The sequence below is a fragment of the Cupressus sempervirens genome, chromosome 1, assembly GCF_028749045.1.
Source record: "Cupressus sempervirens isolate cs-2001-9-10 chromosome 1, ASM2874904v1, whole genome shotgun sequence".
Classification (NCBI taxonomy): domain Eukaryota; kingdom Viridiplantae; phylum Streptophyta; class Pinopsida; order Cupressales; family Cupressaceae; genus Cupressus; species Cupressus sempervirens.
In genome coordinates this window covers 797,239,103-797,311,191 of record NC_143118.1, presented here as the reverse complement: position 1 = coordinate 797,311,191, position 72,089 = coordinate 797,239,103, and positions in this window count along the sequence as shown.

Genomic DNA, 72,089 nt, shown 5'->3' with positions numbered 1-72,089 from the left:
TTGGATTTGAAACACCCAAGATATCCACCATAGTGCAATAAAGAAAAAAACATAATAGAAAGAGCTTGGAGAAGAATCTAGAAGACAAACCAACATTTTTGGAAAGATAATTAAATGAGCTTTCCAAAAATATAATGTTTTCAAAAAATAGTATTGGGATGCTCAAGATATTCCCTCTAGAGTGAAAAATAGAACACCTGAATTTGACTAACCAAAAAAGTAACTAAATTGCATCAAAATCCAAAAATTCCTATGCCATTATCTTCGTCTCAGAACCATCTTTCCAGTGATTATTTTGGATTAAAAAAGACCTTTGTATGCTCAAGATACGACAAAAAAATTGATAGTGCCCCTAGAAATGCAAGAAAAAATAATATTTATTTAAAGAAAACCAATAAAAATTACAATATACACCACTCAAAGCGGTGGTGGGGGGTGGAGGGCTAGAGCAACTAAGCGGTGACCGCTAGCAGAGATTGCAGTGGTTCCATGCAGTTATCTAATCACAACAATGTAAAAACCTTAGATTTTCAATTTTTCTTGTGATTTTTAATTAAAAAATCCACCTCAAAGTGTGTGTAGGAGGTCGTCCAGCCTGCTAGGCAAAATGTTTTTGCATCTTGGGTCAATGTTGTCCAAAATGGATGAACTTTATATGAACCGTGAGGTCAGTTTGGCCTCAAAGTGCTCCGAATTTTAGAGAACCTTCTATTTTCACAAAAAAAAACCCAAAAAAGTACCAGATCTAATCTGTCAAACCCTCATTCTCCTTTTTCTTCAAATACCAAACAAGCTACAATAGATCTGGCTCTTATACCATGTAGGATTTGAGAAATACACAAAACAATTCCATGAAGCCCTCAAATACTTGCATGTAAATAACCTATCATAGAGAAAAAAAAGACAAGAGGAGGCAAGGGTTTGCTTTGAAAAATATGCAAATGTATTCTTAGAAAAAGAAAAGATGCAAGATACTTACAAATGATCTATCCCTATAGAAGGAGATTGAAACTGGAAAAGGGTAACCTAAAAGGTACCAAGGGTAACCTATAAGGTAAAAACCATTTAATAATTACTAATTAATTATTAAATGTGAATGCAAAAAGTGCATAAAGCAAAATCTTAAGAAGGGAGAAAAGGTAATTTAATTAATGAAATTAAATTAACCTTTTTCTCTAACAAGTTGTACTATCTATTAGCCTTATGTCTCTCTTGGTCTATTTAGACATCATTTGTATGCATTCTTGCAAATGCACTGAGATAAAGTGTCATATTGCATCAATATTGTCGTTTAAGTTATTTTTCCTTATTTTTCCTTCTAATTCAAATAGTGTCATATGAGGAAACTCAGGTAGATTATTGTATTCTTGTAATTCACCATATCTTGTGCCTTATTGTACATGCACTACTTTGATTAAAGTGTCATGGGGGTTGATATTTTGCCTTTGTTTTCCATCTTCCTTTGTCTAGTGAGTTTACCTTTTGTGACATTAGTCTCATGACATGTCTGAGATTGATCACCTCAATACACAAATATATACTCTTTTTTTCATCTTGATCGTGGTTCCTTAACATGCATTTCTTTTTGCCCACTTTTCTAGTTTCCTGTCACCTCACCCTTGTCTATATTAGGGGGGGTTCTTCTGTTGTTTCTCTTGCTTCCTTGGTTTGATGGAGTGAGCCATGTATTCGATTTCTATTCCTAAGTACTAAGCAGATGTAGTGGTTGGGTACCTATGCATTTCAGTGAGATGGATCATTTACCATATAAACACTCTTGTTTTTGTTCCTACTTTGGATGCATCATTCCATGTTCGATTGATCAACTCTTCAAGCTTTGGTATTTAATGCAATTTGTATCTTCAAGTTCAATTGTTTGCCTTTGTGTGCCTCTTGATTCGACACAAATTATAGTCTTCTCTACCTGGTCAAGTTCTATTTCAGTGGAGGTTCTTCAGACTAGTAGTTACTTTTGACATAACTTTGTAGCTTCCACATGCTTCACTAGTGTTCTTCATGATCATTTTTTTGTTCCTATCTTCTAGGACATTCCCTAGTTTGGAGGCTTCTTAAGTCCTTCACTAGTCCTTTTCAACATAATTTCTATCTCTTTTTGGAGTAGGATTTTTCCCATGTGGTTTTCTCTATTTCTCCTCTTTTCATAGATTTGGTTATTCTTGGGTACCTCATCAGGTCTTGTTGTCAGGACCCAAATTTAATTTCAGTAGTAATTTCTCAGGTTTTAGCTACTTCCTAAGTTTATCTTAAGGTGTGATGAACCTCCTTATAGCAATATCGTGAGAATGCTCGAAATAACAGAATACAAAGTGATAGCAGAACTCAGAATGAATCTACTGATCGCAGGCCACTTCGAGGGGGTAACCTCCTTTGAGCAAGCTCAATACAATAAATTCGTCCGTGCCCATCAAGGGCCTCAACCTATTCTTATATACTGAGTACGATCTAGAAAAGTAATACTACCTATGCATGTGGGATAATAAAATATACTCATGGGACGACTTACAAAGCATATGCGTCCAACAACACTACTCTAACAAAATAAACAGAAGGAACACACAGGTTCCTAACATCCCCTCTCCCTTAGAAAAAAGCTTTGTCCTCAAAGCTTAAGGTGTGGAAATTGTTGTTGAATCTGAAGAAGGGGTTCCCAGGTAGCATCCTCTGGTTGCATGCCATGCCACTGAATCAAGACCTCAGAGATGGAGCGAGAGCGAAGCTGGCGAGTGCGCTGGTCAATGATTGCCACCGGCTCCAGGATAATGGATCCTTCTGTATCCATTTTAGGGAGAGTAGTTTGTGCTCTGACAGTGGTACCCAGAACTTTCTTTAGACAAGAAACATGAAAGACTGGATGAATGCGGGAAGAAGGAGGAAGTTCCAGTTTATAAGCAACTGAACCAATCTTCTGCAGAACCTTATAAGGCCCATAAAATTTTGGGGCCAGCTTATGACGCCCTTTTAGCTTTAGGGAGGATTGTTTGTATGGCTGTAGACGAAGAAAAACCATATCCCCAACTTGAAATGAGCGCTCAGAACGGTGTTGATCTGCTTGCTGTTTCATCCGATTACGGGCCATGTGAAGATTATCCTGTAAGGTACGAAGAATCTGATCCCTGCTGTGGAGAACTATGTCAACTGCCTGGACTGGTGAGCTGTTGGGAGTGTAGGGAAGGAGCACTGGAGGTGCCTGACCATAGACTGCTTCATATGGAGTCATTTTAGAGGCAGTGTGGTAAGAGGTATTGTACCACCATTCAGCTAAAGGGAGCCACTTGGCCCACTGATGTTGCTGTTCGGAAGTGAAGCAACGAAGATAAGTTTCCAAGCATTTATTGACAATTTCAGTTTGACCATCAGTTTGTGGGTGATAGCCCGAACTCATCTTCAGTTTGGTGCCAGTTTTCTGAAACAGTTCAGTCCAAAAATGACTGGTAAAAGTTGCATCACGATTAGAGACAATGGAAGAAGGGAGTCCATGAAGACGAAATATCTGGTCCATGAAGATTTGTGCAACAGAGGAGGCAGTATAGGGGTGGCTGAGGGCACAAAAATGACTATATTTCGAGAGACGATCAACCACAACCAAGATCACTGTCTTGCCACCGGATTTAGGAAGCCCTTCAATGAAATCCATAGAAATATCAGTCCAAATCCGTGTAGGGATGGGCAATGGTTCGAGCAAGCCAGGAAGGAGGGTCGTTTCACCCTTGTGGCGTTGGCAAGTATCACATTCAGCCACCATCTGTTGAATCGTCTGTTTCATCCCTTTCCAAAAGAAGTTTCTCCTTGCTCGCTCATAAGTTTTGAGGAAGCCTGAGTGCCTTGCTGAAGGAGAAGCATGGAGTTCATAAAAAATAGCCTGATGTAGAGCTGGGTTCTGAGGAAGCACTAGCCGACCCTTGTATCGAAGAGAAGCACCATCCCAAGAGTAATGTGGTATAGCAGAAGGATTATTGGCTAGCTGGTGAATGATTTGAGATAAAGAAGAGTCACTGTCATAGCCCTGCTGAACAGACGCTAACCAATTGGGAATGGGCATAGAAATAGCGGAAAGGGAAGCTTGATTATCAAATGTGCGAGAAAGAGCATCTGCCACAATATTCTCCTTACCCTTCTTGTAGGTGATCTCATAATCATACCCCATGAGTTTGCTGACCCATTTCTGTTGTGTAGGAGAGGATACCCGTTGTTCCAGGAAGTATTTCAGACTTTGGTGATCGGTTCTGATGCAAAAATGACTCCCTAAGAGGTATGGCCGCCACTTCTGTACAGCATGCAAAATAGCCATCATTTCTTTTTCATAAGTAGAGAGGGCTAGATTCTTACCAGAGAGGGCTTTGCTAGTGAACGCAATAGGATGGTCATCTTGCAGGAGAACAGCACCCAATCCATTGCCGCAAGCATCACTCTCAATAGTGAAGGGTTTGGAAAAATCTGGCATCGCGAGAACAGGTGTACTGCACATAGCCTGTTTCAGTTGTTCAAATGCAGTCTCAGCAACAGGGGTCCAGGAGAAGGCATCCTTTTTTAACAGAGCTGTCAATGGTGCTGCAATTTTCCCGTAATCTTTGACAAACTTGCGGTAGTAGCCAGTCAACCCCAAAAAACCCCGAAGGCTCTTGAGAGTTTTAGGATGCGGCCAAGTTTTCATGGCATCTATTTTTGTAGGATCCACCCGCACTCCATGGTGTGCAACAATATGCCCGAGATACTCCACTTCCTCCTGGCCAAACACACATTTAGATAGTTTTGCACAGAGTTGATGATCAGAGAGAAGTTGCAAGACAAGCTCCAGATGATGGAGATGCTCAGCCCAAGTTTTGCTATATATGAGGATATCATCAAAGAAGACCAGAATGAATTTTCGGAGGTATGGTCGAAATATGTTATTCATCACTGCCTGAAATGTTGAAGGAGCATTCGTGAGGCCAAAGGGCATGACTAAAAATTCATAGTGACCATCATGTGTGCGGAAGGCAGTTTTAGGTATATCCTCCTCATTAACCCGAATTTGATGATACCCAGAACGAAGATCTAACTTGGAGAAAAAATGAGCCCCATGAAGTTCATCAAGAAGTTCATCAACAACTGGAATGGGAAACTTGTCCTTTATAGTGAGATGATTAAGTGCTCGGAAATCAATGCAGAGTCGCCATGACCCATCTTTTTTGCGAACAAGCAGAACTGGAGAAGAAAAGGAACTGGTACTAGGGCGAATAATACCTTGCTTCAGTAAGTCACGGACAAGTATCTCGATTTCGGTCTTCTGATGAAATGGGTAGCGGTAGGGCCTGATGTTGGGCGGAACACTGCCAGGAAGGAGCTGAATACGGTGGTCCTCTGGACGAGAAGGAGGTAATCCCACAGGTTCAGCAAATACACCAGAATACTTGTCCAAAATGTGTTGGAGATCGGCAGGAGTGCTAGAGACTGCTGATGGCTGCATCTGAATGGAATGGAGCTGAGCGATGACACCATGTGAATTCTTCTTAAGAAGTTTTTCCATACGGTGTGAACTGATGATGCTGAGAGACTCTGGTTGTAAGCCTTTCAAAGTGTGTTGGTGCCCCTCGGCTGAAAACTGCATCCAAAGTTCAGCAAAATCCCAGAGAATGGGGCCAAGAGTGCGTAACCATTGGGCACCCAAAACCACATCACAGCCACCTAAGGGTAAGGCAAACATGTCAGAGCGCATGTTATAATCGCCAATAGAGAGACGCACATTGCGACATTTCCCTTTACAAGGTAAAGTGCCCCCATTGGCAATCATGACTTCAAAGCTAGAGCAGGGATGGATAAAGCAATCAGCCTGTTTGGCTATTCGTGGATCAATGAAGTTATGAGTGCTACCAGAATCAATGAGTATAGTAAGAGGGATCTTCTTGAAGAAACCCTGGACCCGCATGGTTTGTGGAGTAGTGACTCCTGCCAAAGCATGGACAGATATCTCTGGTGGAGCTTCTGGTGAAGGAGGTTCAGGCTGGTGAGGCTCAACCTCATCATCCACTGTTTCCTGAGCATCTACATATTCTTCCAGTTCCGGTGGAGAATCCACATCCAAGAGATAGAGCTTTTTCTGAACACATCTATGGCCCCGAGACCATTTCTCATCACAATTATAACAAAGCCCTTTGTCTCGCCTGAATCGCATCTCTATTTCAGACAAGTGCTTGATCGGAGTAGTTCTGGGAGCTGGTATGACTGGAGGGTTGTGAGAACCTGTATTTTTGAATGGAACAAAATTAGATCTGGAGCGTTGTAGAGCACTAATCTTGTCTTCCGCTAACTTAGCCAACCCAAGGGCTTCCATCATTGTAGTAGGTCGAAACATTTTGACTTCTGAGCGAAGTGCATCCTTCAGACCACTGACAAAACAACTACGGAAGAATTCATCAGACAAGCCCTCTGTGTAATTAGCTAATTTTTCAAACTCTGTCTGGTATTCTCTTACAGTGCCTGTTTGACGCAGTTTAGTGAGTGCTCCTGTGAAATCATCAAAGGAACTAGGGCCAAAGCGCTCCAAAATGAGGGTGCACAATTCTCTCCACGTTGGGCCTACATTAGCCTTGATGTACCAACGGAACCATTGAAGAGCTTCATGTTCCAAATGAAAAGATGCAAGGGGGACTTTGTGGTTATCCAAAGTATTATGCAAGCTGAAATACTGCTCTGCCCTATAGATCCATCCAGTTGGATCAGAACCATCGAAGCGTGGAAAATCAAGCTTTGGTCCACGGAAATTGCCAGAAGAGGACCCAGTATCTCCTGAATGGTTTCGGCTCATGGCTGACTGCTGAAAGTTAAGACCCAGAATTTTGTCATCCAGATCTTGAAGTTTGGTTTTGAGGGATGCCATTTCCTCTTCCATGATTTTTGCTCCTGTACACGTAACAACCATAAAGCAAGGTTTTTTTTTTTTTTTTTTTTTTTTTTTGGAATGGGTAGAAGATGAGAAACAAAAACTTTTTTAGTTACGGCAAACTTGGATTTGGGTAAAACTCAGATAGGAAATGGGTGTTCGACGGGTGGTGGGAGACTATCTAGGGACAAGGGAAATAGAAAAATGAGGGTTTCAAGGGTAGGGAGGCGAAATGAGGCGAACAGTCCAAGAGGGATAAGGGAGCAAAATGAGGAATTGAATCTTGTGGCTCAGTTTGGTGGCGATTGGATGAGAGGTGAAAAAGATAGGGCAAACCCTAAAATTAGATAAATGAGGGATTTAGGGCTTTGATATGTAAAATTTGGGGTTGGGTCGCCAAGGAAGGAAGTATGCGAAATGATATTGCAGACGTTCTGCGGAAGTATGAGCAGAAACAGAAAGCAAACAAGGAAGCTACGACTAAAAAATAGAAAAATTTTTACTCTTTTATTTTATTTTATTTTTTTTTTTAAAATTTTTTTTTGAACAGTCGACTTAGAAAAATTCACTCACAGACAGAACAACTGAAAAGAGTTATTGCAATAACAAGAGATATTAGAAGTGAGAGGAACCTGAAGGCCACGGCAGAAAAAAAAATTTGATGTAATTTCCACCCAGCGAGCCCAAGAGAGTGCTCTGATACCAGATGTGATGAACCTCCTTATAGCAATATCGTGAGAATGCTCGAAATAACAGAATACAAAGTGATAGCAGAACTCAGAATGAATCTACTGATCGCAGGCCACTTCGAGGGGGTAACCTCCTTTGAGCAAGCTCAATACAATAAATTCGTCCGTGCCCATCAAGGGCCTCAACCTATTCTTATATACTGAGTACGATCTAGAAAAGTAATACTACCTATGCATGTGGGATAATAAAATATACTCACGGGACGACTTACAAAGCATATGCGTCCAACAACACTACTCTAACAAAATAAACAGAAGGAACACACAGGTTCCTAACATAAGGGGGAGGGGGTGTTAGAGTAATAAAGTTTTTTCTTATTAATTAAATCATATTGATTTAATTATTAAGTCACTTATTATCTCTAGTTTACTTAAGCTAAACTTTGGGCATATAATAATTAAATCTTTTATTAATTTTTATCATGCAACCTAGGTTTGTTTATTTTTAGGGTTTTGGATCTCCTTTTATAAAGATTGATCCCTCATTGTAATTTACACATTGATTCACTTTTGATAATAGCAATCTCTTTTTGCCCATCAGGAATGTCTCATCTATGGATTTGGGAATTCTAGCCTCCATAGCTTTTACTTCTCTCTTTTTGTGATAGGTGTTTGTATGCAGATGATTCTTGGGAGCTGTGGGGTTGATATTTCGTCAACTTCAACAAGAATTAATCATCCTAAACTTAATAATGTTCATTGGTAACAAAAGGGGCATCAATTATTGGTAAATGAGCAAGTCTTGTTTGAATGTCAAATAGTTAAATATAAGGATGTTGTGATGTGTGAAATGATGCCCATGGATGTGTGTTATGTGTTACTTCGTATGCCTTGGGAGTTCGACTAGAAGACCATACACAATGGAAGAAATAAAACTCATGATTTGGATTAAAGGTACCAAATTTTGTTAGGGAGTGATTCACCATCTAGCTTTCAAGTGAGTTCAATACATCGGGAAGAAGATTATGTACTAGACAAAATATAAAGAAGGATAATTGATTGTACCTTTATAGAAGTCAAGGATTAGTGAGTATATAAGCTACAAAAATAATGTCTCCCAAGGTCTTTGAATGAAAATGCTAAAAAAGAGAGGTTTGCATACAATTTTAAAGAATTTCATTCTAATCCACCCATTGTTAGTTTCAAAGAAGTTTCCAATATAAGATAATTTAGGAAGTCATATGATAAAAGTTGCAAGTGTAAGACGTGTAATGCAAATACAAGGATTGCAACAAAGATGTATATTATAAAGGAGAAAAGGATTTGAAATAAATCTAAATTTGAATTATCCCTTTCAAAAGAAATAAGAAAAAAATGACATAAATCCCCTTAAATGTTGAAGGAAAAATAGAATAAATCAAAATTTATCAAATGTTTTTCTTTGAAAAGAACCTCATTATGCAACAAATTATGCTAAAAAAACTCAAGATTGGAACAAAACACTATGTTGTCTTCTAAGATTATGCTAAAAATCAACATTGGAGAATTATAGATCTATCTCAATCTTTTAACGATGATCCTCATTCATATGAAGCAATAGAGGTAATGCTAGAATCCTATCAAATAATGAAATGTAATGAAAAATGTATCATATTTTACTAGTAATATGATACATTGGATAAATTTGAACAATTTTATTGTTTTATTATCAAAATAATCTCTAAAAAATTTGCAAATAAAATTAGATATGAAAAAATTTAAAGATCCATATTATGAAACTAGCAAAAAAAAAGAGAGAAGGGCAACCACTAAGAGCCACATTGAAAAATAAAAATAAAACTCGAAGAAAGAAGAGAATAACATCAAAGGAGCTCAAAAGTCAAAGAAATAAAGTTACTATAGGATATTTATCTCCACGAAAGTGAGACCAATCTTCAAGGTATTGAGATTCTTGGTCCACCATTAAATTATGAGGTCAATTCTTTTGATACTATTGCTACATTAAAAAAATTGACACGATTCTTATTGATGTTAATTCTCTTACAAAATTGGTATAAGAATTAAAAAAAGAGCTCCATTTTGAGCCATTTAATTAGGAAGGCTCACAGTATCTTGATCAAAGAAAATAAAGGAAAATAAAAAATAGAAAACACAATTACTTCTAATTTAGAAGTGCAAACTATACAAACTTGCAAAAAGCTACTAATTCTTTTTTTTTTGCTCATAGTGCACACACAAGAATTGCATCATTATATTTTAAAGACTACAAAAAGAGCCAATTAAATGACTTCTAAGAAATTCCACATTGACAAGATCCTATGCTAAGACAAAGGCCACCCTTAAGAATTTTAGAAGAACAATACCTAGCATTCCATATGGATATGCAATCAATGGTGAAAAGATAAAAAGGAAAAGGTATTGATAGTAATTTTCGTCTATAATATTTTTTTGATCAGTAATTTTCATCTATTTATTTTAATTTGTCTTCTATATATTTTTATTACATAGATTTTTTAAACAAAATTATCAACAATTTTAAAAGAGTATATATGTATTTCAATAAAAGTTTGACTTGATTTTTTTGTGATTATACTTAATGTTTATATTTTGCTATTTCAAAAAGATATGTGTAGGTCTTATAGAATTATTTAAATGTATTTTATAATATTTGAGTATATTAAGTAATATGAATGTTGTGGATAACAATTGTTTAGGTATCTTAAATGCATCTATCTAAAATATCAAAAGAGGTATAATACTTAAGGTATTTATTGATCGAATTTAACAAATTTAATAGTATAACAACATCTCTCAACATTTTTAGATAAATACAATAATGCTATAAGATTTTGATGACCAAGTCTAAGAGGTGGACCTCTCATATTTTACAAAATTCATTTTGTATATCTAATAAAAATCTTAAAGTTTAATGTTAGTAGACTTATTCATTTTATAATAATAATAATTGTCATCAAAATAAATAATTGTATAACAAATGATGGAATCACAACCAAAATAACAAGATATGTCTTAAATTTGTATACACAGATTTTATTTTAGTAATATAAATTACTCTCTCTCTCTCTCTCTCTCTCTCTCTCTCTCTCTCTCTCTCTCTCTCTCTCTCTCTCTCTCTCTCTACATTTTTAATACAAAAATACATTAATGTAGTATTCAGTCTTCATTATATTTTTATCAACCAACTTAAGAAATAATCTAACACAACAAAGAAAGGGACACACACCTAACACTAAATAAAATAAATTTTGTTTGCACTTAATATTTCACCTTTTTAACCTTTGTCGGATTTTAAAAACTTAAGTAACTTATAAACTAGATTTGAGTACAACAATTATTTTGCTTATCATATCTTCACAATTTCAATGGACGTGTTTCAAATTAATTGTTTACATTTTAATTTATTTAATTTCAAGAAAAAAAATTGTCCACTTTTGACCTCATTTTATCATCTATTTTAACTTCTTATTCTTGTGACATATTCACATTTTGAAATATACACATCACAAATTCAAATTTATTCAATTTCAACATGAAGTATCCATTTTCACCCCCTTAATCACCTATTTGATGCACTAACCATTAAAATTATATTCAAATAACTTTTAATAACTAAATCACTACTTGAATGCCAATGGGGCTTCCACCAATTTTTGCAAATAATTCTGCATTACTCAAATGCTCACTTTGAAATTGAGTAACTTATTAAAAAAGATGTTACTCTAAAACAATTAAGAAATAGATTTCTATTAAGAAAAACAATACACCTTGAATCCTAGTTATTCTCGTGGTGGTAGTGGACAAGAGGAAACATAATCCCACTAAAACCAAGCAAGTTAACATTCGTCATGTGGTTCTATGTGGAATGTTGGTGTGGGGCATCTTAGGGAGAAAATTAGTTGGGTTTAGGTCACATGGGCCCCAAAAATAATGCATACCCTCTTTTGGGAAATGGACCCACTTTTCATTAAAGCCTCCTTTCCTCTTCAATATTAAATATGGAAAACTCCTATTTTAGATTATAAATCATTAACTTGTGTGACACGGTCAAAGTTTATACAAAATATGATAAAGGAAATCAAACAATATTTTAAAATACATTAAAGTAGCTTTCATGCAAAGTTCATACTTCAATGGCACACACTACCATGACAAGTTGGATACTTTCTTTTTATTATTATATATTTATAAAGGGTTTATAAAATAATGTTCATCCAAACATGCATGAGAAAGGGTTTCTATGTAGCATATATAAGATTATCTAAAAGTACAAACCATTTGGTGCCCACATAACAACATTTTAAGCCTAAATTTATGTATATTAATCCCCCTTCTTTTTGTATAGAGCAACTTTTCTAAGCCTAAATATATGTATTTAATCCCCCTTCTTTCTATACATATCATTGCCTAAGTTTTACACAAGGAGGAAGGGGGACACTCTCAAAAAATGTAGGCTTAGGAAGGGGGCCTTTGTGAAAAAATGTGTTTTCAATAGAAAATGGTGGGCTTAGGGAAACAAACTTTCAAGTATAGATGGACTTTTGTATGAGAGTTGTCTGTGGAAGGAGTCTTCTACTTTGGGAGCAGAGACCCTGACTTTTGGTATATCCAAGGCCAAATTTTGAATGATGGATTTAATTTATATGATGAGAATGGACAATGTGTAGACAACATGGAGCACAAGGTTGTGTTGCACCAATCCATTATATTGTTAATCTAGAAAACTAGATAATGGTGTCCACATGAATGTGTGGAAATTGGTATAATAATTTGGGTGTTTTAGTTTATCAATGTGAAAGTTTGTGCTTAGAAATGAGGAAGCAAGGACTTTAGGAAAAAGCATCTTGATTGCTTTCATGATATTTGATGAAAAACGTACATATTATATATGGCATTTTAATAAATATGAAAGGACAACAATGGGTCATCACGATCACTTTGAAGTTTGACCGGCCATGATGGGTTCTATTTCAGTAAATTGTTTGGATTGAATTGTAGTACATGCTATTATTAATGTTTGATAATGATAAATTGTAGTTAAGTAAATATGAATGAATGTTGTCTTGAATTGAAGTATTAGTTAGGATGATTCATGTATTGAATGCCAAATATTTTTATGATAATGATAATATATACATCATTTTTATTATACTTATAGATATTATATGGACATTATTATGATATTGATCGTGTAAGAATTTTGAATTGTAGTATAGGTTTGGGAAATCTTATAATTAGAATAATAATAAAGTTAGATTGTGATAAATGATAACAAATTTATGAGCAAGAGTAAAGATAATTAAGTATTCGTATTTAATTGTATTTATATGTCAAGAATTCTTACAAAATAATGGCGACAATTTGTATAAGTTGATAATATATTTTTTATTTTAGAGAAGTCGTAAAGTCATTTTTAAAATTAATGTAATATATACATCATTATTAACCATTACATCTAAATTTTCATGAACTTTCGAAGCTGCTTAGAATAGTTGATCTTGTTAGGAACGCAACGGTGTGGAAACACTTTCTGAATGTTGAATAACAAGGAAATAAGCAACAATAAAATTCCAGAGATGCACAAATTCCAGAGATGCGCAAATAGATAAAATAAAGAAAAGTATTAGAAACAAGACATAGAGGAATACCAGATTAAACGTGGGAAACCCTTTCGGATAAAAACCCACCTCCAAAAAAACCCTACTGGCAACTTTGTATTACAATAATAAATTACATAAAAAAGACTCTGGATCACAGGCTCACATTGTCTTTCCAACCAATCTAATTCATTACTCGTCACCTTCTAACGATTTCTTGCAACCACTAAAACATACTGCAATTCGTTTCAGCATTTGTTACAAAAATAGTTACAAGAAAAACGATTTGCCAACCATCTGTCACACACAATCACTCGGGCAACTGGCCATACACAGTTACATGACTTCAAACTCCATTAGACACTCACCTTGCCTTACCACTTTCATCGTACACCTTACCATACTCACACCTCTTCACTCCTCATGATTGCCTCCACTGTACACAAGGAAAGGGCTTCACCATACTGGCCATATGAGCCACACACATGCACTCCACTGTACTTTTCATATGATCAAAATACATGCCCTTTGACCCCTCATCGCACGGTTGAATTTTACCTCCACTGTACGGTGATCTCGTCATACGGTGAGGCTCATTCATGGTATGAAACACTCTTCACACTTCAACATTTCAACAATCTCCCACTTGATGAAGTGCAGAGTCACTCACTTGATGCGGCTAACAAGAGTCAGGATTTTTAGGCCCCATAGAGCTTGTGTACCACTTGAACTTAGTTGTATTCATTGGCTTTATTACTACATCTGCAATATTCTCTTGAGTGTCAACATTTTTCTAGATTTATCTTTTTATCTTCAACCATGTTGTGTACAAAATGCTATTGTACATCAATGTGTTTTGTCATGTCATAAAAAGTGGGATTCTTCACCAAACATATTGCACTCCAACTATCACAGAAAATTGTAATTCTTCCTCATTATAGTCAACATCATAACACAATCACTTAAGCCAAACTACTTCCTAAGATATACTAGTAGATGCCATATACTCTTCCTCAATTGTTGAAAACACAACTATACTTTGTCATTTTCTCATCCAATTGATAGTACCACCATTCACCATGAATACATATCCACTTGTGGATATTCTTTTGTCAATGTCCCCAGCCCAATCAGTGTCCAGTACATAACCTTGAATGCTAATAGATTTGTTTGATCCAACTGAGTTAGCTTGATAGCATAATGTGTATTGTGATGTACCCTTCAAATATCTCAAAATGATTTTCACAATATCCCAATGCAGCTTGCTCGAATTTTCCATAAAACGATTCAGTACTCCCACTGCTTGGGCAATGTCTGGTCTTGTACTGACCATTGCGTACATTAGGCTTCCAACAACACTTGCATAAGGTACTTACTTCATGTCTTCAATCTCATTAGGAGATTTTGGACTATCCTTGACCGATAGCTTCATTCCATGTAACACTAGAACTTTCTATTGCTTGCAATTAGTTAAATTAAATTGCTCTAGAACACTGGTAATGTATTTGCTCTAGTTGAGCCAAAGTTTTTTGCCGACCCTGTCCCTTCTTATTTCCATCCCCAAAATGAATTTTGCTGACCTAAATATTTCATTTCAAACTTCAGGGATAATTGCAATTTTAATTTTGAAATAACTTCCTTACTATTGCCTATAAACAACATAACATCTACAAATAGAGCAATAATAAGTATCCAACCAACTTCATCTTTTTAGTAAATGCAATGATCAAACTTAGATATCGTGAAACCCATAGATATTTAAATATTTTGGGTGACTGCTTTAAACCATAAAGAGACTTCTTCGTCTAACATACCAGATGCTCTTTACCTTTTTCTACAAAGCACTCTAGTTGGGACATGCATATCTCTTCTTCAAGATCACCATGAAGAAACATTTTCGTCACATCCATCTTCTCAATTTCAAAGTCATGTGTCATTGCAAGTGACAAAAAAAATTGTATGGATGTTATCTTGGCTATAGGAGAAAATATTTCTCCATAGTCAATACATTCCTTCTGAGAATACCCCTTCACAACCAATCTTGCCTTCTACTTGTCAATCCTACCATTTATACCATACTTCTTAAAAACCCATTTACATCCTATGGGCTTTCTACCTTAAGGAAATGGTACTAGATCCTAGGTTTCACTCTTCTCCAAGTATTTCATTTCATCCTTCATGGTTGAAAACTAAGAATCAGAATATAGCCTATAAATTACTTCTTTGACAATCCTAGGCTCATCAACATCTGTAAGCAAAGCATAGGCACAATTAACATTCAACATGGAATAATTAAATCTCTTTGGTGAATAACCATACCTATTAGGTTGTCGTCTCTCTTGAGTAGATCTCCTCACTCCCTATGATAAAACTTTCTGAGGTTCAAACTAGAGTTCACGATAATGTTCTTCTTCACTTGTATGACAGTTTGAGTTCTTCCCATCCTTATTCTCGAGTAATTTTGGATCTTCATTCTCAGGTTCATTTAAAGTTTAAAATTCCTCCCTTCGGGAAGGTAAAGGAATTTTAGTTGTTTCCTTTTTCTTTCCTATCTTCTCTAATTGATCTAGTGTGGTAGGTTTCATATCACAAAATATAACGTTCCTACTATACAACACTTTTTCAGTAAGAGGGTTCCATAATTTATATCCCTTCACACCCATAACATAGCCAATGAAGATACACTCACTACTTTCCTATCCAACTTGGACATACTCACTTCAGGTACATGAGCATAGGCTTCACAACCAAAGACACACAAATGTCTTAATGAGGGTTTCTTACTAGACCATACTTCTATAGGCATTTGTTCAACCAACACTACCATAGGAGAATGGTTCAACAAGTAACACACTATAGCCATTGCTTCAGCCCAAAACTTCTATTCTAGACCAACACTTCCCAACATGCTCCTTGCTCTCTCCATCAATGTTTGATTCATCCTTTTCACTACGCCATTCTATTTTGGAGTATGTAGTGTCATCTTAGGCCACTTAATGCCATGATCTACATAGAACCTATCAAAATCTACATTGCAAAACTCTCCACCATTATCCATCCTTAAGCATTTAATCTTTCTTTTAGTCTAGTTTTCAACAAAGTTTTTAAATTCCTTAAATCAACTAAATACTTTTGATTTACTCTTCAAAAAATAGACAATTGTTCTTCTTGAATACTCATCAATAAATGACACATATTATCTCGAGTTAGAAAAAGAAGAAACATCCATGGGACCAAATACGAATGAATATAGTCCAACAAACTAGAAGATTTTTTAGAACTGGAATAAAATTGAACACGATTTTGCTTTCCATAGATGCAATATTCGCAGACATAAAATTTAAGATTAAAATCAACCAACCCTCAACCATGTTTCTATTCTTCAAGGTTTTTAAACCTTTCTCACCAATATGATCTAGGATATAATGCCAAAGCATTGTTTTCTTAGCAGGAAGTTTAACTTCCGTAGCATTTACACCATGAGTTGTCACATTACTTTTAATAGACTTTACAGAGACACTAATACAACACATAGGTTTGGCATCCAACCTATACAACATCTAATGTTGTCACCATTAGTTAAAACAATAGAACCCCTAGTCATCTTGTAACCACCATGGAAAAATGTTACCTAGACTTCGACACTATTCAACTTGATGACAAAAAGTAAGTTTTGAGTTAAATTAGGTATATGAAGTACTCCATGAATTTCCTTTACTTTACCATTGGGGAATTGGATTCTAACTCTTCCCCTTCTAATGATCTCCATTGTGGAATCTCTCACTAGGAACAACTTTCTACCATTGTACAGTTCATACTTCAAGAACCATTATTTATGAGAAGTCATGTAGAAGGATTCTCCTGAATCCACTAACCATATGTCATCAGATGTAGGTACTGCCAAGGCTACTACAAAGGCATTGATGTCACTCTGAGAAGATTCAATGTCAAAAGTATATTTCTTTTTCTTCTTTTTCTCCTCCTTGCAACTCCTTTGTAAATGACCTTTTTGCCCACAGTTCCAACACTTCACCTTGGACTTATTTCCAAGAGTGGTGGATCGCTCCTAAGACTTTGATTTCATGTCCTTCTTACTGTTATCCTTAGACCTTCCTCATACAAAAAGAGCTTCTTTGACCACCTTAGTGGAATTCCTTCACATCTCCTCTGATAAAAGTGCATCAACTACTTTGTCCATCTTCAACTTGGTAGTTGTACTTTTTATGGTCATTACTGTTAGTTTGTGGTGAGTGATTAGGAAAGTACTATACATACTTCATAAATTCTTTGGGGTTTAGGGCATCGCCCCAAAAAAAAATTTGGGCTGTGGCCGACGTGTGGCTGACATATGGCCGATATGTTGTAACCCTAAAATGGCATAAAATTACTTGTATAAAAGGGCTTAGGGTTAGGTAATATTCATTAAGTTGTGATGCGAAATTGGTTCTTGCAATGGTATTGAGCTGTAAGGGATTACAGATTGTAATCATGTTGTAATCACTAGATTGTAATAAGATTGGACTTGTTGTTTGGTGGATGCAGCCTAGGGGATTGGGTGAACCACATTAAATCTTGGTGCCTTGTGCTCTTTTCTGTGTGATCTATTATTTTCTGTTATTGGTTATATTTGCACGCAATTATTGTTTTTTGCCTGTGGTTTAATCCTAACAAGTGGTATCAGAGTTAGGTTGTCTTTCAGTTATCCTCTATAGGAAAGTCTCACGGTTAAGTGGGAGTCTCACGGTTGAGTGGGAGCGATGGCAGATGAGGGTAAGCTGAGGGTTGACAGGTTTAATGGGCAGAACTTCCAGTTATGGAAGATGCAAATGGAAGACTATCTTTATCAGAAGGATTTATGGAAGCTGTTAGAAGGCAAAGCCAAGAATCAAGGATCTATGCCAAATGATGAATGGGATCTTTTGGATAGAAAGACACTTGGAAGCATTCGATTATGCCTAGCACCATTTGTGGCATTTAATATTACAAAAGTGAAGACAACCGAAGAGTTGATGAAAACCCTAGCAACATTGTATGAAAAGCCCTCCGCTTCAAACAAGATATTTCTCATAAAGCATTTATTTAATATGAAAATGGAAAAAGGTGGATCTGTTGCAAATCATTTAAATGAGTTTAATACTATTACTAGTCAGTTATCTTCTATGGGTATCAATTTTGATGAAGAAATTAGGGCTCTCTTGATTTTGTGTTCTTTGCCTGAAAGCTGGAATGGCTTGGTAATGGTTGTGAGTAATTTTGTTCTTGGATCTAGTACCCTAAAATGTGAAGATGTGATCTGTGTTGTTTTGAGTGAAAAAACTCGTAGGAAATCCTCAGGTGGATCTACATCAGGAAGTGCTTTGAATGCACAAAGCGGGGAAGAACGACTAAGAGAGGAAGTAATTCTAGAAATCGTGGGAAATCAAGAGGAAATTCAAAGGGGAAGAGGCTTCAATCAAGAGGACCAAACGATTGTTGGTATTGTGGGAAACTAGGTCATAAAAAGAAAGATTGCTAAAATCGAAAGAAAAATGGAGGAGATAAATCAGATGGAGACAAGGAGGAAAATGTGGTAAGTAAAAAATCCGAAGAGGATGCTTTGTTTTTGTCTTTAGAAAGTGTTGATGATTCATGGGTTTTAGATTCTGGTGCTTCATTTCATGTTGCACCTAATAGAGTTTATTTCATTGATTATGTCCAAGGGGATTTTGAGCTTGTTTATTCGAGGGATAATGAACTTTGTCAGATTGTTGGAAAGGGAAAAAGTAAGATTAAGTTGCAGAATGGGAATCATTGGCTACTACATGAGGTAAGACATGTTCCAAGGTTGAGTAGGAATTTAAGTCCAGTATGGCAACTCGGTGATGAGGGTTGTGTAGTTACTTTTAATGATAAAAATTGGAAGGTTTCAAAAGGTTCCCTTGTAGTAGAAAAAGGTGTGAAAGTAGGCACCTTATATCTTTGTATAGGTCATATTGTTCCTTCTACTTTAATTGTTTTAGAGAAAAATGAATGTTTAGGAACAATTGTTGTAGTTGAGCAGGGAGAACGAATAGCTGTTGTAGATTCTAATACAACACTATGGCACAACAGACTTGGGCACATGAGTGAGAATGGTATGAAAGTACTTCATTCAAAGAAAGTTTTACTAGGTCTAAAATATGTTAATATGGATTTCTATGAAAGTTGTTTATGGAAAATAAAAGAGAGTAAGTTTTTTAAAGACTGGGAAGAAAAAAAAAAAGGAGAAGTTAAAGCTTGTGCATAAAAATGTATGGGTATTGGCTCAGGTATCTTCCCTTGGAGGCTCTCATTATTATGTTACATTTATTGATGATGCAACTAAAAAAGTATGGGTTTATTTCCTTATACAAAAATTTGATGTATTTCAAACTTTTAAGAAATGGAAATGCTTGGTTGAAAATGAGACTAGTAAGAAATTAAAATGTCTTAGATTTGATAATGGTGGTGAGTATTGTAGTAATTTAAAGATTATTGCTCCACTAATAGTATTCGTAGATAGAAAATTATTCCAAGGACTCCATAGGAAAATGGAGTGGTTGAATGCATGAACAGGAATATAATGGAATGTGCAAGGAGCATGAGGTTGCATGCTAGGTTTCCCTTACACATGTGGGTGGAGGCTATCAATACTGCTATATATTTGATTAATAGAGGTCCCTCTACTCCTTTGGGCTATGGTATTCCAGAAGAAGCCTGGACTGGTAAGAAGGTGAGTTATTCTTTTCTCAAAACCTTCGGTTGTGAAGCATTTGCTCACATAGATTCTGAGAATAGAACCAAGCTAGAAGCTAAGTCAAAGAAATGTGTATTTGTTGGATATGGCATTAATGAATTTGGTTATAGGCTTTGGGATTTTGAAAATCATAAAATTTTAAGAAGCATGGATGTCATATTCAATGAGAAAGTGTTGTACAAAGATCTAGTGCAACAACATGAGAAGAAAGAGATGATTATGTAGTGTTGGATGATACTCCAAAAGCTGATGTTCCAACCATTCCTCATGATGTGAAAAAATAGCAATAATAAATACCACATACACCGGTGAATGTTAGACGGTCAACAAGGCAAACTAGACCTCTAGAAAGATTCTCTCCCTCTTTGTATTCTGTTTTACTTACTGATGCTAGTGAACCTGAAAGTTATGATGAAGTTGTGCAGGTGGATACTAAGATTTAGTGGGAGTCTGCAATGAAAGATGAAATGGACTCTTCGCCAAAGAATAAGACATGGGATTTGTGGAAGTTGCCTATAGGTAAAAGGGCTTTACAGAATAAGTGGGTTTACAGATTGAAAGAAGAGGAAGGAGGTAAGAACAGATTTAAAGCCAAATTAGTTGTCAAAGGATTTGCACAGAAAAAGGGCATTGATTTTGATGAGATATTTTCTCCTTTTGTTAAGATGACTTCTATCCGTACTGTGTTAAGTCTTGTGGCTATTGAAGATTTGCATTTAGAGTAGCTTGATGTTAAAACAACCTTTCTTCATGGATATTTGGATGAAGAGATATATATGGCTCAGCCACAAGGTTTTGAGGTCAAAGGTAAGGAAAACTTAGTGTGCAAATTGAAGAAAAGTTTATATGGCTTGAAGCAAGCACCTCGGCAATGGTATCGGAAATTTGATATTTTTATGCATGAGCATGGTTATAGTAGGCATAATTAAGAACATTGTGTCTACTTTAAGAGGTTGGATGATGATAGCTATATTATTTTATGTTTATATGTTGATGATATGCTTGTTCTTGGGTCTAACATGGATCATATTAAGGGACAGAAACGCAAATTAGCATATGCATTTGTTATGAAGGATTTGGGGGCAGCAAAACAAATCCTTGGTATGAAGATTTGCAGAGATAGGAAGAATAGAACATTGATGCTATCTCAGGCTAATTATGTTGAGAAGGTGTTGCAACGTTTCTCTATGGAGAATGTTAAAGCTGTCAACACACCTTTACTTGGTCATTTGAAGTTGACTAAGGAGATGTGTCCTAAGACACAGGAAGAGGAGGATAAGATGTCCAAGGTACCCTATGCATCATTTGTAGGAATCTTGATTTATGCTATGGTATGTACTAGGCCAGATATTGCACATGTAGTGGGAGTCATTATTAGGTATATGAGTCATCTAGGAATTGAGCATTGGAATGTAGTCAAATGGATTCTTAGATATTTGAGAAGAACATCTAATAAGTGTTTACACTTTGGGGGCTCTAATACTGATTTACAGGGCTATGTTGACTCAGATTTAGCAGGGGATATTGATACTAGGTGGAGTACTATAGGTTATGTCTTTATTGTTGGTGGGGCAGTCGTGAGCTGGGTTTCTAGGTTATAGAAGATTAATGCTTCATCCACTATAGAGGAAGAGTATGTTGCTGGTACAAAGGCAGCCAAGGAAATGATATGGCTTTAGTTATTCTTGGAAGAATTGGGACATCATCAGAAGTATAATTATTTGTTCACAGATAGTCAGAGTGCCATTCATCTTGCAAAGAATTCAGCTCTACATTCAAAGACCAAACACATACAATTGCATTACCATTTCATTCGGTTAGTTTTTGAGGATGGATAGTTAAAGCTAGAGAAGATAAATACAAATGACAATCCAACAAATATGTTGACAAAGGTAGTAACAAGGGAGAAGTTGCACTCCTCTTCAGCTTCGGTTGGTCTTCTAGATTGCACATGAATAAGAGAAGAGTAGAGTCCAGGGTGGTTTGATCCAATGGGAGCCCCATGTGGTAGTGGTATTGCTACAAGATCAATCTCCAAGTGGGAGATTGTTGTTTAGTGTAGAGCTTGATCAGTCCCCAAGTGGGAGATTGTTAGTTTGTGGTGACTGATTAGGAAAGTACTATACATACTTCAAAAATTCTTTGGGTCGTGGCCAACGTGTGGTTGACATATGGCTGACATGTTGTAAAATGACATAAAATTACTTGTATAAAAGGGCTTAGGGTTAGGTATTATTCATTAAGTTGTGATGTGAAATTGGTTCTTGCATCGGTATTGAGCTATAAGGGATTACAGATTGTAATCAAGTTGTAATCATTAGATTGTAATAAGATCGAACTTGCTGTTTGGTGGATGTAGCCCAGGGGATTGGGTGAACCATGTTAAATCTTGGTGCCTTTTGTTATTTTCTATGTGATCTATTATTTTCTATTACTGGTCACATTTGCATGTAATTATTATTTCTTGTCTGTGGTTTAATCCTAATAATTACCAAGTGATCCCACAAATAAAGCAACAGGCACAACAATAACATACAACACTCTTCTTCATAAATAGACACACTAACTAATGTCAACTATGTAATCACCATATTAAATGAGTTTAGATTATCTATCATAGTCATTCCTCCATCCATCTTCAAAGAGAACAATCTCTTTCTAGGGAAAAATTCATTTACCAAGGATTTTCCCTAATAAATGTCTCCCAATTTCTTCCACAAAGAATGTGTGGTCTTCTCTCCATAGAAATTCAATAAAATTGAGTCTACAAGACTTAGTCTTATTAATCCTCTGGCCTTCTGATTTGTTAGTTCCCAATTTTCCTATTTCATGCCTGAAGGCTTAACGGCATATACAACACTCCATAGATCTCAATCAACTAGCATATCTTCAACTTTAAGTTTCCATAACTCAAAGTCTGTACCATTGATTTTTTCAATCTCCACTCTTCCCGAAATACCTACCATCCCAGATTTACAAACAAACATTTGCAAAATTCCACTAAGACCAAAATGAAACAAAAAACCCAACAAGGATAACACAACTAGCTAGGCTCTGATACCACTTGTTAGGAAAGCAACAATGCGGAAACACTTTTTGAATGTTGAATGATAGGGAAATAAGAAATAATAAAATTCCAAATATGTGCAAATAGATAAAATAAAGAAAATATCATAAACAAGATATAAAGAAACACTAGATTTAACATGGAAAAACCTTTCAGATAAAAACCCACCACCCAAAAAACCCTACCAAGCAACTTTGTATTATAGTAATAAATTACATACAAAAGACTCTATATTTTTGCACAGGCTTAGATTTCCTTTCAAATCAATTTGATTTCATTACATGCCACCTTCTAATGATTTGTTGGAGCCATTAAAATATACTACAATTCATTTCAAAATTTGGTACAAAAATAGTTACAGGCAAAATGGTCTACCAATCATCTGTCATGCATAATCACTCATGCAACTGGCTGCACATAGTTATGTGACTTCATACTCCATTAGGAACTCGCCTTTATTTACCACTTTCATTGTACACAAACCTTCACCAACACCTTATCGTACTCACACCTCACCAACACCTTACCGTACTCACACCTTACAATCAAAACACATGCCCTTTGACCCCTCATTGCACAAGAATTTTCCTCCACCATATGGTGGTCTTTCCAAATAGCCCAACTCAACTGGTGAGATCCTACCTCACACAAAAATAGGGTAAAAGAGGATGCTAGAGGGCACCTAGATGGGTAAACCACTAATTTGATAGGGAAAACACCCAACAAAACCAAAAAGAAGTGAAATAGAGTGACCAAGCCAATTAACCAAAAAGGATAAAATAAAACTAGACCCACCTTCAACACAAAAAAATGTACTTTGCATCATGAGTTTGAATGAAAAACTAGTGCCACAATCAAGACTACCAAGTTCATTCTGTCAAAAGACATTGACCTATTTTGCACACGAAGAGGGTCGAGCCAAAACAACTCTGCCCTACAACAAGCAATTGAAAGATTCAACAAAAAAAAAACAAATTTGACCAAAGAAAAGTTGAGTGACCACAAAAACAATGCCCAAAAGTAGTGGAGGAAACAAAATGACCTAAAATGAAAGAGGAAAGGATAGACCACAAAAAAAATAGAGGAAATACACACTACAAATGGAAAGAAGAAGAAAAGGGTAAAATACTAAACTAGAACACTAGAATGTAGAAATTTCACAACACCATGATCCATCCCCATTAAAAAATGAACCAAAACTAGCCTGACCCAAAAATACACTTCCAGACCTCTAGAATGATCATTTGTAGGTGAGGTGGTGATCGAAATGAATTTTTTTGCTTGTAGAGCATAATTGTGATTATCAAACAAAGTGAAAATCACCCTTTAGCCATCTTGAATGACCCATCAATTATGGTAATTGAAAGGGTGCATTAACTGCACTTATCCTTTAATAAACTTCACCACGTGTCCAACTCAAGACCACAAAAACCTTTTCCCACTATAGAAGACATGTGGGAACAAGCTTCTTCTTGTTCCAAATTTTTTTTCCTTGAAGACTACATATTATTACCATGAGCTTGGGGATCCTTACTTCCTTCTCCCACATGAGAGGGTCCAACATCCTAGATAGGGATGTGAGGACCCAAATACTAAAAATAAAAATGAAATAAAAAGGATTACCACAGAAAAGGCAAGGCAAAAAGAGAAAAAGAGGGGACCCAACTTTTTTCTCACAAAAAAGTAGGGACAAGCATGCATGGCATAAATGGGGACTCGACGGGGAAAATGCCTTACATTTGAAAACTCTAGAACTGAGCTTTTGAAAACACCAATGCCTTATTGCTGTGAAGAGAATCCATTTAAGCATGAACTCTAGATCTGAGAATCCTAACTCACGATAACCATTGAAATTTATTGATGTCTAGTAGTGAAGTGTGTGCTTTGAAAGGGGGTATAACATTTAATTCTTGAAGAAACTAGAGAAACCAAGCTCACTTAAGAATTCCTTTGTTTTTATTTTATCAGATATGGTGCATTGTTTAAGAATTAAGGGTCTCCTTATTCTATCATTCTTCATTATTTTTCCAAGCCTGGGAGGTGGTACTTCTTTCCCCAGTTATAAAATTTAATTTTTTCATGTGGAGGTACTTATTTCACCATCCCATCCTTATATGTTTTCTATTCTAGAAGGAAAAAGAGACCTTTTTCCTGAGAAATCTCTTAGCATTATATTTTTTTATCAAGTTTGAGTAAGGTCAATCTATTCATTTTGTTCTTATCATTATTCCTCTCTTCCCTCTTTCATACCAACTTATTTGGTAGTTTAATTAGCTTAAGAAAAGAGAAGAGTTTCCTGGATTCAATGAAGGTTGGTCTTTTCCTGAGTTCATTCTTGTAGTTTTCCACTTTAAAAAAATAGGGCAAGAGGAGATTCGTAGGATGAGCATAGGAAAACTCGAATACCATGAAACAAATTCCATTAAGTTACATAGTGTCATGTGAATCATACTTTCCTACTTGGAGGAACAAAAAAACAAAAATCCTAGAAAGGAAAAAGACCCAAAACCAAAACAAAAATGAGAAACAAAGATCCGACCAAACTATTTACAAGAGCTAATGAAGCAAAAGGTAAAGAAACAAAAGGGAAAAGGAATTTACAAGGTGGACCCAAGGGTGCACTAGAGAAATATTTATAAGAAAATATACATGTGGGATGACAAAATGGGAATGGATACCCTTATCCCATATTGTTACTTAATGTAATGTTTGAGAAACTATCCATCGATGGGAAACATGATAGGTTCTATACTTAGAAAACTAAGATGGTAGGTATTGTTGGAAATATAAGAGGAGTAGCTGAGAGGGGGGGAGGTGAATCAATTAATACAAAAATAAATCCAAGATCCCTTAGATATCAATACAAAACATAAACTCTAAAACTGCAGTTACTCGGTTAACACACAGACACTCGGTTAACACTATCAATATGTTGTAACTTGACAAGCACTATAATATCAAGCATTACTTGACAAATACTAAACAAGAAGATCTTAAGATATTAAGTGTGATTAACCTTAATTAACTTAGTTTCATACACATAAAATAAATATCATGAACACAAGTGACACCAAGAGTTAACGTAGAAACCCAATTTGGGAAAAATCACTAATTGCAACTAGTTACTATTTTTCACTATTCTGAAGTGGGCCTTGTTAGAAGCCAACCCTGTTAAACGTTACAAAGCACACTATTACATGTGACCCTATTAGAGGATTTAATCACCCTATTAGGAGTGGCCTTGTTAGAGGTCTTTAGACACTTCCATCTAGAAACACCACCTTGTTAGAGGATTTACAAATAGTTGTTAGACTAACTTTGTTAAGAGATTTGATTCACTGCTACAATGGTTAGAGAGTAACAATGAAATGACTTGATTGCTTATGCAACTATATTGCTGATTTCATATCTCAATTTTGTCTTGAATGCTTGATCCTTCTTGATCAGATTAATCTTTGTAGTCCAAAAAGGATATTCTCCTTATCCTTCCAATTCACTTCCTCTAAGCATCTTCTTATCTTCCACACATTCTCACACATTCAATCCTCAACTTGACCTTATACTTTTTTCACATATATTGTCAAGTTGGCTTGAATACAACTTATAACAATAATTCTTCATCTCTTCAGTTGACTAGAACAAACAAACAAATTCATTAAACTCAATATGCCAAAACAAGAAAATTCTTTGTAATCTGACCTTGCTTAGTAGATACTAACTTCTGAAATGATTTTCCTATGTTAACCAAGTGAACTCAGTTAACAATGCAACTTTGTAAACTTCCTTTAGTAACCGAGTGAGCTTGGTTAACACTGGCTCCATCCAACTTTCCTTTGTTAACTGAGTGAGCTTGGTTAACACTAAACTTCTATGAACTTCTCTTAGATGTCCGAGTGAATTCAGTAGACACTATCTTCTTAACTTGGTAAACACTAGAATGCTTAGTAGACACAAAAAACTATCTTCATTGCCTAAGTGAGCTTGACATACACTGACTGGAAAATATATGATATTTTGTGTAACATCAAAGTTAATATACAATTAATCAATTATTTTCAACAATCTCCCTCTTTGGCATTGTTGGCAACACAAAATGTCATAACACAATGAAATTTTAGAGCAAAATAAAAGTAAGGATAATACCCTTAGTTTCATTTTGATTCTCATCCATTAGAACTCCCTCTATCAGTCTAAACTCCCTCTGACATCAATGTCTCCCTCTAATTTTAGTTTCTCTCTCTATTAGCAAACTCTCCAAGTTTATTCTTCATCAAAAATCTTCCTCTTTGACATCTTCAAACATTCAAAAAAAATTCTCTGATACAAAAAACTCTCTCTTTGCAAATTTCTATGATATAAGACAACAAACACAGCAAACTCTCCCTCTTTGACATCTTATGCCAAAGACAATATTCAATGAATTTTAATGAACCTGATGTATAGATTTGTATGCAATCAACCTTTCATTATTGCATCAATTTTATTGATCTTCAAGAATACTCAGTTGATGCATCACTAAATGTTGTTTAGTGAGCTTCAGATAGTAGAATAACCCCTAGCTTACCTCTTAGATACAAAAATGCATCCTTAGGTAATGGTCTGGTGAATATGTTTGCAATTTGTGCTTTAGTATTCACTTATTCCAATCTCACCTCTTTGTCTTGCATCAATTCTCTCAGAAAGTAATATTTTATTGCAATATGCTTGGTCTCGGTATGCATCACATGATTCTTTAATATATTGATTACACTACTATTATCACAAAAGATAACCACTAGATCCTTGATTTCTACCTTCATACTTGTAAACAATTGTTTGAACCAAACAATATTGGAACAAATGACTTCTACTACAATATATTATTTCTCTATTGTAGACTGAGAGATGCAATTCTGCTTCTTACTTGTTCAAGACACTAGTCTCTTACCAAGAAAGAATGCTCCACCACTGGTTCTCTTTCTTTCATCAACACTTCCTAATTTGCATCAGTGAAGGATTTTAAATCTAAGTTTCCTCCTTTCTTGTACCATAATCCATAATATGATTTTCTTTAGGATTAGCTTAAAATCTTGCCACCATACCTACTGCTAATGCTATATTAGGCCTAGTATGTATTACATATTGAAGTTTTCCAATCATAGATCTATATGCGATCTGATCTACTTCCTTAGAATCATGATTTTTGGAAATCTTATGTCTAGTAGACATAGGTGTTCCAATAGGTCTTGAGTAATCCATTTCAAACTTCTTTAGTATCTCCTTGATATACTTAGACTGAGTAATGTAGATACCATGTTTCTTCTTTTGAATCTGCAAGCCAACAAAGAATTTGATTTCTCCAAACATTGACATCTCAAATTCCTTACTTATTTCCTCTAAACAAGATTTGTACAAATCATCATTTCTAGTAAATAATGTATCATCCACAAAGATTTCTACCAACACAATCTTCTTATCTGGTCCTTCTTTGATGTATAGGTTGTTATCATTTCTCCTTTGAAAACTAATATTTATCAAATAATTATGAAGTCTTTCATACCAAGCTCTGGAAGCTTGCTTGAGACCATCTAATGCTTTGTGTAGTTTACAAACCATATCCTTTTTGCTAGGATCTACAAAACCTTCAGTGTGCTCTATGTAGACTTCTTCTAGAATTCCATTCAAGAATGTAGATTTCACATCCATATGATACACTTCAAATCCTTTATGTGCATCATAAGCAAGTAGAGTCCTAACACCTTCTAATCTTTCAACAAGAGAAAAATTTTCACCATAATCAATATGTTCCTCTCGAGAATAACCTTTGCATACTAACCTTTCTTTGTTTCTTGAAACTTCTCCATTTTCATTCAACTTATTTATGAACACTCACTTAGTGCCAATTACATTCTTATTCTTAGTTCTAAGAACAAGACTCTAGGTCATATTCCTTTCTCTTTGTTCTATCTCCTCATTCATTGCTTCAATCCAACTTTCATTATCCAAAGTATCTTTAATTGTTCTACATTCAAATTCAGTAAGTAAACATGTACCTTTCAATTTTTTCCTTATCATTGTACCTTCTAACTTGTCTCCAATAATTTTCTTAGGTGCATGGTGCCTTCTAAAACATCTTGCAAGCACAGGTACTTTGGATTTAGAGTGTGTTCCACTTTCCTCACCATGATCTTTTACATCATGCTCAGGTCCCACTATTTGTAACTCAGGTTCTTTTGACTCGGGTTGCATTGGCAAAAACTCGATAGCTTTTGGCTACAAGTCCGGTCCTTCAGACTGTAACTCGAGTTTCACTGGCTATAACTTGGGTGCTTCTACGAATTTTGGGGACTCAAGAGGTGAAGTCTAGTGACTTCCAATTAGATTAGGTAGTGTATTAGGTTCAAAGTAAATAAACTTTTTGCAATCTTTAGGTTCTTTGTTGCTCTCTTCTTCACTCTTTTATGCAAACTCATCAATCTTTACATGTGTACTTTCTATGATCTTATGAGTAGTTAGATTCAAACATTTGTATGCTTTGCTTCTGCTAGGGTATCCTAGGAATATGCCTTCATCACTTTTGACACAAATTTACCTTTCCTATTCTGCTTCAAAATACAACATTTTCTACCAAATACTTTCAAGTAACTTACGTTAGGTTTATAGCTATACCATAGTTCATAAGGAGTCTAATTTGAGTATTTATTTAGCTATACTCTATTTAAGCTGTGAACTATTGTATTGATTACTTCCTCTTAGTATTTGATTGCAACATTCTTTTTTATCATCAGGGTTCTTGCACAATCCATGATTGATATGTTCCTTCTTTCTTCTATAACATTCTGTTGAGGTGTACCAGGGGCTAATACTTGTCTTTGATTCCTTTCTTAGTATAGAATTAATTGAATTGATTAGAAATGAATTCTTCTCCTCTTTCTAAACTCAAACATTCCAACTTCTTTCCTATTTCTTTCTCCACTCTAGCCAGATACCACTTGAATTTTTGAAAATTTGAATTTTTGAAAATTTTCAGACTTATCTTTTAGATAAATTATTGTCATCATCCTAGAATAATCATAAAAAAAAAAATGAAATAATTATCTCCTTAGTAGCTCTCTATGCCAATAGGTCTACAAAGGTCTGTATGAACTAGCTCCAAGAATTCTTTAGAATGGTAGTTCTTTCTCTTGAAACTTGTCTTGCCCATCTTTACCAATTTGACAATTCTTGCACATGCCCATGTCAGGTTTCCACAGTCTAGGAATACCTCTCGCTCTTTTGTTTTTTCTTATCTTGATTAGGTTATCAAAGTTCACATGACACAATCTTTTATGCCATAACCAACTTTCTCTACTTGAGCAATGAAACATGAAATTTCACTTAGATTTACCTTTTGTTTGATTACCGGACCCAACTAGATTTCCTTTTCCATATAGCAGCTTGGCCTTCCCATTCATGAATTCTACATTGAATCCAATGTTATTCAACTATGCTACACTCAGTAGATTATGTTTTAGTCCTTCAACCTAATAAATATTATCACATTTGAGTTCATTGGTTAGTGAAATACAACCTTTTCCTTTTATGCAACATGGTTCATTGTTTCCAAATCTTACTCCCACCATCATAATGTTCCATATGTTCAAACTTTTTTTTATCACCAATCATGTGATCATAACAACCACCATCAATAATCCATGTATCATTTTTGCTAACATGAGAAATAAGTGCCATCTTATCATCTTTATTGTTTGATTCATCTTTTACAACAATATAAACCATTTCATCATCATCACTACTATCAGAATCTTTAGCCATGAAACAAGAGTTCTTACCTTTATCCTTGTAGTTTTTGAAATCCTTCTTGCCTTTGTACTTGCTATTCTTCAAGAGAAAAATTTTCACCATAATCAATATGTTCCTCTCGAGAATAACCTTTGCATACTAACCTTTCTTTGTTTCTTGAAACTTCTCCATTTTCATTCAACTTATTTATGAACACTCACTTAGTGCCAATTACATTCTTATTCTTAGTTCTAAGAACAAGACTCTAGGTCATATTCCTTTCTCTTTGTTCTATCTCCTCATTCATTGCTTCAATCCAACTTTCATTATCCAAAGTATCTTTAATTGTTCTACATTCAAATTCAGTATGTAAACATGTACCTTTCAATTTTTTCCTTATCATTGTACCTTCTAACTTGTCTCCAATGATTTTCTTAGGTGCATGGTGCCTTCTAAAACATCTTGCAAGCACAGGTACTTTGGATTTAGAGTGTGTTCCACTTTCCTCACCATGATCTTTTACATCATGCTCGGGTCCCACTATTTGTAACTCAGGTTCTTTTGACTCGAGTTGCATTGGCAAAAACTCGATAGCTTTTGGCTACAAGTCCGGTCCTTCAGACTGTAACTCGAGTTTCACTAGCTATAACTTGGGTGCTTCTACAAATTTTGGGGACTCAAGAGGTGAAGTCTAGTGACTTCCAATTAGATTAGGTAGTGTATTAGGTTCAAAGTAAATAAACTTTTTGCAATCTTTAGGTTCTTTGTTGCTCTCTTCTTCACTCTTTTATGCAAACTCATCAATCTTTACATGTGTACTTTCTATGATCTTATGAGTAGTTAGATTCAAACATTTGTATGCTTTACTTCTGCTAGGGTATCCTAGGAATATGCCTTCATCACTTTTGACACAAATTTACCTTTCCTATTCTGCTTCAAAATACAACATTTTCTACCAAATACTTTCAAGTAACTTACGTTAGGTTTATAGCTATACCATAGTTCATAAGGAGTCTAATTTGAGTCTTTATTTAGCTATACTCTATTTAAGCTATGAACTATTGTATTGATTACTTCCTCTTAGTATTTGATTGCAACATTCTTTTTTATCATCAGGGTTCTTGCACAATCCATGATTGATATGTTCCTTCTTTCTTCTATAACATTCTGTTGAGGTGTACCAAGGGCTAATACTTGTCTTTGATTCCTTTCTTAGTGTAGAATTAATTGAATTGATTAGAAATGAATTCTTCTCCTCTTTCTAAACTCAAACATTCCAACTTCTTTCCTATTTCTTTCTCCACTCTAGCCAGATACCACTTGAATTTTTGAAAATTTGAATTTTTGAAAATTTTCAGACTTATCTTTTAGATACATTATTGTCATCATCCTAGAATAATCATCAAAAAATAAAATGAAATAATTATCTCCTTAGTAGCTCTCTATGCCAATAGGTCTACAAAGGTCTGTATGAACTAGCTCCAAGAATTCTTTAGAATGGTAGTTCTTTCTCTTGAAACTTGTCTTGCCCATCTTTACCAATTTGACAATTCTTGCACATGCCCATGTCAGGTTTCCACAGTCTAGGAATACCTCTCGCTCTTTTGTTTTTTCTTATCTTGATTAGGTTATCAAAGTTCACATGACACAATCTTTTATGCCATAACCAACTTTCTCTACTTGAGCAATGAAACATGAAATTTCACTTAGATTTACCTTTTGTTTGATTACCGGACCCAACTAGATTTCCTTTTCCATATAGCAGCTTGGCCTTCCCATTCATGAATTCTACATTGAATCCAATGTTATTCAACTATGCTACACTCAGTAGATTATGTTTTAGTCCTTCAACCTAATAAATATTATCACATTTGAGTTCATTGGTTAGTGAAATACAACCTTTTCCTTTTATGCAACATGGTTCATTGTTTCCAAATCTTACTCCCACCATCATAATGTTCCATATGTTCAAACTTTTTTTTATCACCAATCATGTGATCATAACAACCACCATCAATAATCCATGTATCATTTTTGCTAACATGAGAAATAAGTGCCATCTTATCATCTTTATTGTTTGATTCATCTTTTACAACAATATAAACCATTTCATCATCATCACTACTATCAGAATCTTTAGCCATGAAACAAGAGTTCTTACCTTTATCCTTGTAGTTTTTGAAATCCTTCTTGCCTTTGTACTTGCTATTCTTCTTTTCTTCTTTTTCTTCTCTATTTGGACACCTTGCAACAATGTGACCAACTTCTTCACAATAAAAACAAATTAAAGGAATTTTACCTTTATACTTTCCTTTGCCTTGGGATATCTTCTTGCAAGCAAGGTTTCAATGGCTTCAAGACCACTATCAGAAATGTCTTCCTCTTCACTTTCAAATTGTTTTCTATTAGACTTTGTAACTTTCTTCTCGAGTGACAACTTAGCTTCAAATGTAGACTCAAGATTGCTAGAACTAGGAACATAATTATCATAGTTGTCTAGCTCAAAACCTTCTTACTAGTGCATCCAAATTTATCTTATTATTGGGATCACATCTCATCTCTTGAATAGATGACACTCTAATTGCATAGATAGGAAGAAGGGTTCCGAGTACCTTGTTGACAATTGTCACATCATCAATTTTCCCTCCAAAGGCTTTGATTGCACTTACACTAGCTTTAATTCTCTCAACATATTTTGCAATGTTTTCATATTCCCTCATCTTCATCTAATTTAACTGGCCTCTTAAGCTTTCTTCCTTGGCTCTTCTCACATTATGATCACCTCCATAGATATCTCTTAGTTTTGCCCACATCTTATGAGCAGTAGCACACCCTTTGGCTTCATCAAATTCAACATAGTTAAGAGTTGATGTAATGTTGATCATCATAATGTTATGATTCTTCTTTTCAAAAATCTCGTCCACAATAAAATTTTTAGTAGGAGCCTTATACTAGTATTCAAATATTTCAGACCTGAATCACTGATGGTTTCCATATGTAGCTTCAAAAGTTCTTGCCATGCCTCAAATTTATATTTTTTCAACTTGGGAATCTCTCTTTTGTAAGACATATTGATCTTTAGCTTAGGTCCTTGAAACCTTCTCTATAAGCACCAAAAGCTCTAATACCAATTGTTGGAAATATAAGAGGAGTAACTAAGAGGGGACGGGTGAATTAGTTATTACAAAAAAAAATCTCGTATCCCTTTGATGTCAATACAAAACATAAAATTTGAAAATGCAGTCACTCGATTAACACACAGGTACTCAGTTAATACTATTAATATGTTGTAACTCGACAAGCACTATAATATCAATTGTTACTCAAAAAATATTGAACATCTAGATCTTAATATATTAAGTGTGAATAACCTTAATTTACTTAGTTGCATACACACTAAAATAAATAGCATGAACACAAGTGACACCAATTTTTAACGTGGAAACCCAATTTGGGAAAAACCACCAATTGCAACTAGTTACTTTTTTTCACTCTTTTGAAGTGAGCCCTATTAGGATCCAACCTTGTAAAAGGTTACAAAACACACTGTTAGGTGTGACCCTATTAGAGGATTTAATTGCCTTGTTAGGGTGGCCTTTTTAGAGGTCTTTAAACACTTCAATCTAGAAATGCCACCTTGTTAGAGGATTTACAAATAGTTGTTAGACTAACTCTATTAAGAGATTTGATTCACTGCTACAATGGTTAGAGAGTAACATTGAAATGACTTGATTACTAATGCGAATGTATTGCTGATTTTAGATCTCAATTTTGGATCAACTACTTGATCCTTCCTGATCAAATTAATCTTTGCAGCCCGAAAAGGATATTCTTGATATCCTTCCAATACACTTCCTCTAAACATCTTCTTATCTTCCACACATTCAATCCTCAACTTGACCTTATACTTATATCATACACATTGTCAAGTCAGTTTGAATACAACTTATAAAAATAATTATTCATCTCTTCAGTTGGCTAAAACCAAAAAACAAATCCATTAAACCCAACATGCCAAAATAAGAAAATCCTTTGTTATTCAACCCTGCTCAGTAGATACTAACTTCTGAAATGATTTTCCTATGTCAACCAAGTGAGCTTAGGTAACACTGCAACTTTGTAAACTTCCTTTGGTAACCAAATGAGCTCATTTAACACTAGTTCCATCCAACTTTCCTTTGTTAACTGAGTGAGCTCGGTTAACACTAAACTTCTGTGAACTTTTCTTAAGTGCCTGAGTGAACTTGGTAGACACTATCTTCTAAACTTGGTAAACACTAGAATTCTTGTTAGACACAACAAATTATCTTCATTGCCTAAGTGACCTCGACATTCATTGATTGGAAAAGATATGACATTTTGTGTAATATAAAATATAATATAAAATTAATCAATTGTTTTCAACATGTATTAGCCCTATAGATCTCCACAATCTAATAAGGCCCAAGCTAGAGCTGTTGGGACTTAGTGTACTTTCCTTTCTTCTCATTGGCCTTGTGCTAAAGGAGAATTAGATTTGAGATCCAAAAGGCCTTATATTAGGCCATTATCAAACCTTCAATTGACCATTGCTAGATGTTTTGTGAAGTGCCCAAGGAGTGCATTCCTCTATTCTTCATAGTGGACAAGATTGAGGAGACAATCCTCCACGATATTATCCCTCTCTTTAAACTATATCATGAATTACAAGACTAGAATCTACAAGCTCATGGGGAATACTGGATTTTGGCCATACATAAGATAGAATGGAGAATTTCCTAGGGCTTCCCTAGTTCAAATGTGATGTGTCCAAAGGAAAAACTAGATCTTATTATGCCAATCACAAAGATTTCTCTCCAACGAGTATTTGGTAGCCTCTAGGAGGTTCTTGTTAGTTGATTAGCTACTCTATTATCTTTTGGATAGTAATTAATTGAATATTTTAAGGTAATATTTCTATCATAATCCCACTGTAGGAGATCAATAGAGGAAATAATTGTTCCAGCATCACACTTAAGGGTGAAGGGATCCCAAATCTAGTGGGAATGTTCTGCTCGATGAATTGAATTGCTACATTTGATGTGTTTTTCTTGCAAGGAATGAATTTAGATCAATGGGTGCAATAATTTATTGCGGTCAACACATAATAGTGTTTGACAGATAAATTGGGTTTTATCTCCTTGATGAAATTAAATTTTTAGTGAGTGAATGGTCTAGCTTCAAAAATAGGCCGAAGAGGCATTGCAAGATTATGCTCTCTAGAAGAAGTGGTCTAGAAAGTGTGATATTTCCTTACATAGTTTTGGACATTACAAAATAAACAAGGCCAATAATGCCCAACCCAAAGAATTTGATGGGTCATAGCATCAACGAAGCCATGTTTGGTTCCAAACTATCAGTAGAATCCTGCAATTATTTTCTTTAAGTGTTCCTTATCAAGGCATCTTACATATGTGCCTTCAAAATTTAGGGAGAGAAGGGTTCCACACTTGATTATGAAATTGAAAATTTTCAATCAAAACATGCAATATTTATGGGTTAGGAGTCCCTCTAGACATTTGTTATGCAACACGAGATATACCCAGGTCAACATACTATGGGTCTTGGGTTAGGTTTTCTATAGTATAAGCTTTGTATTCTACTTGTGGATAAGTTGAGGCATGGATTTTGATAGTCCTTTCCTACGAACTAACTTCATCGATTACATTTTTAAATCATATTCTTGGAGGATGGTCATCCATTTCCCATGCCTTTTAGCAATGATTTGACTATTTGGTCGGGTACAATTGCATGCACCTTGCTTCAAATAATATAATGTCATAATTTGTTTACTACCTAAATAGGGGTAAATGCATACTTTTTAAGGATGGAATACCACACTTTGGCATTCTTGAAGGGGGATCTCATGAAACCAATGTGTCTCTACTCTCCTTCAACAATTTGAGTCAATACAATAGTGACAAAGTGTGTGGATGTGAAGGAATATATATAGAATGAGAGATCGTAATTGGGGCTATCCAAAATGGGTTCTTACCTTATAACTTATTTTATCTACACAAATATCTTCTTTACATCCAAACTCCACTCAATTATATTGTCTTTCTTCATCATTTTGTTCATGGGTTTCATAATCTCTATAAGTCCTGAGATGAAATACAAATTTTTTAAAATCTTCTAGAAGAAAGATCTCATTTATTTCTTGTTATAGAGCATCTATTAGTTCAACAGAGCATCTACTCTCTCAGGGTCAATAGTAATACCCTTCTTGGGGATGATATCTCCAAGTAATTTTCCTTTAGTGATCCCAAATATGATTTTCTTGGGGTTTAGTGAGATACCAAATCGACAACATCTATTGAAAATCTTGCAGGATGGCTATAGTGATTGTTGTTGTCCCTAGAAAATATTGTTAGATCATCCATGAAGATGATTATGCATTTATTTACTAATCCCTTAAAGGTTGTACCCATCACTTTATGGAATGTGGCCCTGACAATGATCAGTCTAAAGGGCATCCTCCTATAGGAAAACATTCCCCACTTGGTGCTAAATTTTGTCTTCAGTCGATCTTTGTACTCAACCATAATCTAATTGTAACTTGAATATCCATCTAGGAAAGATATCATTTGTGCATCATTCCAAATCTATAGGACTTCATCTAGAGAGGGAAATTGATAGTTGTCTTTCACTGATGCTTTGTTTAGGTTCTAGAAATCCACACATTACCTAATTTCTCCACTCTTCTTTTAGACCAGGGAAAAAATAGCTACCCATGTAGTATGTCAGATAGGGAAGATTATCCTTCTAAACAGTAGCTTTTGAACCTCTTAATGAATCAATGGCTTGGTCAAAAGTTTTACTAGCCTTTGTTTCCGCCTGAATGGTTTCGTTTCAGGATTGAGGGGGATAGTGTATCATCATGGATGTGTTGTAGGTTTTCAAATCTTTATAGCTCCAAGAAATGACATCTATGTATTCTTGAAGATTTGGGAGAATCTTCTCCTTTTCTTCAAGCGAAGAGGAGGTTCCAATGAACACATTTTTGTCCTTTGTGTCTATCATGAGGATGATGTTTTCATGTTTCCCTCCCTCACAGGAGGGGAGAGGTCTATATTTGACCCACAGATCTGAGTAAAATATACATTTAAGTGCTATAATTATGTATGAGCATCTTGGGTTGCCTTGTAATCCTACTCTTTTTTGTTCATTCTGGCAGTATTAACTATCAGGATTAACCATAGACAAAAATAAAAATTACATACAAATATAAACAATATCAAAAAATAATAAATTGCATAGAAGAGAACACAAGACACTAAGATTTAATGTGGTTCACCCAAACCTTGGGCTACATCGAACAAACAAAGAGTCCAATATTATTACGATCCAGTGATTAAAACCTAATTACAATTTGTAATTCCTTACAACTCAATTCCATCACAAGAAGAAATTATCACATCGCATCTTATGAAAATCCTTAAACCTAAGCCCTTTTATACAAGTATTTTTTCTGCTTTAGGGTTAAAATTAGTTACAACATGTTGGCCCAAAAATGTCGATAAAATAACCCTGTCAAGGAATTATGGAGTATGTATAGTACTTCCCTGATCAATCACCACAAACTAACAATCTCCCACTTGGGGATTAATCAGGCTCCACACTAGACAACAATCTCCCACTTGGAGACTAATCTCATAGTTATATAGCTACTCCATGAGGCTCCCACTAGATCAAACCACCCTAGACTCTGTTATTCTTTTATTCTATTTAGTCGAGAAGACCAAGTAAATCTGAAGAGGAGTTTAGCTTCTCCCTTGTCACTACCTTTGTAAACATATCCACTAGATTGTCATATGTATGTATCTTGTCCATCTTTAATTGTCTATCATCCAAAACTAACCCAATGAAATGGTACCACAACTGTATGTGTTTTGTCTTTGAATGTAGAGCAGAATTCTTCACAAGATGAATGACACTTTGACTATCTATAAATAGATAATTATCCTTCTAAGGGTTTCCCAATTCTTCCAAGAAGAACTGAAGCCATACCATCTCCTTGGTTGCCTTTGCAGCAACAACATACTCTTCCTCTATAGTGGATAAAGTGTTCACCTTCTATAACCTAGAAACCCAGTTCACCACTGCCCCACCAATAGTAAATACATAACCTATAGTACTCTACCTTGTATCAATATCCCTTGCCAAATCTAAGTTGATATAGCCCTATATATTAGTAGTAGAGCCCCAAAAATATAAACACTTACTGTATGTTCCTCTCAAATATTTGAGAATCTATTTAACTGCATTCCAATGCTCAAGCCCTGGTTGACTCATATACGTACTAATGACTCCCACTGCATGTGCAATATCTAGCCTTGTACATAGCATAGCATATATCAAGCTTCCTACAACTGAAGAATAAGGTACCTTGGACATCTTATCCTCCTCTTCTTGTGTCTTTGGACACATCTCATTAGTCAACTTCAAATGACAAGGTAAAGGTGTGCTGACAACTTTATCATTCTCCATAAAGAAATGTTGCAATACCTTCACAATATAATTAGTTTGAGATAAAGTCAAATTTTTGTTCTTCCTATCTCTAGAAATTTTTATACCAAGGATTTTCTTTGCTACACTCAAATCCTTCATAGAAAATGAATGTGCTAATTATTGTTTTAGCCCCTTAATGTGGTCCATGTTAGACATAGCTATAAGCATGTCATCAACATGTAAACATAAAATAATGTAGATATCATCATCCAACCTCTTAAAATAAATACAATAACTAAATGAAACCTATTATATCCATGTTCATGCATAAAATTGTCAAATTTTAGATACCATTGTCAAGGTGCTTTCTTCAAGCTATATAATTTTTTTTGCAATCTAAACATTAAGTTCTCCTTACTGTTGACCTTAAATCACCGTGGCTATGCGATATATATCTCTTCATCCAAATCACCATGAAGGAAAGTTATTTTAACATCAAGCTGCTCCAAATGAAATATTTAGTAGCCACAAGACTTAAAATAGTGTGAATAGAAGTCATTTTTACAACATGAGAGAATATCTCATCAAAATCAATGCTCTTTTTTAGTGCAAATCCTTTTACAACTAACCTGGCTTTAAATATTTTCTTACCTCAATCCTTATCTTTCGGCTTTTAAACCCATTGATTTTCTAAAAACCATTTATCTGTAGGAAACTTGCATTAAACCCAAGTCTTATTTTTTAGCAACGAGTCCATTTCATCTACCATTGCAGACTCCCATTGAGTCTCAGTATCCACTTGCACAGATTCATCACAACATTCAAGTTCACCAACATCTGTTAGTAAAATAAAGTACAAGGAGGGAGAAAATGTTTTTGAAGGTCTATGTCGACTTGTTGATCATCTAACATTCACTGGGGTGTGTGGTATTTATTGTTGCAGTTGTTGCAGATCATGAAGAATTACTAGAATGTCATCTTTTGGAGTATCATCTAGAACTACATAATCATATTCTTTCTTCTCATGATGCTATAACAGATCTTTGTACAACATTTTCTTATTGAATATGACATCCCTACTTACAATTTTATGATTTTCAAAATCCCAAAATCTATAACCAAATTCATCAATGTCATATTGATGCAGGAACATCCTAGGTGTAAGAGAAATCTTGCATCACCCAAAAATATTTTAATTTTAGTCTTTTCTATGTTAATAAGGACTAGTAGACAGGGTGGTTACTATTTATGGGAACTTTCTATTTTTAGTAAGTTTGTCATATGAGCTTGAAATGTTCTCATTTTCTATAAGAAGGTTCATTCTAGAGTTATAAGCCTACCATAAAGATCTCATTGCTCCATCTTAAGTATTAGAGAAGTTATTGTCAATTTTTGGTGAAAAAATTTACAAAAAAATCTTTAGACTCACCGTTGGAGGCCTTAGAGTGCCTGAATGAGGTCTGAAAACTCGATGGAAGGGCACTTATGTGATTCCACACTTGTAGATCAAGAGTTGGCATTTCTGAAAAGTGGTTATAATAGCCAATCAGAGCAACGATTTGAAAGTTATGGCCTTTGGAAGTTAGGCTACCAAAATTTCTAAAATAATTTGTCAAAAATGTATTTAGCTGACTCTATATGTATTGTCAAGGTCTATCGGCCCAAGGTATTAAGTTTGAGCATCTAGAAACTTCTCAGGCGGCATAAAAATTTCCTATTTAAGAAAGGCCTAAACATTGTCTAGAACAACTCTAAGTGGTAGTTGGTAACTTGGTCTTGCAGATTATTGTAGTGAAGGTATCCCTGTGGGTTACCATATTGTACTTGTGAATTATGCACTTTTGCATTTGTGACACAAATAAGAAATCCATATTTTGTTCTTGCATTTGATGTTATTTATTTGTTTTTGTTATGGTTATGGTATTAAGGGGAGCACCCTTCATCAAGTGGTATCAGAGCTAGAGTTCTTGAGTGTGTGGATAGATCATCATCTGTGAGGCAGTTTGCACCTGGAACATGGTTTGGGCTAAGTGTGTAGAGAGATCACCGATTGTGACGTATTTTGCACTATGGTTTTAGCAGAAACACAAAAATGCCTCCATGAAGAGAGTGCGGTAGAAGAGTTGTAGGTGTTACACCTGAGGGTTTTTAAGCCCTCCAAAGACAAATGAAAGCATTGGAAGAAAAAATGCATAGAGGAATAAATCTTTCTATAAGAGATGAAAGTAAGGATGAGGAGGAAGTAGAAGAAAATGGCAAAGAAGAGGCAGTTCTAAGCCTAGAGGAAGAAAGGCTTTTTAGGGCCATCTCCAAGATTAGAAGAAGACCTAAGTTTGAGGTTCCCACATTTTTGGGAAATCTTAACCTAGGAGTTGATCAATTGGATCAATGAACTGGAGGAGTACTTTGACTATAAAGATATTGATGATCCTGATAAGGTAAAGTTTGCGAAGGAAAAATTGAAGGGACATGCAAAGATCTAGTGGCAAGAGGTTCAGTTGGAGTGAAATAGAAAGGGAAAGGACAAAATCACCAAATGAGATCGAATGATAGCTAAAATGAAGTGACAATTCATTCCCATGTATTATGAGCTTGATTTGTTGAAGAAAATACAAGGGACGAAGCAAACAAGAAAATCTATTCAAGAGTATACCGAAGAGTTCTACCGAGTTTTCATTAGAACTGGCCATGTAGAAGCTGATAAGGAGAAAGTGGCCCATTATCTTAATGGGCTAAGGCCAAGTATTCAGGATGAGTTGAGTTTGGTTTCAATGAATACTATTGAGGAGGCATACCACTTTGCCGTAATAGTTAAGGAGAAACTGAGCAAGAAGTTTGACAACAAGAGTAGCAAAAGAGGTTGTGGTGGAAGATCTGATAGACGATCTTATGGAAGTTGTAATGATGATCAAAAGAAAAAGGATGAGGCTAGAAATAGCAGTCAGAAGTAGAGGGGAAACAATTCCAATCATTTCCATGATTAGAACAATAGAGATCAGAGAGGAAGAGGTAGAGGACAAGGATCTGAAAGAGGAGGCTTCTACGAAAAATGTTTTCACTATAGAGAAGAAGGGGATAGAGCATTTGAATGTTCCTAGTCCCAAGGAAGGATAGATTGAAGAACAAAAGGCTAGGCCAGAGTTGCACATGTTGATGAAGATGCCAGATCATCACATTTTGAAGATGCTGAAAGAGGAAAGTCCTAGTTGACAGAAGAGTCTTGCTAAGTGGTGAGAATGAACTTGATCAAAGAAGGAGCTTGTTTCGCACAAGGTGAAAATTTGAAGATAAGTGTTGTGATGTGATCATTAATGCTGGAAGTACTAATAATTTGGTGTTAGAAATGATGGTCTCAAAGTTGAAGCTAAAGCGATAGAAACACCCATGTCTATACTATATTGATTGGGTGCAAGATGACCAGAAGGTCATGGTCAATGAGCAATGCTTAGTGAAGTTCAAGATTGGAAGCTACCAGGATGAGGTACTATGTGATATCATACCTATGGACATATGTCATATGTTGTTGGGTAGACAGTGGCAGGTTGACAGGAATGTTGTACATGATGGGTGAGAAAATATCTACACTCTGACCAAGGATGGAGTGAAACATAAGTTGAAGCCATTGAAGGATAAAGAAGAAAAGGTATGTAGTGCTGCTAGAATATGTTTTGTTGATGGAAAAGAGTTTCTTAAGGCTATGAAGTGTGAGCATATGTGCTTTTCTATAATTCCAAAAGATAGTAAAGAAGAAGTAGAGGAGGTACTTGTAGAAGTTGTAGATATGTTGGGAGAGTTTTTTGATATTGTATTAGATAATGTACCTGATGGATTGCCCCCAATGAGAAAGATTAGTCACCAGATGGATTTGGTTCCAAAAGCCAATTTTTCAAAGAAGGAAACATATAGAATGACACTAGGAGAAAGTGAAAAGTTGAATAGACAAGTTCATGAGTTGTTGTAGAAGGGGTTGATTTGAGAGAGTCTAAGTCCATGTGCTACACCAACTGTATTAGCACCAGAGAAGAACAGAGAATGGAGGATGTGTAGGGATTCACACACTATCAACAAGATCATGATTAAGTACATATTTCCATTGCCAAGGATGGATGATATAATGGATTGTTTAAGTGGAGCTAAGTATTTCACAAAGATAAATCTAAAGAGTGGATACCATTGGATTTGTATCAGAGAAGGTGCTGAATAGAATAATGCTTTCAAGACCAAAGAAGGACTGTACGAGTGGTTGGTCATGCCTTTTTGGCTAACCAATGCACCGAGCACTTTCATGAGGCTCATGAATGAGGTATTGAAGGAGTTTTTGGTTAAGTTTTTCATTGTTTACCTACATGATAATTTGATCTTTAGTAAGACAATGGAGGAGCACTTAATCTATATTCACAAGATGTTTGATAAGTTGAGTGAAGAAAAGTTGTTGATAAACCTTAAGAAGTATAGTTTTGTAAAGAAGGAGTTGGTGTACCTAGGATTTGTAGTCTCAATAGAAGGTCCAAAAATGGACCCAGAGAAAGTGAAGGCTAGCCTTAAATGGCCTACTCCAAGGAGTGCGATAGAGGTAAGGTCTTTTCATGGACTAGATAGTAATATTGGCAAAAGTAAAAGGAACACAACTTATGAGAAATACCTGTTCAATTGGACAGGGAGGCCAGGAGAGGATTCATCATGGCTAGCAAGGGATGAAGTTAATCATCTTGGTTTTCCTCTAAACACTTGAGATGTGATGAAGTCACTTCTCAAATTACCCTAGGTGTCTGATGCAGGAGCATCTTGGGTGTAAGAGAAATCTTGCATCACCCAAAAATATTTTCATTTTAGTCTTTTCCATTTTAATAAGGACTAATAGATAGGGTCTACTATCAAAATCTCATTGCTCCAGCTTAAGTATCAGAGAAGTTATTGCAGATTTTCGCTGGAAAAATTTGTAGAAAAATCTTCAAGCTCACCATTGGAGGCCTTAGAGTGCCCAGATGAGGTCCAAAAATACAATGAAAGGGCACTTGCATTGTTTCGAGCCTATAGATCAGGACCTAGCATTTTTGAAAAGTGGTTATAATAGCCAATCAAAGCAACAGTTAGAGAGTTAAGTTAGGCGACCAAATTTCTGAAATAATTTGTGAAAAATGTATTGAGCCAACTCTATATGTATTGTCAAGGTCTATCGGCCTTAGGTATTAAGTTTAAGCATCTAGAACCTTCTCGGGTGGCATAAAATTACCTATTTAAGAAAGGCTCGAAAATTGTCTAGAACATCTCTAGGTGGTAGTTGGCATCTTAGTCTTGCATATTATTGTAATGAAGGCACCCCTATGGGTTAGCATATTGTAATTGTGAATTCTGTAATTCCACATTTGCGGTGCAAACAAGAAGTCCATATTTTGTTCTTGCATTTGTTGTTATTTCTTTGTTTCTATTATGGTTATGGTGTTAAGGGGAGCACCTTTCATCACATATCCGAAAAATACACATTTATTTGACTTAACTTCTAGCTTGGTTCTATTTTCAGAATCTATATGTGGAAATGATTCACAGCAAAAGATTTTAAGAAAAGAATAACTCACCTTCTTTCCAGTCTATGCTTTCTTTAGAATACCACAACCCAAAGGAGCATAATGACCTCTATTAATCAAATATAAAACAATATTAATAGCCTCCACCTACATGTTTAAGAGAAACCCTACATGTAACCTCATGCTCCTTGTATGCTCCATTATAGTCCCATTTATGTGTTCAACGACTCCATTTTCCTGTGGAGTCCTTGGAATAGTTTTCTATCTGTGAATATCATTAGAGGAGAAATAATCTTAAAATTCATGACTACAAGACTCATCACCATTATCATATCAGAGACATTTTAATTTCTTACCAGTCTCATTTTCGACCAAGAATTTCCATTTCTTAAAAGTTTGAAATACATCAGATTTATGTATAAGGAAATAAACCCATACATTTCTAGTTGCATCATCAATAAATGTAACATAATAATGACAGTCACCAAGGGAAGATACTTGAGTTGGTTCCCATGCATATGTATGCACAAGTTCTAATATCTCACTTTTCTTTTCCTTCCCACTCTTCACAAAACTCACTCTCTTTTGTTTTCTAAACACACAACTTTCATAGAAATCCACATTGACACATTTTAGAGCTAGTAAAACTTTCTTTAATGATGTAATTTCATATTTTTCTCACTCATGTGCCCAAAGTTGTGGTTCCATAATATTGTATCTGAATCTACAACAACTATTTGTTCTCCATGCTTAACTGCAACAACTATTCCTAAACATTCATTTTTCTCTAAAATAATCAAAGTAGAAGGAATAATGTGACCTATTCAAAGATATAAGGTGCCTACTTTCACACCTTTTTCTACTACAAGGGAACCTTTTGAAACCTTCCAAATTTTATCATTAAAAGGAACTACACAACCCTCATCATTGTGTTGCCCCACTGAAATTAAATTCCTACTCAACCTTGGAACATGTCTTACCTCATGTAGTATCCAATGATTCTAATTTTACAACATAATATTAACTTTTTCCTTTCCAATAGTCTAACAGGGTTCATTATCCCTGAAATAAACAAGCCCAAAATACCATTGGACATAATCAATAAAATAACCTCTATGGGGTGTAGCATGAAATGAAACACTAGAAGCTAAAAACGATGAATCATCAACACTTTATAAAGAAAGAAGCAAAGCACCCTCTTCAAAATTTTTATTTACCACATTTTCTTCCTTGTTACCTTCTAGTTTATCTTCTTTATTTTTCTTTCAAGTCCAACAATATTTCTTCTTATGTCATGGTTTCCCATGGTACCAGCAATCTCTTGGTCCTCTAGATTGAGACCTCTTTCCTTTTGACTTTCCTCTTGATTTCCAAAATTATTTCCTCTCTTAGTCATTATGCCTCTGCTTTGTGCATTCAAAGCACTTCTTGATGTAGACCCACCTGAGGTTTTCCTATGAGTTTTCTCACTCAGAATAATAGCAATCACTTCATCAAATTTTAGGGTATTAGATCCAGAAACATAATTACTCAAAACCATTACCAAGCCATTCCAGCTTTCTGGCAAAGAACACAAAATCAAGAGAGCACTAATTTATTCATCAAAGTTGACATTCATAGAAGATACTGACTAGTAATAGTATTAAACTCATTTAAACAATCTACAATAGATCCACCTTTTCCCATCTTCATATTAAATAAAAGCTTCATGAGAAATACCTTGTTTGAAGCAGAGGGCTTTTCATATAGTTTTGCTAGAGTTTCCATCAACTCTTGCATCATCCTCAATTTTGTAATGTTAAAGGTCATTGATGGTGCCAGGCAAAACTGAATGCTTCCAAGTGCCTTTCTATCTAAAATCTCTTAATCTTCATTTGTCATAGTTCCCTGTTTCTTGACTTTTCCTTCTAATGGATTCCATAAATCCTTCTGATAAAGATAGTCCTCCATCTGTATCTTCCATAACTGAAATTTTTGCCCATTAAAATTCTCAACCTTCAACTTAACCTCATCTGCCATTTCTCCCACTCAATCATGAGACTTTCTTGTAGAGGATAACTAAAAAATAACATCGCTCTAATACCACTTGTTAGGATTAACCACAAACATAAATAACAATTATATGCAAATATAAATAATATCAAGAAAAAAAATTGCATAGAAGAGAACACAAGACACCAAGATTTAATGTGGTTCACCCAAACCATGGGCTACATCCACCAAATAGCGAGTCCAATATTATTATGATCTAGTGATTACAACCTGATTACAATCTATAATTCCTTATTTCTCAATAGTATTGCAAGTAGAAATTATTGCATCAGAAATTATGAAAATCCCTAACCCTAAGCCCTTTTATACAAGTATTTTTCTACTTTAGGGTTAAAATTAGTTACAACATGTTGGCCTAAAAATGTGGATAAAATAACCCCACTAAGGAATTTTTGAGTATGTACAGTACTTCCCTGATCAGTCATGAAAAAATAACATTAACCAAGTTACAATGTTAACCAAGTATTAACCTGTTGTGCTAACTAGGTTGTAGTATTAACCAAGTATTAACCTATCATGTTAACCAAGCTACAATGTTATTCAAGTATTAACTTGTCATGTTAACTAAGTTGCAGTGTTAACTAGGTATTAACCTATCCTGTTAACTGAGTTCAATGTTAAATGAGTTTGCAATGTTAACCAAGTATACAATGTTAACTGAGTGTTCCTTCATGTGCCAAGTGAACCTGATAGTTGCTAATACTCGGAAGTGGTTTTCTGATGCTCGGTCATGTCATGGTTTTATCTTTTCCTGAGTTGTCTATGTTTGGTTTCTATTGTGATCTGACCTTGGCATTTAATCTGGTTGTATTTAATTTCTGTTGTAAGATAACTTGTGGCTTAAATGTGCATTTAATGCAAGGATTTATTTAATTTGTAACATATTAGGCTGACTTCTGTCTTAGTTGGGTATAATTAAGAGGATCTTGTGGAGTCATAAGTATTGATTCAGGGAGTGAGTCAATATTATCCATCTTGGAGAAGAGAATGAAGTAGAGGAGAGAAATTTTAGAAAGGGCTAGTAGCTGAGGCTTGGGAAACAAGGAGAATGCTTGGTGGGCTTGTGAGCACAAGTTTAGATCTTCCTTGGAGGTTTCTACTAGAGTGTGGATCTAGACTAGCTAGTGTTTGGGTTGGATCTTGAGGAATCTTGCAAAACTATTATTGTAATTGCTATTGTATTTGGTCATAACTAGGAAGGCCTTACAATCCAACACATTACATGTAATCATTTATTTTATAAAAAAAGAGTTGTATTTGGTATCAGATCTTTTATCTTGTATTGTGTTTCCACTATGTGGTTATTTGATGGGGGCTAGGATATCTCCTTTGGGGATTCTCCTACCATGTATTGCATTAGATGGTATTAGAGTGAAGGTTTTCTTGAGTGTGTAGATAGATAACCAAAGCTAAGGCAATTTGTATCAAGACCTAGGGTGAAGATTATTTGATCGAAGGTTAGATCTATTTAATTTTTGTGGAGGATTTGCAAAAATCTTGGAAGATTCCTTCAAAAAAATTGGACCCTAGGATGATTGAAGATATCTATGATGTTGTGGAAGCAATGATGTTAGAGAAGATTAAAGTTGAATTCAGATCTTAAATGGCACTGACGAAGAGTGATATGATCATTGAGAACATATGTGTTATAAGTGGTGTACTAATGTAGTACAAGGTAGGAGAATCCACAAAGGAGATGTCCTAGCCCCCAGCTATATAACCACATAGCAAAAACACAATAACAATGCAAGATTTGATACCAAATTACAATAATTTGTTCATAAAATATAACTGATTACATGCAATATGCATCGTTGTAAGGCCTTTTGGGTAAGGGCCAATTACAAATAACAATTAAAAAATTAGTTCTACAAGATCCAAAAAGATCCAACTTACAAAACCAATCTTAGCTAGTCCAAATACATGATTGGATAAGAACACCAAGAAGAATCCACACTTTTACCCTCAGGTCCACCAAGAGATCCTCTAGGTCCTAAGCCACAACTCTAACTCTTCAAATTCACATCTACCCTTCATTCCATCCCAACTCCATGACTAAAAGACTCCACAAGACGCCTACTTATACCAATCTAAGCCACAAGTCATCCTAGGAACTACAAATTAAATAAAACTTAACATTAAATACTTGAAGAGCCACAAGTCAGCCTACAACAACAATTAAATGTTTGGAAATCGATATTTGAGAAAAATTGTGACATCTCCTACCTCTGATTGAGTTAGAACTCATGCTTAAAAATAAAGTTATAACTTTAGGTCCTCTACAACCCCTTAAAGGCACAAATTTTGATTCACCAAGGATAGGTGCACATCCATCCCGAAAGTCAAGCACACACAACTATCATGCAAAGCTGCCAAAAATTGATACTCTGGGAGAATTTCCATACCTCCCAACTTATGAGGAATTAGAAATTGTTCCTTTAAATAGAGAAATAAATCTAGGCCCTATTCCATTCCTAAAAATAAAATACTCTCATTCATTACATAAAATTAGTTACATGTCCTGCAACAGGCACCCAGAAACTAGAAAACACAGTTCCAATAGCAAGGGTAAAAATAACTCAAACTTCAACTCAATCCATCCAATCTCTATGCAATCATAAGGAAAGGTTATTAAATGTGTCTCCAACTCATCCCTAGCCATGAAAATCATAACTCCATCAAAATCCAAGCTCGATACTCCTACATCAGACTCCCCAAGTAAATAGAAAAGTATGTACCACACTTTGACGCCCAAAGAAAGATCTGCAACCAACTTCATCTTCACCAAAGGCTTCCACTTCATCAAAGTCAATAGAAAAAATCTAAAAATCCACCATCTATGCTTCACCCACTAAGACATAAGAATAAAATACATATTAGCAACCCAATCAACATGCACACACCCGAGAACAAACTAAATATAAGGCTTCAACAACAACTCCTCATCCACATTAGCAACTAGTGAACCCCCATTGACAACAACAAACTCCATATCAGCAGCAATATGTAACTCTTCAGAAACATATGCAAAAATATCAACACCAACCATATCATTGCTCATAGTAAGATGCTCTATAACATATAACTCATCACCAACAACAACTAGGTCTTCCACAACCAAGTGCTCTACAATTTCCATGTTAGACTCAGCCAACTAATCATGAAGATCAATGTCTATCCCAACATCAACAAGGTTAGGAATATCATCAGCAACAACCTCTAGCTGGTTTGTAAGTTCTACATTAGACTTCACAAACTGATCACCAAAACCAACCTCTTCCACCTCAACCTTGTCATGCCATCTTCTCTCATGAACAAGTCTCTTAACTGGCCAAACAACTCTCTTCTAGATTGATAGACTCTAGCTCCACAAACATCTACAAAATTCTTTCCTCATCCTATCCTTATCTCGATTAGCCAAACTAGTTTCAAACTAAGCAACCAATTCCTTAACTTGATCAACCAAACTAGCTTCAAACTAAGCATACATCTTAGAAAAATTTCTCTCCACAACATCACATAGATTCACAATCATCTTAGGGTCCAATCCTCTTAGAGCCATCTCCCAAGATTTTCATAAAGCCTTTGCAAAAAATCCTTCCTATCTCCTTGTGACAAAATTGAATTGTTTGCAAGTCATATCACAACCTACCACCTCATCTGAACAATCAAGAACCACATCCAAGTATATGATGATAGATCTACAATCTACAAAGTCTCTACAATCATGTCTCAACAAGATCAATCTTCCATCTTTGCATCCATTGATCCATCTGCAAGCCCTTTGTAATTGAAAGTTAGAACTATGATCTACCATCTCAAAACCAAGAGATCTAGGACTCCAAAAAGAAAATCCACCACTAGATCAAGATCAAATTAGATCTACTTCTCCAACCCAATCTTAGATCAAACTACCACAACTTCGGTGATCTGTCTACACACACGGGAACAACTGAGATCTGATACCATCTGATGCAGTGCAAGGTAGGAGAATCCCAAAAGGAGATGTCCTATCCCCCAGCTATATAACCACACAATAGAAACACAATAACAATGCAAAGATCTGATACCAAATTACAATAATTTGTTCATAAAATCTAAAAGATTACATGCAATATGCCTGACTGTAAGGCCTTCTGGGTTAGGGAAAATTACAAAATTAGTTATTCAAGATTTAACAAGATCCAACTTACAAAACCAATCTCATCTAGTCCAGATACACAACTAGATAAGAACACCAAGAAGAATCCACAATTGTACCCTTAGGTCCACCAAGAGATCCTCTAGTTCCTAAGCCACAACTCTAGCTCTTCAAATTCACATCTATCCTTCATTCCATCCCAAATCCATGACTAAAAGACTCCACAAGACCCCTAATTATACCAATCTAATCCACAATTCAGCCTAGCAATTACAAATTAAATAAAACTTAACATTAAACACTTGAAGAGCCACAAGTTAGCCTACAATAGTAATTAAATGTTCAAAAATTGATATCTGAGAAAAATCATGATATCTCCTAGATTTTATTGAATTATAACTCATGCTTTGAACCAAAGGTATAAATCTAGGTCCTCTACAACCCTTAATGATTCACCAAGGATAAGTGAACATCCAAACTGAAAGTCAAGCACAAAAATTTATCGTGCAAAACTACTAGAAATTGATACTCCGAGAGGATTTTCATATCTCCCAACTTATGAAGAATTAGAACTTGTGCCTTTAATAAAAGATAGTACTCTAGGATCTCTTCAATATTTAAAAATAAAATTATCTCATTCATTGCAAAAAATTAGTTACGTGGCCTGTAATAGGCACCCAAAAACCAAAAAACATAGTTCCAACAACAAGGGTAAAAACAGCTCAAACTTCAACTCAATCCATCCAATCTCTATGAAATCATGAGGAAAGGTTATCTAATGTTTCTCTAACACATCCCTAACCATGAAAATCATAACTCTACTAAAATCCAAGCTCAATGCTCCTGCATCATGTACCTTGATATGTGCGTATTGGAGATGGTTATGCGGAAGTTGCTAGATATTTTGAGGTTGCTGGATCAAGTGGTGAGGATAGACCTAATTGTATGGAGAAACCTATGTGAGATAGGGCTACTCATTTTTTAAAATTTGGCTCTCACTTAAATTTGAAGCATAAGATGGAGGTTTCTAAAATTTTAGGTACTTTGAATCCTAAAGACCTAATTGATTGGATTGGTGAATTGGAAGAATACTTTGAGTTACAAGATATTGGAGATCCACTCAGAGTGAGGATGGCATAGACTAAGCTGAAGGGACATGTTTCTCTTTGGTGGAAGGAATTAAAAAAAGAGAGAGAAGAGGAAGGTGAAATTAAGATCATTACATTGAGATTGATGGTGACTAAATTAAAAGCTAAGTTCATTCTTGCAGATTATGAAATTGACTTGTTTAAGAGATTGTAGAATCTAAAGAAGAAAGATATGACTATGAAATATTATATAGAAGAGTTTCACAAGTTGGCTATTCAATCTAGACATAGAAAACTATCTAAGGAGAAGGGGGATAGATATATTAGTGGCTTGAGATTTAATATTCAAGATGAGCTTGGTATGTTGAATATTGCTTTGTTTGAGGATGCTTATCAGTATACGCTGAAGAAAGAAGACAAGCTGAAGATGAAGAATCAAGGTAGTTTCCAAGGGATGGAGAAGCATGACTACTCAAAAAAGGATAAACTAAGTGCAGAAGATGAACCAAAACCTATTGATTAGAAGAGAAGGATAGGTAGAGGTGAGTTTAAGAGTACTTGTTTAAGATGTCACAAAGAAGGGCATAGAGCTTATGAATGTCCTAATGCTAGTGATAAAAGAGTTGTTGTTGTGAATGAGGGTGAAAACCATATCAGTGAACCTAAGAAAGGAGAGAATTTACTATCTCATCAAGTATTGGTCAATCAGATTAAACTTGAACCTTGTCAAAGCATTAATTTGTTTAGGACTCATTGTAACTCTAGCAGTAAAATCTTGTTGTGGATAGTGGTAGTACTGACAACCTTGTTGCAGAGGGGATTGTTCAAAAACTTGGTTTGAGAAAAGTAAGATATCCTTGTCCTTATAGGATTGGTTGGTTATAAGATGAACATGCTTTAGAAGTGAGGGAGCAATGTCTTGTTGATTTTCAGACTGGGCAATATAAGGATCAAGTGTTGTGTGATATTGTGAACATGAGTAGTTGTCAAATGTTTCTTGGTAGACCTTGGTAGTATGATTGTAGGGCTATGCATGATTGTGTCAAGAATGTGATTAATATTGAAAAAGGTGGTAGGAAGCATTCTCAAATTCTTTTGTAGAATGAAGAATTTGGTAGGAGGAGCCTAAGTATTTGAAGCTGAGTTGAGATGAAGGATTTTTAGAGGGTTAGATATCATCATGGAAAATAAACCTATAGCACACTGAGGATGTATGTAAAGAAGAAAAGTGGAACAAGGGAAAGATTGTGCTAGTTGAAGACTTGGAGATTATGTATGGGAAGAACCTATTTGGGATTTAAGTGGTGAATCTGAGAATATGTTCTTTTAGCTATTGAGAACATCTCTTTGTACCCAGGGTGTTTGATGTAGGAACATCCTAGGTTGCCTTGTAATCTTTCTCTTTTTTGTTCATTATGATAGCATTAATCGAGTATTAATTTGTCATGTTAACCGAGTTGCAATGTTAACTAAGTATTAACCTTTTGTGTTAACCAAGTTGTAGTGTTAATAGAGTATTAACCTATCATGTTAATTGAGTTCAGTGTTAATTAGTAGTGTTAACTAATTTTACAATGTTAACCAACTTCACAGTATTAACCAAGTGTTCCTTCATGTGATAAGTGAACCTGATAGTTACTAATAATCAAAAGTGATTTTCTGATGCTTGGTCATGTCTTGGTTCCATATTTTCCAAAGTTATCTATGTTCGATTTCTAGTGTGGGTCAACTTTGGCATTTAATTTGGTTGTATTTAATTTTTGTTGTAAGCCAACTTGTGGCTTTAATGTGTATTTAATGCAAAGATTTATTTGATTTGTAACATACTAGGTTGACTTGTGGCTTAGTTGGGTATAATTAAAGGGGTCTTGTGGAGTCTTAAGGAATTCCTTTAGGGAGTGAGTCAATATCATCTAACTCAGAGAAGAGGATGAAGTAGAGGAGTGAACTTTGAGAAGGACTAGTAGCTGAGGCCTAGGAAATAAGGAGATTTCTTGATGGGCTTGGGAGTGTATATGAGAAATAAGCATGCAAGAAATACTAAACTAAGAAATCAAAAGCATTTACAAACTTGTTAAACATAACATAAAGTGAGACAAAGAGGAAACAACTCAAATGAGAATGTGAGCCATTAAGGGACTCTCTCAATGAGATTGTTCTCTTGTTTTAGGGATGAGTCTATTTGATAGGTTTGGTATGTATGCTCAAATAATCAAAATGGCTTCAATGGAGGATTTAGATTTGGGTGTGGATGATGGCTTTGTTGTAAAACTTGGTCTTAAAATGGCATTATAACTTTAGCTCAAAGGTTTGTGATGATATGGCTTGGGAGGGGAACCAATTTATAGGCTAAGGGCTTGAGGGATGGAGGGTTAAGATGCAAGGAGAGATGAAAGCTTAAGGAGGGCTAGGATGCACTTAAAGGGGAGCACATGGATTGTGCTTGTTTAGCACCAACCAGGGAGTGACACATGTCACATGGTGAGTGGATGGAGGAAAGGGCAAGGATGATTCAACAAAGGAGGCTCAAGGCCTTAAAGACCCTCATAAATGGCTTGTAAGAGCAATGAATGGGATTGTAAGAGTCTTTATGGCTTTGTAAGAGCAATGAAGGCTTGGTGGTTGGGATATTTTGCAGGGAGTTGAGATTGTTGACTTTGCTTTGCTTAGGAAAGTCTTAAGCTCACTTAGGGAATGTGACAAGGTTAGGGGAGGGATTAGGCTTGGTTTTAGGATTAGATTAAGGATGTTAGAGATGTGCAAGTGGATGGCATTCATGAGGGTGGGTGAGTTAGTAGCTAAGCTTGGTTAGTATGGGTGGATGGGGTGGATTAGGCTAAATGGAGGATTTAGGATAGTTTAGGGGTTATTAGATTTGAGGGCTTTATTTATCAAATAGATTTATTTAATAAATGAGGGTTTTGGAATTAGATAGGAGAATAGGATTAATTGGTAAATAATAGGTTATTTGATTTATCAATTAGGACTATAGATGATTAATTAAATTAATCAGCTAGGGGATGGCCAAAGGATTAATTAAATAGGAATTTAATTATGATGCCTTTAGAGATAGCTAAATAAGATTACCAAAGCGGTGTAATCAGATTTAGGTTTCTACAGGGAGCACACATTTAAATATTCCTTGGAGGTTTCTACTAGAGTGTAGATCTAAACTAGCTAGTGTTTGGGTTGGATCTTGAGGGATCTTGTAGAAATATTATTGTAATTTCTATTCTATTTGGTCATAATTTGGAAGGCCTTACAGCCCAACACATTGCATGTAATCAATTATTTTATTAATAAAGAGTTGTCTTGGGTATCATATCTTGTATCTTGTATTGTGCTTCCATTGTGTGGTTCTTTATTGGGGGCTAGGACATCTCCTTTGGGGATTCTCCTACCTTGTATTTCATCATATAATCCCCTTTGGGATAGTATTTGTAGGAAGATCAAGAATCTGTCACACATCATTTTCCTATCTCGTCTCATCATATTCTTCTTCTTCTAGGATCCAGCCCTCGAATACACCAGTATTGGCTAGAAAGGCTAGAATATGCTAGGAATCTTCAAACACCTAGAAGTACTTTATATTATCTAGGATGAATGGGGTTGCTACCATTTCTACAAAAAAAGTATCAGAGGTAAGAATCAACCATGGGTTAAAGAGCATCAGTAGATATGATAAGGGCATTAAGGAAACAATTACATTTCTGTGGGATGACATTAATATTGAAGGTGTTAAAGTCCTCAATCAAGCCCCAAACCTAGTCATGATAAGCTACTAGTTTTTTTTATCATGTCAAGTATATTGGTTCCGAGCTTGTTTGACAATGAGTTCCAAATCTTCAAGTGACTGAAGGAGGGTGACTCTTTTCTATAGAGAAAATAGAAGGCCAAATACCAAGGCTTCATACTCAACCACATTGTTTGTTCATTGAAATTGCAACTGATAGAAAGAAAGGAAAGATCTTCCCTTTGGGTCAATTAATTATACCCCAATTCCTAATCTAGTTTTAGCCTAGGATCCATCAAATTTTAGGCTCCATAGACTAGTTTCTATGGGTAACACTCCAAGGGAGACATAGAGGATACAAATTTTAGTGGAGGGGATTCCAACCTATCTTCCAATGTGGGTGACACAAGGGTACGAATTTCCTCCAAAGAAACCACCAAAATGGGTCCCTCAACGATTAGCCCTTCACATATGATCATTGGAGGGTTGCCTAGCATCGGGAGTTCTTCTCATTGTTCTTCCCTAGCAATGTCAAAAAGGAAGATAGAATCTACATTAATACATGGCTCACATTCCAATTTAGAGTGTACTTCACAATGGATGCTGCACCATGATTTGGATAGGAAACTGGATAGGGAGGCATACTCACCCTAAGTATTGATGTCATGCTTTAATCCAATAGTGAGGTCTTGAATCCTCTATTTGATGGTCAGGTCCTCATCGAAAAATGTCCCTCATGGTACAAAATCTAGGACCAAAGTCTCCATGACACAATATAGGCCAAGTTCTAATTGGGCATTAGAAACTTCACTCACTTGACCAGAGTTAGTAAGAGCCTATTTTATTTGGGGTTCAATGTAAATTTTAATTTGATTTTCTTCCCCTCTCTAGGGAAGTCATAAGCGGGAAAAGTCCATAGAAATATACCCATTGAGGGCCTTTGACCTTAGAAACATTTCATAAATTATAGGGATGTCTACCACTTGTATATCAATGACACTGGACACTTGGGATTCTTGGATGAGTTAGATCTAAACATTCTTTAGGCAACCTACCACTCTAATGGTGGTCTTATAAAGCTACACTACCACACCTTTGGATGGCATGGCGACCGTCCAAGATTCTTTCATATGGAAAGAGGCATGACATTACCAAAAGCCTTAGAGTTAACCATGTAATTGTAAACATTTTTACCATAAATATTTAGGCTAAGAAGGAAATGAGGATCCTTAGTATTTCCTAAAAAGATGTTACATTGGCATCATTAAAGATTATAGTCTTGGTAGTGGTCAAACATGTTTTGGGTAGGTCAATATGTTGTATAAGGGTCTTTTGTTTCTCAAGGAAGATCAATAATATGCCCATTAAGGACATGGCAATGTTGGTGTTGTTATAATAACTAGAATAGCTAAGAGAGGGGTTGAGCCAGTTATCCTCAAGTCCAAATGTACCAATTTAACTTTTAACAACTTATCCAAACACATAAATACACTTAGCCAATATATGAATTCATTAGTCATTTTATTATTTATCTCTCTATTTAGTATGTTCTCACTAACAAAAATATTTATAATAGCAAAAAACATGAAACATAAAAACAACATTCACACATGTATGACACTAGGATTTAACATGGAAATCCAATTAGGGAAAACCTGCCAAGTAACATGCTACAACTTTTCACTCTTTTGAAGTGAGCTCGCCCACTATTACATGTAACCTTGTTAAAGGATTTAAATCACCCTATTAGGATTGGCCTAGTTAGAGGTCTTTAGATCACTCCATTAGAATGTCTCCTTAATTAAATGATTTACAATATGATGGTCAGGTCAACCTTGACTAAAGGATTTTATTTCCACAATGGTTAGAAAGTAACAACTAGGTTTGATCTGATAAAATACAACTCAGTTTTCTTGTTTTGATCTCCATTTGGCTCATTCCTAGTTCATTGAATAGACTTCATATAATCCATATTTAATCTACTTATTAACTCTTCCAGAAATCATACTTCACCAATCTTCTCACTTTTCCTCTACTTCTCTATTCTTTACATGTTGTCCACAAAGTTACCAATCAACAACCATAAAACATCTCTTGTGCCTCCTAAAATAGTTAGCTTTGATCTTCTGTCTCCTAAAAATAACCATATATCTTAGGGTTTGATCAGATTTATTGAATCTGTCCATCATTTCTTCCTTATACTCATTTCTTGAAACTTTTGGAAACTTCTCCTTGAATCCTCACCTTTGATCTCTTAACAAACTAAACTCATGCATTAAATATTCTAGCTCATCAATCCTCATCTTTTACATGTTTTGACCAACCTAAAAATTTAATTATATCATATTCAAATCTTGAGTCTTTCACAAACTATTAATTTGTTGATACTCACTCATTATTGTGCTCTTTAGCTTAGTCATCACTATGTAGGTCAATCATAACTATGTAGCTCGATCTCTACTATTGTATCTCTCTTGGATTACACTATCTCTCTTAGTCTTCACTATGCTCAGTCACTTCTTCATTTTTCCTTTATATTTCTTGATCACTACTATCACTTAGTTGATACTAATTTTCTCAAGTTCTACTTAAGTTCCTTAATCTTATTCTTGAACTTCTTCATTGACCTTGCAAACTGGTACTTGGTCAAGCTTGTGTTTTACTCAACTTCTTGACTTTCTTCAATCATTCCTTCTACACTTCAACTCATATGTCTTCTCCACTTCATATAATGATCAAACAATAAATTATCTTGTTAAATACCAATTGATCAAGTTCTCATTTTAATTGTAACATACTTGCTCCTCTTTACTCAACAACTTCACTAGTTCATCTAGTTATCTCTCTTTTCAAATCCTCGTCATCAATTAAATTGATATAGAACTCTACACTATTATAAAATGTCTCACTAGTAAGATTTGACATCAATGACAATATAACAATTTTTCTAATTGTAGTTTCCAATAATCTCCCTCTTGGGCATTGATGGAAACACCTTTAGTTACTATACAATGGAAAAAGTAACAAATTTTCCATCAAGAAAATAATGTTAAAGTATTTTGTACCAGATATTCATTAATATCCTTAGTTTCTTTTTTATTTTCATCCATGTAATCTTCAATGTGCTCATTGTTTTCTTCTTGTACACTTCTCCCTCCATGATACCAATTGTGATGACTCCCTTTTTGACATAATTGCATAATAAAAACTTGACATACTTCTTCCTCTCATACCTTCAAATATTCATATTCTCCCTATTTAAATGTAGCTATATCTGGATGGTAACTGTAATGGATCCTTCTTACATCTACATCTTTAGATATCGGATCGTAACTTGATAAAACATTCTCCCTCTTTGACAACAATGCCAAAGACATCATCCTCAATATTCATTCTCCACATTGGTTTCTATATAAATTGATCTTTGAAATTAGCTCTCCCTATGTCATCTTTTTCCATGATTACTTATAGCCTCATCTACTCATACTTTTGTTCATCTTTATAAAACTTTAGGTAGCTCCTAAGGTGTGACCTCCTGCATCAATCTACAAGATATTTTGATCATAAAAATTGATGCAATATTGCATCTCTTCTTACTTTTCTTAAGATAGGAGAATGACACCTATCTTACCTCTTAGATATAAATATGCATCCTTAGGTAATACCTTAGTGAATATATCAGCTATATTTTTGTTAGTGCTCACATATTCTAGCCTCACTTCTTTGTCTTGTACTAATTTTCTCAAGTAATGATACTTGATTGCTATGTGCTAAGTTTTTGCATGCATCACATGATTCTTGAATACATTTATAGAACTTGTTTTGTCATAATAAATCACCACAAGTTTAGTAATCTCTTCCTTCACACCTTTCAAAAATTGCTTGATCCACACAATGTTTGAATGATTAACTATTGTGACAACATATTCAACCTCAGCTATGTATTGAGAAATGAAATTTTTCTTCTTAGTTTTCCATGAAATCAATATCTTGCCTAGAAAGAAAGTGCCTCCACTTGTACCCTTTCTATCATCAATGTTTCCATCCCAATCATCATCTATGTAAACTTTTAGCTCAAACTTGTCATTCTTCTTATACCATGAACTGTAGTCTTTTGTTCCTTTTAGATATCTCAAAATCCTTTTCATAGCCATCATGTGATTCTCCTTAGGATTAGTAGAAAATCTTGCGACTATACCAAAAAATAATGCAATTTCAGGTCTTCTATGTACAATATATTACAATTTTCCAATCATTGACCTATATAGTGTATTCTTTACTTTAGCATAATCATCATTCTTTGAGATTTTATGTCTAGTAACCATAGGTATTCCAACTAGTCTTGAATCTTTCATTCCAAATGTTTTCAATATCTCCTTGATATGCTTTGATTGTGTAATTTAAATACTATTCTTCATTTGATAGACTTGAAAATTGATAAAGAATTTAATCTCTCCAAACGTTGACATCTCAAATTCTTTCTTCATTTTAATAGAAAATGATTATCACAATATACCATATCCTTAAAATATGATATCGCCAACAAAAATTTCAGCCAATAATATCTTATTCTCAAATTCACTTTTCAAGTACACATTGCTATTATCATTTGTTCTTGAAAAACCATTTTTTTACCAAATATGTATGTAACCTTTCATACCGCCAATAATGGCATGTTGTGATGGTTAAGTTTTTGAGTTGTTATCCCTGCCATCAAGGTTCGAATCTAATGGGGGTGAGATCCACTGTTTGTGGCCTTACTAGTTCATAGCTCTAGGTCAAAGCATTTACCCCTCTTTTTAAAAATAATGTAACCTTTCATACCATTCTCTAGGGGCTTGTTTCAAACCATACAATTCTTTGGGTAGTTTTCATACCATACTCTTCTTTCTTGGATCAAAAAATCCTTCAGGTTGTTCAATATAGAATTCTTCTTCCAAGATTCCTTTCAAAAATGTAGGTTTCACATCCATTTGATATACCTTGAAACCTTTGTAAGCAACATATGCAATCAATTTTCTTACTCCTTCCAACCTTGCAACTAGAGAAAATGTCTCTCCATGTCAATTCCTTCCTCTTGTATATATAGTTTACAAAATAGTCTTTCCTTATTCCTTGTGACTTCACCTTTCTCGTTTAGCTTTTTTTTGAATACCCACTTGGTTCCAAACACATTATTTTCCTTTGGCCTAGGTACCAATGTCCATGTCCTATTCTTCTCTATTTGAATAATTTCCTCGTTCATTGCTTTAATCCAATCTTCATTCTCCAAAGAATCTTTAACCGATTTAGCCTCAAACTCACATAGTAAACATGTGTTACTCTTTAAATTACTTATTTTCATGACTCTTGAGTCTTTCTCTGCAATGATTTGATTAGGTTTATGGTTCCTTCTTACATATTTTTCTAAGACAGTTTCAAATCTTCTTTCGCCTTGTGGTAGTCCACTTGGTCTTTTTTTCTCATCTTCTTTAGGTATCCCTGGCTGTAGCTTGACTTTTCTTGTTTGGTGTTTGATTTCTCCTCTCTATTGTTCAGATTCTTCTCTCTGTGACTTAGCTCCCATATCCTGATGCTTGGAAGCATGTTGATGCTCATTAGAGCTTTTTTGCTAAACAATAGGAGTGTCTAGCTACTAATGCTCAAAAGCCTCTTTCTCAAGTTTAGGTAAGATACTTGGTTCTCCTTCATAGATGTATACAAAGCTTTTGCAATCTTTAGGTTCTTTCTTGTATTCTTCTTCAATCTTTTATGCAAATTCATCAAATCTAACATATGAAATTTCCACAATTTTATTAGTGTTAGAATTCAAACACTTGTATGCCTTGCTCTTAGTGGAATATCCTAAAAATATAACCTCATCATTTTTTCCATCAAGTTTTCCTTTCCTTGCATCTTTCAATATGTAACATGTTCTTCCAAAAACTTTGGAATAATTGACATATGTGTATAGCCATATGTACCTTTCTTGACTTGAACTTGGTTTAGTGTATAAACAACCGTACTTACAACTTCTCTTCAATACTTTTGTGAAACACTTTTTTCCACCATTAGTGTTTTTGTACAGTCCATGATTGATCTATTTATTCTTTCTATTGTCCCATTCTGTGGTGGACTCCTTGGTTCAGTCATTTGTCTCTTGATTCTTTTGTCATTGTAGAATATATTGAACTCATCTAATATGAACTCACCTTCTCTATCTGACCTCAAGCACTTCAAACTCTTACGTGATTCATTTTCAACTCTAGCCAAATACCAATTCAACATTTGAAAAGCATCAAATTGCTCTTTAAGAAACATCATAGTCACCATTCTAGAGAAATCATCAACAAATAGAATAAAGTATTTGTTAGCATACTAACTTTGCACTCCAATAGGACCACATAAATCAATATGAACCAACTCCAAAATATCATCAGAATAATAGGTCTTTCTCTTGAAACTAGACATTGTCATTTTTTCCGTTTTCTATTGTTTGCACACCACTTTATTAAGTTTTCTCAATCTTGGTAATCCTCTTACTCTTTTTATCTTACTAGTGCTTACAAAATTATCAAAGTTCACATGACATAGCCTCTTATGCCATAACCAAACATCTTCAAATTGTGCAAATAAACATGTATATAACAAGTTACCTCTTATCTTCTCTTCGCTTCCAATTAGTTCACAAGTAGCATCATATATTTTTTCCTTCTTATTTTTGAATCCAACTCAATAGCCTAAACTATTCAACTATACCACACTTAACACAATATATTTCAGTTCATCAACCTAATATAAATTGTCACATCTGATCTTATCATTTAATATAATTGATCATTTACCTTTTACTTAACATTGTGCATCATTTCCAAACTTAATACTTCTTCCATTATAATTTTCTATCTTTTCAAAGTTACTTGTATCACTAGTCATATGATGTGAGTAACCAATATCAATTATCCATCTACCATTCTTACTCGCATGTGATATTAGTGTAGTCTTCTCAAGTTTTTCATCTTCATCAAATTCATCTTTCATGCACCATAAACAACCTCTTCACTATTTTCATTAGAACGATGTTTTTTAGTAATGTAACAAGATTTCTTACCTTTTGCTTTGTATTCTTTGTTACCTTGATTGTCTTTATTGTCTCTTCTTCCTTAATATTTTTTATCTTTCCTTTCCTCCTTCTCATCTATGTCAAAAAATCTTGCAAGATTATGACTTGTTAGAAATGTTTAGAACAACTAAAAATGGGGGGGGGGGATGCGGCTGGTGTGAATCAGTTACTCAAGGTCTATAAGTACCATTTGAATAATTAAACATAAACACTCATTGTTCAACTTTCTCTACTATTTCTCAATCTCTACTATATGTATAAACCAAAATTATTTTTCCAAATATAACATACTTTTCTAAATAGAAAATTTAAAACATATAAGTCATTCAACACAAGTTTTACACTAGGATTTAATATGGAAACCCAATATGGGAAAAACCACTAGCAACATGTCACCACTTTTTTACTCTTTTGAAGTGAGCTCTATTAGGAGACAACCCTATTAAAGGTTACACCACAAAATTTTAAATGTGACCTAGTTAGAGGATTTATTCACTATATTAGGAGTGGCCTTGTTAGAGGACTTTTACCATTCCATTTATAATGTCACCTTTTGAAATGATTTTCATAGATTTTAATACAAACTATTTACAATGATTAGAAAGAAAATAATAGGGTTTTGATCTATATGATTACAACTCACTTTGAAAGTTTAGATCTCTGTTTGGTTTAGATGTTGAATTATTGATAAGCTCTCCATTGTCATCTGTATTCTTGATTCACTTGGCAACCCTTCAAGAAACCAATCTTTCCCCTTCAACAACACTTGATCTTTACTCACATTTCACCTATCAATATCAACAATATCTGCATAAGAAATCTCCTTAAGCTTCACATTCACACACACTCTCTTGTGCTTACCATTGGTGCATCTCTAATCCACCTTTGTTTATATGCTTCTCTCTCATACACACTACACTCTTGCACACGCACTGCCACTTGCACTCACACTCATTCATTTGGCTATTTACCTCTTTATATAGGTAATTCTTGCTTTACCATTTTCCATGATCAATGTAGATCTTAGGGTTTATGATCAGGTTCAACACGATTCATTGTATATGTTCCATCTTCTTGATCTTCCTCTAGAAACATCTCTTATATCCATCTATTAAGTCTTTACCTAATCCTTGCCTTGAATTTAATGATCCAACTCATCAATCTTATCTTCAACATAGTTTAAATCTCCCAAGAAATTAATTGAGTTAGTTGGGAATCATGATTTCCTCAAATTTATCTTCAATGGTGTTACTCGAAAATCACTAACTTTTGACACTCAGTCATTAGTTAACACTCAATCATCACTCAACACTTGGTCACTATAAATATTTCTAGCTTGGCATCGACTAGCTTGCTCAATCAATACTAATAATCGATCAAAACTAATTTTTCTCAGCACTTACTGTGGCTCTATTGACACTAGCATCACTCAACATTCCTTAACCATTTACTCTATTGCTCAGCTTGACTTAACTTTCTTGATATAAATAATTACTTTGTCTCATCAAAGTCTAACCAATTAAATGTCCATTGTAGCTTCCTTTTCATAACTCAACCTTTCCTCTAGGTGCTATTGTTATGAGCAATTTATCAAATCCTCTACATTAATAAAAAAGATATGACATTTAGATTAGGTTGCAAAATGTCATATCAATAGATTTAACATTAATGACAAAAAAAAAATTGTTCTAATTGTAAGTTTCCAAGAATCTCCCTCTTTGGCATTGATGGAAATATCTCTACATTTCAATATAAGCAATATCTTAATGTATCAGATGTGTCTCACTTTATTACCATACAATCCAAAAAGATTTTATCACTCTAAGATAATAGTCTCTCCTTTGTTTATCTCATTTAGTTAAGTCTCCCTCTTTGGTATACTACTTCTACCATATATTCTTGGGCTATCTCTCCCTCTTTTTCAACAATGCCAAAGACACTTAGCTTTCTTCACTTCAATTACTTCATACATTTGAATTATGTAGATTTTGTATATCTAGCTGATTTATGTCATCTATTTATGATTGATCTATTATGTTGTACTTGACTATCTACCTTAGGCATTTCCCAAAGTAGAGTTGTATTGCATCAATGTGTAAGATATTCTGATTAAGACATTTGATACAATTCACCTTGCCTCCTTAAGTAGCTTTGAGTATGGTACTCACCCTTAATTTACCTCTAAGATATTCACGAGCATCTTTGGGTAAGGCTTTTGTGAATATGTTAACAATTTGTTCTTTTGTGTGTACATCTTCTAGCTTTGCTTCTTTGTCTTGCACTAGTTCCCTCAAGTAGTGATACTTGATAGAAATGTGATTTGTCTTAGTATGCATCACTAGGCTCTTTGAACTATTAATAGTACTTGTTTTATCACAATAGATAACTAATGGATCTATAATTTCTTCTTTCATGCCTTTCAGTAATTTCTTTATCCACATAATGTTTGAAAAGTTCACTACAACTACCGCATACTCAACTTTAGATATTAATTGGGAAATACAATTATGTTTCTTGCTTGTCCATGACAACAATCTCTTTCCTAGAAAGAATGTACCTCCATTAGTGCTTTCTCTGTCATTGATATTTACTGCCTAATCTGAGTCAATGAATACCTTCAATTCAAATATATCACTTCTTTTGCAATACAATCCATAGTATTTTGTAGCTTTTAGATATCTTATTATGCCTTTCACTACCATCATGTGAATCTCCTTAGGATTTTCAAAAAATCTAGCAACTATCCCAATTGTTGATGCAATATCAAGTTTTCTATGAATAACATATTGCGAATTTCCAATCATGGGTCTATATAAGGTCTAGTTCACATCAATGGATTCATTATTCTTAGATATATTATCTCATGTTGACATAGGTGTGCTCACTAATCTTGAATCTTCCACACCAAAATTATTTAGTATCTCCTTGATGTATTTGTATAGTTTAATGAAAATACCAAACTTCATTTGGCATACTTGTAATCCAACAAAGAATTTGATTTCACCAAACATAGAGATTTCAAATGCCTTCTTCACTTCATTAACAAATAATTTGCATAATGCTTCTCTTTCTCCAAATATAATGTCATCAACAAATATTTTAGATAACAGTACTTCATTGTTCTTACCATTCTTCAAATATAGATTACTTTTATCATTTTTCCTTTCAAAGCCAATCTTTACCAAATAGTTATGTAATATTTCATACCATGCTCTTTGGGCTTATTTCAATCCATAAAAGGATTTGTTTAGTTTACATACCATATTCTTCTTGTATTGATCTATAAATCCTTCGCATTGATTAATGTACACTTCTTCCTCAAGTATACCATTCAAAAATTTAGATTTGACATCCATTTGATATACCTTGAATTTTTTGTAGGCTAAATATGCAAGTAGAGTTACGACTCCTCCAAGTCTTACCAGAGGAGCAAAAGTTTCACCATAATCAAAGCCTTCTTCTTGAGCATATCCCTTGCATACCAGTGTTGCTTTATTTCTTGTTACTTCACTATTCTCATTGAGTTTGTTTATAAAAACCCACTTTGTCCCAATGACATTTTTATCTTTTGGTCTTGGCACTAAAGTCCAAGTATTGTTCTTCTCAATTTTTTCAATTTAATCATTTATTGCCTGAATCCAATCTTCATTGTCTAGAGAATCTTTTACTAATTTGGGATCAAATTCATAGAGTAAGCATGTGTCATCTTTGAGTTTTTTTCTTTTCATAACACTTGATTCAACGTCACCAATGATTTGTTTAGGTTTGTGATGTCTTCTCACATACTTTTCTAGCACAGGTAGTTTGCTTCTTTGTTCTACTATAGGTTCATCTTGGAAATTAATCTTAATCTCATTTTCTCTTCCTTGTTCAGGTTCTGGTCTAGCTTTTGCATGCTCAACATTTGTTATATGATGGTTGACATTGCCTATCTGTGACTCAACATCTTCAGTCTATTTCTCAGCACCCACTCTCTACTGCTCGACAATTTGTGGCACTGCAGCATTTCCTATTTGCTAAGAGATTGTAGCTTGATTTGCTTTTTTATTAGGAGTTACACAATTTTGACATAGATGTTTGTAATGGCACAAACTTCTATGTAAACCATTTTGTGTTGACTTAAGGATTTTTTTGCAATCTTTGATGATAGGCACGAATCTTAATTATGTATCCCTATGCTTTACATGCATCCAATCAAAAAAAAGGGAAGGCTTAAGTGGAAATATGGGTGAATCACTATTGTTCATTCATACCTAACCCTAAGTCACCTAGGTCTTCTTAAGGAAGACAAACCCTAAACTTTTTATGAATTCTTAAGGAGAATTGAAGAGATTTTACATGCACAAATAGAGCATATATGGTGACTTAGGTGTTATGATTTGAGTTTTATTGTAGAATTAGTTAAAGGAGAATAAAGAAAAGGAATTATAGGACAACAGAGATACATCCGATCAGAAAGGATCAAGTATACATCACGATAGACATGATCTGACATCAAGAAACATAGTGCCAATTGAAGGATCATTGTTGAGACATTCTAATAGGTCAATCAACTAAATCTCTTAATATATTAGTCTTGATAGGCTATTGTAAACCCTTTATGGTGCTTACTTCATTGTAAGTTAAAGTCCTTTTACCAAGCACACTTATAACAAGGTGTTTAAATCCCTTAAAAGGGTAAGATCTAACAATCTTGTAAGCCTTTAAAGGATAGACCTTTTATAGGGTAGACCATTTTTCATGATCAAACATTGTAACCTTCATTGGATACACTTTATTATTGTAGTAGTGAAGATTTGTGGGTGTCATCCCCACCCTAGTTTTACCTTCTTCTTGGAGGGTTTTTGGATAACCAAATATCTTGTGTCATACATGTGTTCAGTATTTTATTTTCATACTATGAATGCATGTGCTTAATTTGGTATTTTATTTTATATGCATAGATTGTGAGATGGATGTATGGTGAATAATTTTAGAGCCCACCCCCCCTAGAGTTTGCTTCCCTATTGTATTTCCAACAATCGACATCAAAGCTGAGTTCTCTAAAAAGTAAAGCTTTGGAGCTTTGAGGAAAGATCTTGGAGATTTAAGTCTACAAGTTGGGAAATACTATTGAGAACTAGAAGATTGAAATACAAATTTCTCTACATCAATTGAATGAAGCAAGAAATGATTTAAAGATATAATTGAAGAGAAAGAAGGAAATTGCTATTGAAGAGAATGACACATAATACCAAGAGATTGACACTACTAAATTATTTGCAAATGGAAACACCAATGAATTTGATGTAGCAATTGTAGATTAGATGGAAAAGAATGGAACCCTAAATAAAGAGGTCAAAAATCTCAAAAGAGAACAAGAAGTTCAATCTATATTACTATGTGAGGTGAACAAGTAGAAAAAGAAAGCTAAAGAGGAAAAAGTCATGATTGAAGATGAAAAAAGGATTTTTACCAATAGATTGGAAGAGAAAACATCAGAGGTAACTCGGATTGCTAACATATAATTGGAAACCTTGGGTCAAATTATTATAACAAATCATAACTAAATGTAAAGGATATTGAGATCACAACACTAAAATTGTGGAATGAACAACTAAGAAATGGTATAAAAAGAGAAAAGGAGTTTGCTGATAGTTTCAACAAACCTAGTAAAGCCATCAAATACTTTGAACAATTATTGAGATCCCCTAGATCCAATAATGACACTTCTAGTTTTGGTTACACTAGTACTAGAGAAGGAGAATTATCCAAAAGTGGTGAAGAAAGAAGTAACAAAGGTAAGAACTCCAAACCTAAAAGTCATAATTGTGGTAAGATAGGTCATACTACTAATGTTTGTAGGAGCAAGACTAAAAATTAGAATCCTAAGCAAAAGTTCATGGGTCATTTCCACAAATGTAATAAACAAGGACATAAGGCACATGAATGTAGAACCAAGACCATGAGAACACAAAGATTTGAAGGATATTGCTATAATTGTTAGAAGTATGGACATAGAGCATATGAGTGCAAATCCAAGCCTAAATTGTCATCAAACAAGTAGACAAAGGTAAAGCATAATGGAAACTCTTATAACTGGGATTATAATACAAGGTATAGTTGTCACTACTATCAAGAGTATGGACATGTTGCTGAAAATTGCACAAGAACACATTTCAGAAGTGACTACAATAGATGGTTAAGTCAAACCACATGTTTTAGTTGTTTGAAGACTGGTCACATAAGCAAGAATTTTTCAACGAGGTCAAAGTCACCGAGTAGTGAGTTCAAAAAAGGAAAGGAAAGATAGATGTTGAGAATATCAAAGATGAGATGAACAAGACATGGAAGAGAAAGGAAGATTGCAACACATCAAGTGTAGATGGGATCACTTCACCCAATGGGTTAGGTGATCATACCTTCTCCAATTAAGAAATCAAGAGGTATGTGGGATTGATATTTAAAAGATATAATATACATTAGTTCCAATAATTTAGTCCTAAAAATATTACATATGCATGAAGAAAGATGCAAAGTGTTGTTAAAAATATAGAAAATCTTTAAGTTTTATTAGTTTTCATGTTATTTCCAAGCATGAAAAGTTTCACTATGGTTGCTGAGTGAAATTTTAGTTGATGCCAAGCTATCAAATGTGATAGTGTTGATTGAGCTCATAGTGGTTGCCGAGTGGAAAAGGAAACTTCATGGAAGTCAAGTGAGTTGAAATATTTATTGAAGCCAAGCTTACAACTGTGTGAGCACTAAGCATTAAATGAAAAGTTTTAAGGTCTATATGATCAATGTCTACTCATTTGAAATCATTCAAATTTGAAGGAGAGAATGAAGAGTGAAAATAAAATTGAAAGAGATCATACTAGCATTTGCAAGCCAAATTCAATAGTCACTCAACACCATCACAGCAGATTTACAAAGATATTTATCGTGTGTCAAGCTACATAGTTTGAATTTTTGCAAAACCTAGTTTACATAATGGCATCTATTTCTTTAGCTGCTAAGGTTGAAGAAGGAAAAGAAGTTTTGAATGTGCAATTTATAAGCAACGAGATCAGACAACCAAACTTTAGTGCTGATAGCTCCTATTTTTACTGAGCTTAATTTTTAAATTCATGGCTAAAATATTGAATTGATTGTTAGGGTTGCATTTTTCTTGTTTCCATCTATAGAAAAAACCCTAGATAATTTTGCCCCAATCCAATTGTTTTTTATCGGTTGTCCCATGTGTGAGGTTTGGTACCCTAGGATTTGAATTTCATGTCACATTGCAAAAATCTTCATGAAATTGGTCTAAGCCCTAACCCTAGGTTTTTGAAATTCAGTGGGTTTTCATTTTTTCTTCTAACATCTTCCTTTACGATGTTACGATGAAGATGTTAACAAAGTATCGTCGGCAAGTATTTTATTTCTTACAATCTTAAGATAAATGTATCATCATCATATCATTAATGATATAATTTTTCTTTTTCCCAACCTTACAACTTCCTTTGTGTCATAAGATCATGTCATAGTTTTAGATGGTTTAGTGTGCAGATGTCCGCAACATTATGACAAGGAAAGTCATCGTGGCTTCAAGAGTGATAAAAAGGGGTGCTACAATATTATGAACCAATGTATATCGTAGAATCCTGAAAGACATAATGGAATGTTGTGATATTATGAGGAATTTGTGGTCAAAAGATTGTAAGGATGTCAAAGTAAGCAATGGTGATGATGCATTGGCTGATAGGTGTCTAATTTTTCATTGGTCAAAACAGAGGTATGGATACAAGGTGTGTACCTAGTCAAGAAAAAATGGGACCAATAGAAATATTATATTATTTTGAAGTGATATATGATGATCCCCGATGCTACAATGAATGCTTCATCATAAGATCTTATGACAAAACAAAGTATGGTCTGATGATACGATGGAGCCGTGATCGTAAGATTGCACATAAAAATTATAATGACCGTGATGCTACAGTGCAAAGGGTTAACTATTATTGAAGGATCATAGGAGTTCCAAATGTAACTAGTGATGTTACAAAATGGTTTGAAAGGGACCACAATCCTAAGATTGTATGAAGAGGAAAGTCAAGCTACGATGCTACAATGCTATTTATCACGAGATTGTGGAATACAAAAAGGTTAGGGTCAATGCTATGACAATGAAGGGATCGTAAGATCATAGAAAGGCTTTACCATGGATCTTGACTGATCGACAAGGAGTTTTTAAGGGTCTTCATAACATTGAAAAACCATTTTTGTAACAATAAGATGCCACGAAAGGTCTTTTTCATTAGTCACTGTTGTAGTATCGTAAGCCCTACTTTGCCATCAAAATGGAAAGTCAATTTTCTAAGCTAGGAATGACAATAAGGTTCTCAACCAATAAGAATTAAGTGCAGTACAAAAAGTGTATTACTGGGTAGTAATGGCAATGCTCCATTGAGTTGACAGACTGGGTTGATATCGTATTTCAAGTATGTTAAAATCAATGCAAAGTGAACATTGATTTGCATATATTAATTTGTAAAGATTTTCCCACTTCACAATCATAGTTTACCATTTGTAGAGAGAAAGAGAATTTGATCATTTTTAGATTTTTTAGTGTATTCTAGATTGTTATTTCTAGAGCCTTTGAGAATAGAGTAGTTTCCATATCTGGTGTTCACTTGCATAATATCAAAAATGTCTTAAAAAGAAGTAGAAGAGATTCAGGCCTTAAGCATGGCAGCTTCAAAAAATTCAACCTCTAAAGGAGGCAAAACCAGACAAAGGAAATCAAATAGATTCACTGAAGAATGGATAAAGCTTTTTCCTAGTTCTTCCAATGCTAATGCTACAGATGATCAAGCTTTCATTGACCCATATGCCCTATGCAAATGCCATATGCCTTGGTGTTACAAGTTCAAAGCTTTTTAGATCTATTATAATAGGGAGAAAAAAATTCCTTTGTGCAACACATGGAAGAAGAATCTTACCAAATTAATATTTCCAGAGGTTGTCATAGATGTAGACTTGATGAAGGCCCTATTTTGGTGCTATAATCTAGCCACTAAATCCTTCCATAGGAGAGATGGAACTATCCTCTATATCCTAGACTAAGAATCATTCATTGAGGCATTTGGATTGGATGGAGCTATGGGTCAACCTATAGATTTAAAGGATTTACAAAGGAAGCAAATACCATGATATACATTGGGAAATCTATGTTGTAGTATATTCCCATGG